Source organism: Lissotriton vulgaris, chromosome 1_1, assembly GCF_964263255.1.
Source record: "Lissotriton vulgaris chromosome 1_1, aLisVul1.2, whole genome shotgun sequence".
Lineage (NCBI taxonomy): Eukaryota > Metazoa > Chordata > Amphibia > Caudata > Salamandridae > Lissotriton > Lissotriton vulgaris.
Genome location: NC_141685.1, coordinates 1,250,173,919 through 1,250,246,007, shown reverse-complemented (window position 1 = coordinate 1,250,246,007; position 72,089 = coordinate 1,250,173,919).

The window sequence follows — 72,089 nt, the reverse complement described above, 5'->3', positions numbered from 1 at the left end:
GTCCCACTCCCAGTTCCCCAAGTATGGTACCTGTTTCCATAGAAGAGAAGAATAGGTTGAAGTTCAGGAACCTGAGGAAAATGTCTCACCAGTCTTGGGGAGAGTTTGTGGATGAATGTCAAGGTGCACTTTCTGATTGGTTAGAGGTTCACATGAAATCTGAGTTTGCCAAGCTATTTGATCTGGTTCTAAGAGAGCAGGTGCTCAATAGTTGTTTGCCAGGGTTGAGCCAACACCTGTTGGAATGTGGGTTGACTGATCCAGACACCCTTGCAGAGGAAGCAGATCGATGGGAAGGTGCGAGTGGTTCTTTAGCATCACTAGTGAGTGATTCCAACAATAGTGGGTCAGGTTTCCTCCAACCCAGCGTGGTGGAGGAGGGTGAGAGTAGCCCAGCTAGGTCCCAGTATAGTGAGGAGGGTGTAGGGGCTTACTGCCTGTCTCAGTAAAGCGGGAGTGAGTCTGAGACCCAGAGTCCCAAATGCCCGAAGCCCTGCCTCAGAGCCTGGATGGTTTCTTTAGGGAACACCAGGGTGGGGACCTAAGCTTACCGGTTAGTTCACTTGAGGGAGATCTCCTAGTGTGTGGAGGACCTGGAGCATCTGTAAGCGGAGCTTCTATGGTTGTAGAGTCTGGCAGTACTGCTCCAGTAGGGAGAGTACAGAAGTCCAGTGAAAAGAGTGATTGGGGGATAGGATGTGAGTCCCCAGAAGTCCTGGAGTGCCAGGCAGTGATTCCACCAAAGGTTCTAGACCGGAGGTTGGAGGTCCAGGTTCAGGGTTTGCCTGACCTGAAGGGTGGGAATACTGTAATCAGTGTCCTGACCAGTTCTTTCTCCAGAGGTACCGCCCCGGTTGGGAGGGAGCAGGACTCTGGAAGGGGGTGCAGAGGGTGGGAGAGCCCACCTCTGACCCCGGTACCACCTGAGGGGTTAAACTCTAGGTTGGGAGAATGGTGTTTAGAGGGTACCCCTCGAAGGAGGAGGAGGAACTCTAGGAGAAGAGGTAAGGGGAGGAGAGCCTTCCCTGAGACTCCTGGTCCACCTAAGGTTGTAGACCTTAGGCTGGAGAACCAGTGGCAGTCTAGCCCTGTCTTGCAGACAGGAAGAGTGCAAAATGGCTATTATGTGCCAGGGGTTACCACCCCCCACTTTGTGAGTAGGCAGGAACCAGTGGCACCTGGGTGGCTTAGGGCCTGGTCCTGGCCGAGGGCAGCTGGAGAGTACCAGTGGGGTAGCCCAGTTAGTCCCTACCATAGTTTTAGAAAGAACCCCAGAGGTTCACTGTGGCGTAAAACAGGAGGGTGTCCCTGCAGTTGCGGGCCCACGTCCGTGTTTTATCGCCCCAAGCAGGGAAGCCCATCACGGTGGTGATTGGTCTGCCCTACGTTTTGGCTGGAAGGGGGTTGTGTTGGACTTGGCCCTTCTGGCAGGTTCACCCCGAATCTTTTTGCTTTCAATCTGTGATCTGTCTGGATGATTTTTTGGTCTGTGCGCACTTTTTCCCTGTGTCCCAGAGTAAAGTGCGTGCATGTAGTTAGGCTGGCCTGCTCTCCCATAGGGATGCATGGGGAATGTGTGTGTCCCTGGTAGTTCCTGATGCGTGGGGAGTGCAGATTCGAATTTGGTATGTGCGAGCTCGTGAGAATGAATGCTTCGCAATGATGTATGTGGCATGAGTGTGTCATGTGTAGAAATGCCACCTCTAGGAGTTGGCATATTAATGTAAAATATGCCTGGCGTGTGATTGCCTGGAGCTGGCTGGTGAGCCTGGCTACAGGAAGGCTGGATGGGTCTGCCCGGTGGTGAGTGTGAGATTAGCATGTTGATGGCTTGGGAGGAGTGCACCTGGTCCCTGATGGGGCTGGACTTTCCCCACACAATGCTGGCTCCACCCCCTGTAGTGCGACTGATGACCCTAGCCCTGCCAGTGAATGAAATGGGTGGTTGAGCCATCAAGGGTACTTCAAAACCAGCTGCGACTGGTTTCCCCCCACCCTGCACCTACAGACAAAGGAATTTACAGTATAAGGAGGGGCTGTGTCCCCATACAATTTGGTTCTGTTCTGCTTTTGGATCCTTGCCAGAGGGGGCTGCTGCTGTTGCTGGGGCCAGGAGGACCGCCTCTTGGATTGTCTCCCTGCCTGGAGACCCAGTGTGCTGGCTCTGGGCCCAGCCTTGCCCCCCTGCCTGCCTAAGAGACTTTGTGCTGGACTTTGTGCTTGGGGAGCGCTCTCCCTTGTCCCCAGTGCTGGGAGCGCTTTATTTTGTGCCTCTTAGCGCTGTGAGCGCTTTTCCCTGCCAGCCTAGCGCTGTGAGCGCTTCTCTTTGTCCCCTAAGCGCTGGGAGCGCTTTATTTTGATTATAGCGCTGGGCGCGCTGATGGCTCTACCCCCGAGCGCTTACTAGCGCTTTGCCCGGCCGAGCGAGTGCCCACCTCGCTTTATATTTGAATCGGAAGCCGGTGCTGCCAGGCATTGCCCCGTGGTATTTTTAATATTTACGAGCTGGTGCCCACCCGGCATTGCCTCGTGATCACCGCCACAGCCCAAGAGTGTGTGCAGCCCCCGCCTGGCCGCCGAGCTGCCTGCGACGACCCGGAAGTGCTGGATCAGCCAGCCAATTGCTGCGCGGCCCGGTAGAGGCGAACCGGAAGTCCCACCCCCGCAGCCGAGCAGCAAGGAAGAGAAGCAGCCGGCCGTGTCCGAGGCTCCCCGTGAGAAGAGAGGAGCCCCGCGCTGCCGGAAAGGAGAGCCGCCCCAGCGAGACAGCCGGTGAGTGGGGCCCGGGAGTGCAGGATCGGGGAGGAGGGCGTCGGGGCACATTGCCGGTGCTCGCACCTCCCCGTCAGTGTGTAGAGCCGATTGAGGCTCTGGGGGCATTGTCTGATCCTGAGTCCCCCGTGAGGGTCTCCATCGAAGCCCGCCTGTGAGATTGGAGCCCCGAGGCACCTGGTGGCAATCTGTTCATCGAGCCTGAGAGGCTCAGGGCATTCCCGTTTACGAGCCCCTGCGAGGCTCACCGCCCTAATTGTATTTACGAGCCCCGAGGCTAGAGGGGGCACCTTGATTTACGAGTCCCGAGAGGCTCGAGTGCTGGCACCCTTGTTCCTTGAGCCCTGAGAGAGGCCCCTGAGCGCCCATCATTGTTTTAGAGCGCAGAAGCTCTAAAGTGCCAGCATATTTGTTTTGCGAGCCAGAGAGGCTCTGGGGGACACAGGCAGTTAGTTGATCAGAGCCCCGTGGCTCTCACGCTGTGTTCCCTCACCATTGTTCTTGAGCCCACGAGGCTCCAACGTTGCCCATCAGTAATTTAGAACTGTCCAGCACTTAGTGGACAGTTGCTACATTTAGGCTTTGTGTTCTGTGCTGCCTGCGCAGCCTTCCCTGACAATTTGGACTCAGGGCATCCCAGCCCTTGCGAGGCCAGTTGGCCTGAGGGACAGTTCTGGTGTTGTGCTATGTGCACCCTGCGCATTGTGAGTTACTTGCTATTTTGATTCCTGCGCAAATGTTCTACCTGCACCTCTGAATGTGTTTTAATGCCTCATGTCTAATGTGTTTTTGCTATAATACAAAGGCTATTTTTTATATAACCTTGTGTGGAGTTTCCTTTGTGGTGGGCCTTGGGTGTTGTTGCTGGGTGCGCGCGCAAACGCTTTACACATCGCCTCCGAGATTAGCCTTGCTGCTCGCGTCACGTTACCTAGAGGGTGAGCAGGGGTTATCTTGGTGTGTAACTCCCTTGCCCTGACTTAGGAGTGGTGATCCCTGACTGCCTTTGGCGTGAGCCTTGGCCAGCCCGGGGTCCCGGGTCTAACAATGCCCAAAACTTTGCGTAGTGTACTGCATGAGAGAATACGATCGCAGAATGTTTGCTCTACGACCCCAAGGCGTGAACCAATTACTTATATCCTTTGTTAAACCACGCAAAGGCATTACATTGACCTCTATTACTAGATGGGTTAAAACTGTTATGAGTTTAGCAGGTATTGACTTAAAGAAATGTCAAACTCACTCCCTTAGAGGTGCTATGGCCAGTTAATCTTTCTGGTCTGGAGGTAAGTTGGATAACATTCTCAAAGCTACTGACTTGTCAAATGCTAATACATTTGCACATCACTACTGTAAGCCTATAGAAAATATGTCTGATGTAGTTTTACAAGGCTGCCAACATGCATAATGTAGCCTCCGCTCATGTAGTGAAATTGCAATTCTCCTATTACCATGACCAGAGAATCTGGATTTCATTAAAGACATGGAGACTGACATTATCCCACCCATCCCACCCCTTGGTTTGTGGTCTTACAGTTATTAACAATGTTTAAATGTTCTTTTGAATTACTGTGTTTAATTGTTCTTTATTTGAAAAGAATCAGTATTAGTTGTATCTCTTCCTCTCCTATTTACTTGTTTAATTTTGATAATATTTGTTTCTTTCTTGATGTATTTACTTCTCTTTATTTTCAGGTAACCACAAGATGTCTGGCCTTTGGTTTTACCCCCGTTCCCTTCTCCTTCATTTGGCTCTCCAGAGGATCGTTTGAAGTTTGAAGTTTCACGGACTTAACTTCTCCTCCACATTTAAAAGAGGCAGATTGTTGATGGCTCATGCCTTTTAAATGTTGATAATGTTCTGTCTGGAACCTTTAGTATTGTGATGTATGCGGTTGCTTGGACTGCATTAAAAGAATATGCATGATGTAAACTTCCGTGTCTTTAATGAAATCTAGATTCTCTGGTCATGGTAATAGGAGAACCACAATTACATTTTTACCTCCTGGAGTATGTCATCAATTGTTAACAATTGTGAGGTCCGTTTTCAGACCTATAGTGACCATAACCCCATTTCTGTTAAGATACAGCTGCCACATGTGCATCTTAAGATGAAGTCTTTGCCTCCCCAAGACTTATCTATCAAGGATGCCGTGCACTGGGTGGTTTTGCACATCGCGAAACTGAAGAGCATTATGTCCCAAGTTGTATGCAATAATACTGTCCTGGTGAATAGTTGCAATTGCGTACCTTTTGACCCTGCTCTCATCCAAACTGACTTTTCAAACCTTCTAGTAAAGATAAAAGTGCTGCTCTCCAGACCCAATGTCCAGCAGGGTCGCCATGCCAATTCTTAGTTTGATAAAGCATGCAGAGCAGCCGATGATACCTTACGCAGGGCCTGAAAGCAAATCCCCACAGACCAGTGTGCGATCAGGGGAATGTTATGACCAGCAAGCCAATAAAAAAAGCAAGTCAGCCATGTAGGAGGAAAAATGGGAATCTATTGTGGGAGCCTTCCAAACTAAAGACCCACATGCTTTCTGGAAAGCAGAGCGGTTGATATTATCCCCTGTATCACCAATAGATAAAGTAACAACCCATATCTCGGCCGAGGCATGGTGGTGCATTTTGCTGGGCTGCATTCTACTGACAATGCCTCAGTGCAGTTGCCTCCAATGTGCTCAAAACTTGTTTTTAATGAGGAGGAGGTACTTAAAGCAATTGTAGACAGTAGATGCAGGAAGGCTCTGGGGCCGAATGGTATTCCACTTGACTTACTCAGGGAAGACCCAGTGTTATTGACACAAGTCCTTACTTCAGTTTTTAAATCTACCTGAAGCGAGGGGGTGCCCAAGTCATGGCGGTGATCTGTAATTGTCCCTGTTTGTAAAAAAGGAAATATGCATGATGTCAAGTGCTATCACCCGATATCCCTTCTGTATTCCTTAGCTAAAATTATTGGGAGAGTTGTATTGGATTGCTTAATGGATTGGATCAATGCAAACAGTATACTTGCATCAAGCCAGTACAGGTTCAGAAAGGGGCTCAGGACCATTAAGCAGTGTCTTAACCTCCACCTCATTTTGGCAAAATACAAAGACACCAAGAGAGTCTCCACCCAATTGGCGTTTATGGACTTGTCCAGCGCATTTGGTTATATCTCCTGCTCAAAGCTGTGGGTTATCTTAGAGAGCTTGGGTGTTGCCTTGGGGCAGGTTACATTTTTAAGGCACCTCCATCATGACCTTTCAGCCTCAGCCAGGTTTGGGAGCACTGGAGAATGCACAGAGTGATTCAGCATCAAGCGTGGGGTGCGCCAAGGTTGCGTCCCTGCCCCAATCCTTTTCTTTCACTCTACAAACAACCTGGGGAAAATATTGGTTTCTGTTGGGGTGGACGTTCGGTTTGAGGAAAAAAAGGCCCTGCTCGCACTATTATATGCTGATGATGCTGTTCTTCTGGCAAGGACTGCCAACGGCCTTAAAAAATACTTGTTGTCAGTTACGTTAGCTTCATGAAGGACCTTGGACTTGAGCCAAATTTCAAGAAAACATTCACAATAATATGTGGCCCAAATAATACTAAAACCGTAACATTCAATATAGAGGGCAAACCCCTAGAGAGGGTAAGTTCCTTCCCATTGCTCCTATATTCAAGATATACAATGACAAATGCTTGCCTATTTTAACATATGTAATGGGTATCTGGGGTTGTAGGAATTCACATGCAATGCAGATAGAGGAGAATAGATTCTACCAACGATTATTAGGCATCCCTCCCTCATATCTGCATTATTCCCTCCATTTGGAGCTAGGCATGGAGTATGTCCAAGACACCATTAGTGCTGCCACCTTGGCCATTTGGTGCTCAATTTCGTCCAACGAAGAAGCTGACTTTAACTTGGATTTTTTTAAAGATTGTTTAAACTACGCTCGTGGTTTTACTATTTCATGGCTTCAATATATTAAAACTTCTTTTTCAGCACTTGGTTGAGCCTCATTGTTTGAGCACCCAGAGGCAATCAAAAAAAGGACAGAAAGTGGGCTCGGGACAGTTTTTTGTAAGCACAAACACATGTTTAGGGAACTGTTGGAAGTGGCCAAACCCTCATTTAGAGATTATTACCTTATTCAAGCAACTCCATCAATTGCTCCGTATCTATTATACGTGACCAACGTTTATGAAAGAAATTTGTAGACAAGATTTACGCTGGGTTCTTTTCGATGGATGATATGTTTTCCATTAGGTTAGTATTCTTCTAACACTGTTGCCACTTGTCCATGTGATGAGCAATCGAGCCACACTATTTTACATTTTGTTTTTTCCTGTCAATTTTGTCTTCCATTTAATAGGATGTTTTTATTACCATTACTGCGCAGACTTAAATTTTCAAAGTGCATAGCGTCTCTCTTCTACCTACAGCAATTTAGCGATTGTAACGTTTGCTTTGCAATTGCTAGCTTTCTGAAGTGCACTTTAGCTAAGAGAAGGAGTATGCTGGTTTGATCTAAAAAGCACTTTAGTGATTTTAATAATCATTGTCTCTGATATGTTTTTTCAAATGTTCATTACAGACTTCAATTGTAAATAATGTTTAATCAATTGCCACCCAGAATCGGAACTGGAACTCTTGCACTGTCACTTTATTTGATGCCAAATTAGTCCTTTTTGCACTGTCACTTTATGCATCGAATATTAACATGAGGAGTTTATACGTTTAAAAATGGTAGTCTCTAACTTACAAGACATGAACTTTCACATGTCTTGTCCTATTTTTAATATGTGGTTGTAATTTTTTAGCGTGTGTAAATATTTTTTTTTTTTTACTGTGTGTATCTATTATGATCTGTCCTTGGAAGATTGAATAAAGACAACTTGATTGATTGATTGAGTCATTGGAACACATACTAATCGCTCAATTTAAGAAAATCTAGTGATTTTGAGCGGTCCTTATTGTTTAGAATTAAAAGTAGTATTGTTGATCATTTGTGTGTTGTGATCATTATTTTGTGAGATATTGATGAGTGTATCCCTTAGCGGTAAACGACATGTGTTGTATTATACGAACATGGTATAAATGTTGGAAGGTAATAATTATTTCTGAGTGTCCATGTTATTTAAGTGTACCCTCACTTAATACACAGCAATCATAGGACAAAGTTGTAGCCTATCAAAGCGCACACTACTTATAACAAGGCATATTTCAACACATTCCTTTTGTCAATGCGGGTTAATATAGCTTATTTACTATGTTGATATTTGTTTCCTCAATGTATTACTGGTTTAAGAGGGTTTTTAAACAATCTTTTTTTCTACACTACATTTCCTGAAATCTTGTAAAATCGTAGCCTCTTTGCATTTAACCTCTTAACTGATAGCAGAACGCCAACTCATTTACATCCTGCAAATGAATTTATTACTTCTGAGATCTGACATACCTATCTGAAGGTACCTTTTACATACTTACCAGCATTTTCCTTATGGTTTGGTGATCTCTTAATGAACAGCTACTTTCCTTCTCACCCCTCTTTCACTAATCTAGCACTACACTAATTCACCCTTTGAGCTCTCTTCTCCTGTGTGATCTATTGTTTTTATGCTCTCCACATTTGGACTCAGTAATACTTGATACATACCATTTGCTATACTGGCTTATTATACATTCGTACTGAGCACATGCAGACTACTTTGCTGCATTCTTTGGGTGCTACTTCCACCTATATTGCCCTATTCTGATAAATTGTTTAGACATGCAAATGTGCTTTATCATACTACTATATCATCACTGTGTTAATCATTAGTTGTCCAATTATCTATACTTATTTAAGTATTAATATGACAATAATGAGTGGGATTCTGTAAACCCTATAAAAATGCAAGTCTCTATTTTTTTTAATGGGTGACTTGTGACGCTCCTAGCCGCCGATTTTAAAGAAAAGATGTCTGAACTCGACTATTAAACGTTATTACAGTCAAGTTCTGACATAACCAGCAGCTGAGATGAAAGGCAGCTCAGGTCATGGAGTATAATTGATGCAGCTGTTTAAAGCAAGGAAAATGGAATTCTGCTTTTCGTTCTTCTGCTCTATTTTTTAGCTTACAACCACAAGCAAAGAGAACACTTTTGTTTTTTGCACTCATTAGATATTTAGAGAAAAGCTACAATCTTTCTGCCTGTCTCTACACATTCCAAGCTAGTGCAATATTGGAAAACAATTGCTTCTATTGAACTGTTCCTACTATCTGTTTGGAACAAATAACTAACAGGTTTCTGATGTATTTAATTTTGTAATAGAGGTTTTATTTCTATTCTTCATGTTTGCAAACAAACTTGCTCTTTCATATAAAAGAGATATACACCAAGGTTTTAAATGGTTTGTGGGAAAGGTGATGGTGTGCCCATATATTATATGGGATAAAGTACCCCCTGGCGTACATGATAAGGATATTGCATGTCACTTCGAAGTTCCACAGCTTTATAAAGGAACATGGCCTTTGGCCTCTTTTATCTATATGGTGATGGAACTCCTCAGTAACTTGCAATATCTGCATAATGTGTGGCAGGGGGTGCTTTATCCCTTATATGTTACAGCCTTGATAAAGGCCACATCTGAAACACATGTTGGCTTTTGTCCTGAATCCTGTACCTGGAACAAATAAATTACAAAAGATTTAAAAAAAAAACAATCTCACCCATTGAATGTTTAACTCTTCATAGAAATTAATTTGTGTGCTCCTCTATCTTTTTTAATACAGTTTTTGTAACAAAATCGCTGGTGGATGTTACAACCATGCCTGGTGGTAGCATGGTATCAGATATTGTTGTAGCACCTTTTGTTGACTTAGATATTTGCAACACAAGCTGTTAAATCAATCATGAAACTTAGCCTAATGTGTATAACTGGCAAATGCAGCAGTTTCATCCGCTGCTATGCTTGTAGTATTGAAAACATTATTTTATAATAATATGTTCTTAAACTTCATAAAAAACAAGGATGTTCACTTTTTCCACAAATGCAATCATATACAGACACTCTTAAAAAGCCATAAAATGTAGAAATACATTGGAAAACAAAACAGATTGGTATTACATTTTCTATCTTGAATATAAAAGTATTGAACGACAGTGAGAGAATCTTATAGAGCATTTTACACCCCTATAATTTGAATTTAGAAACCAAGTGTAAATCACAGGGGTCATGATGGGAATATAAAGAAAGCAGAGAACTTCAACAGCAGAATGAAACTAAGGTGGAATCTCACTTGCAAATACATAGGGTATCAGTTTGAGTTTGGCGAGTATGGGAAATCTGCCAAAAACATTAGAGAACCCACACACCAATCTCTTAGTTTCTCTGCCTCATTTGGGGTTTGAGGAACCAGAGGGGTTATGGCAGTAAACCCTTCAATCAACAAATCAATCTATATTTCTATAGTACAACACTATCACCCTTGGGGTTATCTTGGTGCTGAGGTTTCTGAGTCTGCATCGAAGAGCCAGGTCTTAAGTAGCTTTCTGAAGTCTGCCAGGGAGGGTGTTGTTCAGAGGTGGAGGTCGTTCCAGGTTTTGGCTGAGATGTAGAAAAAGGAGCAACCCTTGTTGCAGCTGCGATGGATGCCGAAGGGGTGTGCGAGAGAGGCAGTGCACAGCCTTAGCAGGTTCTGCTGTTGAAGACCCTGGCCTTGGGGTCCTTCTGCGACTGGACTAGGACCACAGTGCTCTTCTCCCCAGGCAGGGCAGTGGTCACTGGATTTCACTGCCTGGGGCAGCCATGCAAAGCATGGCAGTCCCAGACCAGGAAATATCTTCACTGTGAGTGTGCGTGACGGTCTCTTTTTCTGAAACAAACTCCCGCTTTGAGAGTTTGATTTAGATAAACAAAATATTATACCATGCAAGACCAAAAACATACACATGCTATGCAAACTGTGGAGTCTACCACGCTATACAGTAAAGTCCACGCTAGGAAGAGGAGGATCTCAAAGAATGTCGCACAGTATTATGCCAAGAAACTCTCTTATGCAGAGATAAAAAAAGCTCCTTAGTTCTAGATGACATCTAAAGCATTACTGTGACATATCTGTCTTAACACCTTTAAAGATCACAGTTTAGCTAGTTATTGTTGTTGGGTTTTCTATGACACCGAAACATGCTCCCATAAGGTCACTTCACTGTGCAATAAAAAGGTTAGAGCACACTCTTAAAAGATACATCTTGTAGAAGCTGCTTCTGATCAGGCATTTGTTCAAGATAACGTTTTAAATTTGCAGTTCAGCTAGATCAGCTATTGGAGGAAAATAATTTATAAGCCTAGTGTGCTACTAAAAACTTTATCAGTTCTTAAATGATCTCACTCCAAATTATAAGCCCTATCTTGCAAGTGCGATCTGTGAAATTGTCGACTCAGGGACTTGAAGTGGAACATACTGAAAGGAAGAGGAGGGAGAGAAAGAGTAAGCTTTAAGTTGTCTTCAGTAAGAGGTCCTAAAAACCTTAGTTTCAACAACTTGCTGAAGGCAGCAAAAATTGGTCCAGTTCTGTGAGCTCAGTTTGGAGCAGTCAACAGCTTTGCACTTAGTACCCTGCTCCCATATCATTTTGTTAAAATTCTTGTTGTCCTGGTGTATCTGTTCAGAGAACTAAAGGCCCTAGTTGGTGTCTAATGAAGAAAAAGCCTTAAAAACACAGTAGTCATATGCTTTAGAGCTGCTAAAGCATGGTGCAAATTACTTTGCATTTGATTCTGGGTCCCACTGCCAGGGTGCCCTAAGTGCATACTCAATTTAGTTTAATTTCAATCAGTTTGCATTACAGTGTGGCTGCTTCATTTTTGTAAACCCAATTTTATTCAGCTCTACAGTCCCACCTACACACACGTACAATAGTACAACACATGAACGTCAATTCACCAAAACGCTAGGGGCAGTAGAAGTGGCCCTACACATTCTTTTTGATCTCAATGACATCACAGGAAGTGATATCATGTGTGCTTTTACCCTGAATCCCAAGAAATGATGCAAAAATACATTTGTCCTAATGAAATCATAATATTAAATATCACTGAGGCCTAATGTATACCTCAAAGAGAATAAATGCAGCTAAATCCCAGGGAGATGCCAAAAAAAAGATTTAAAAAACAATAGTGGTCAGGCCCACTCATACTAATTCATAGGGTCTATAAATTGCATATGAACAATGTTGTGGGGTTGATTTACTCAATTTTATTCTTAATAAGTTTTGACATCATCGCTTGTAAGGAACTATCACACTCGCATTGCGGAGAAGTGACAATTCTGCTAAAAATATTTTTTTTCACAATACTAGACTGTGGCAATCATTTTAAAACATATATTTTTCATTTGTATAATTTAATTTTGTATTATAAAGAGTGTGCATTCCACTTTTTTTTTTAAGTTAAAGTGTAATGTCTCAATGGGATCTATAGAAAGTAAACAGTGTTCATCAGGATACTGTTTACCTTCTGTGCTTAGCAGTGCTTTTGCCACCTCTGATTCCAGGGGCCGCAAAACCAGTGCTAGGGGTCACAAGAAGGAAATCAGGAGTTGCAGTTGCGATCCATGGGGACTCCTAAATTACATCTATGGTGCAACATGCATTCAGGGAATTCATATGATGAGGGGAAGAGCAGGGGCCTCATCAAAAGGATGAACACATAGTTAGGGGATTGGAGTTCCAATTCAATCGCCCTGTTAAGGGGTTGTAGTTGGTGGGGTATCCATATGTGTGCTGGAAAATTGACTATTCCCACTCAAAATATAAAATTAATCTAAAACAAAACCACCTGCTAGAGTGGGTGTAGTAGTTAGAGCAATCATAGATGGAGGTATAGTGGCAGTGACCATGTCATGTGTTCTAGTTTTATGTTTCATATAGGTACCCCAATATAGGCTCAGGTAATTACCTAACCTTTCACCTATATTCTCCCCTACCATTACACTACATAACAGTTCTTGGGACAAACCTTTTACCCAGTTACAGTACTGCTTACAGGTCGTGGAGTTTTCCCTGAAAACTAGCCATATCCATTATGCATGAGGATCCTTGGAAACTCAGCAGGACTACCATCTCCTGCATAATAACTATGTATAAGGGTCATTCCTTCCGTCATCCTAAGTCTGACATACCTCTGAGGGTACCAATTTGGGTATATAAACCCCATATCTTGCTGAGGGTGGCAGAGGAGAAAAAGGACTTCCATGCTGACACACTGACACGAGATGCTGGGATTCCTACACGCAGACACTCAAGATCGCAGTGGTCTGACATCCCTCGCGGGGGTCCATCTCGAGAACAAGACAGGGTCCTACAGTCTCTCACTTCAGGTAATGGGGTTGACTTTCTTCTACAGAGATTCTTGGCTCTACACCTACCTACACGTTAGGTACACTTAGGTACATCTAGTTATGGTCGCATCGTAGGAGTACTCATTTATTGTCATGTATTTTTATATCTGCCTGTATTCATTGATTTAGCACTATGGTAGAAATCTACCATCTGTTTACTCTGTTGGTGCTTATAATCAGTTATATCGGTTTCTGTCTAATGGGTTTTTCAGCACACCTATTTTACACTAGAATGATGCTGGTTTAATAAATACATATTGAAAACGTCCCCACCGTTTATTCTGTGTATCTCTCTGAGACAAAGTGAGCACGAGTGACTGACCTCAATCCGCTTGAAACCACGCTGCGCGAAAGCCTTCGCAATTAGCTTCCCCCCTAACCTCTCTCCGAAAGCGAGAAGAAACCACAAACACAATCTAATCAGACAACACTGAGAAACGCTATTTGTAGACACATACCACTTCTCCTCTAAAGGACAGATTAAGATGGATCTCATATTTCATACAGATAGACCTGAAAGCTGGAACACCGTACTGAGAATGCAACTTCACATATCTAAAATGACAACCACCTCACACAGCTGTAAAGTGACGACTTCCCTCCCCAACCAAGCAACTAGAAAAGGGAACACATCAGTGACCATTTACTCAAACGGTACAGTTTTGATACAGGCCAATAACGAGAACCTAGAGGCCTTCTACTCCCTCTTCCCTACTCTTTGCTCTGCACACCTTCAGTCTCTGTGTCCCGCTCCACCCCAGCCACCTTCCCCGATCAACCTGCCCCTGCAGGAGATGCAAATATCAACTTCCTCTCCCAAGATGAGATCCCCCAGCCTCCCTCTCAGAAACTCCCCTTACTCCTCTGTCCCCACAAACCGTGACCTTCAGTCCTACAAAGACGATCAGTCCCCTCAGCCCCGCTATCCTATCCTCTTCAACATCACTCCAGCTTTCCACGAGCTCAGCCCACTGACCCCCATCATTTTGTCAGAGAGGATTAAGCCCCATCATTCTTACCCACTTCAACAACATAACACTTTCCCTAGGTCCCGGTCTATTGACCCCCTCATCACTCCAGCAGAATCACGGAGGAAGAGCCCAAGACTAAACCCCCTACAGAGGGCTGCTAACAGGGACAGCCAGGCTGACCTTCCCAGCACTAAACCTCAAAATGTGACCCAGCCCCCCATTTCATGAGATGCCCCTATCCAAAACTTCACGTCACCAGCCATGGAAAATATGGCGCACAGGCTGGTCTTACTAGAAAGTCAGTTAGAAATTATATTCAGTGGCCTGGATGAAATCCTTTCCAACAGAGACAAGACTCGTAAGCCCCAATATGTCCAACTCAGAGCATCCGGTCCGATTGACTCTTTTCCTCTTAAATCCCGATTTGGGAACTCACCCGCCCTCGAGAACCGGCCGCCAAGGCCCCCTTGAACCGACACGGGGATCCCACTTCAATCTCCCACAAGAATCAAAGCCCCCGCATCTGAAGCACAGACAAACACCAGTAAAGATGTTGAGATCCAATCAAATAGACCTCTCAGATCTACAGCAGCAATGTCTGATGAAGAAGCTCTGGACCTAGCCTCCACCTATGTCTCCCCTCTCCCGACTGCCACCAACGCCAAAATTCAAGTGATCACGGGCTTCGGAAGAGACTTCCTGCCCGTGAAGCTCACTAGACCCCCGCCCTCCCTCACCTCCATACCGAGGACCCCTTTAGGAAAGCACATGAACAAATATAATATATCTACCAGCTGCATGCTCATTAACTGTAGATCTGCCCCCAAACATGCCATGGAACTTGCTGAAGACATCCTCTCTCAGGACTTAGACATTGCGTTCATCATGGAGACATGACTAAATGAGATCTCCCCACCCTGCGTAGACATGCTGGTGACCCCAGGTTACAACATCATCAATAAAGATAGAATAGACCAACGCGGAGGAGGTGTAGCCATCATCCATAAAGATGACATTGACATCACTCTAATGGACCCATGTGATTATAGCTCCTTTGAGTGCTTATCTGTCATCATTAAGTTTAAAGACAACAGTCCGTTAGTTGTTCACCTTCTATACCACCCACCCGGCAACACTTCTACTTTTGGTGAACATCTATCTGACCTGATTGCCCACTGGGCACTCAAAGACACTAACCACATAATTCTGGGTGATCTCAACCTACGTTGGAAGAAGTCCAACAACACACTAATTCAATCGCTCAATACTCTCCTCTGTGACAATAACCTTTCCCAACACTGCTCTGAAGAAACTCACAACAAAGGAGCGACATTGGATGCCATCATTGCCCACCAAGACACAATTACAATCGACAACATCCTCTCAGTAGACTGGTCGGATCATCACATGATCTTATTCCACATCAACCAAAGAGCCTTATCCCTGCCTCCTGTGCCAGACCACCCAATTGGTCCAGATATCTCTCCCAGATTCCTCTGGACGTCATGGAAGATAGGTTAAAGCTGCTCCTACCCAGCGACAAAGCTCTATCCACAACCGACCTCACCTCACTCTATAACACGAATATGGTAAACCTTCTTTACCAACTAGCACAGTTGAAACAAAGAAAAAACCGAGCCATTCCTTCCAGATCATGGTTCGACTCTGACACTAATGAAGAAAGGAGACAACTAAGAGCTGCAGAAAGACAATGGAGAAGCGTGTGCCCACTATCTTTCCTCGAGACAAACTCAGAACTATCTGGAAGAAGTACAACAATCATATCAAGAACAAAAAATCCATGCAATCCCCTGCTCTGGTCAGCGCAAAAAACAGACTCATGGAGGTCTTTACTATTATTAGACAGCAAACTTCCAAACCGGATTCCTCCCCAGGGCAGGCCTCCAAAGAACGTTGCAACAACTTCGCCAACTTCTTCAATGATAAGGTCTCCAAGATCAAGCTCTCTCTGGTTATCAACTGCTCTCCCCTGCAACATGGGGGGGGGGGTGCTTGGTAGCACTCCCCAAACAATTACTAAACCCTAGTCACTCTTCCAGCCCATTCTAGAAGAGAAAACTGTTAAACTTATCTCTACCTCTAAACCTTCATCTCACACCCTAGACCCCCTTCCTGCTATACTTACCAAAAAACTTAAACTCTCCCAAGCCCCACTGTGGTGCAGGATTATTAACAGCTCCTTAAAAACCGGAATCGTACAAGAGTGCCTGAAAGTGGGATAAGTCTCTCCATTGCTAAAAAGACCAGGCATGGACATAAATGACTTAAACAACTTCAGACCCGTCTGTAACCTTCCTCTCCTTTCCAAATCCTAGAAAGATGTGTACTCCAACAACCAACACAGCACTTGGACAATACCAATCTCTTCGACTCACATCAGTCAGGATTCAGGAAAGGGTGCAGCACGGAAACCACAATCCTCAACATAATTGATGACATACACAAATCACTGGACTCAGACCAATGCTGCCTCCTCATTCTCCTCGACCTATCGACAGCATTCGGCACAGTTGATCATATTCTTCTCCTCAAAGCCCTCGAAGAAAGGGCTGGTCTAGATGAGGTGGTCCTCAACTGCTTCTCCTCATTCCTGCACGACCGCTCCCAAAGAATCAAAATCAGAAGCTTTGAGTCCGACCTTCATCCAGTCAAGAGGGGAGTTCCCCAAGGATCAGTGCTCTCCCCTCAACTTTTCAACATTTACATGGAACCACTCTCCACCCTACTTAGGAAAGCTAAAATCCCCATCCACCTCTACCCGGATGATACGCAAATCTATCTAGAAATCTCCTAAAGACATTCACAGACTCAATGAAACATTAAAGGAAGTACAACGCTGGCTGTCAAGCTGTCATGAAAATGTAAACATTGATTCTCCTCAACACCCTAGAATTTTATCTGCATTTAGATGTATAGTGATGCATTTGGATTTAGCAATGCTTGTTGGATTATATTTGCTCAGAAGGTATTGCTGTATTGAAACACTGTTGAATTAGGCAATGCTTGATGTCTAGAATGGTGGCTAGCATAATGAATATTCATAAAGGCACACGTGGAACATGTGCGCTCAACGGAAAGTAAACAACACATGCATTACTTCAAACTCGCGTAGTGAAAGCCTATAAAAGGCTTTCCGGTATACAGAAAGACGCTTCGCTTCACAGCTGCAGCGTCACTTCAAGAGCTCCAGGACTCCTGCGTTTGTTTCCTGAATTCCTGTTACCGGTCCCGCTTGTTGTCAAAATACCCGCTCTTCCCTTACCTCATTCTCCTTCACGAAACCCAGCAGCAGAGAATCCTCGTCGCTTTGGTGATCCGGAAGGTTTCTTGAACTCCGTCTTCAACTGAAGTCCCGACTTCCGGTTTCTTCATTGGAGCACTATTCAGGTCGGACCCGTTCATCTCTGTTTTGGTCCCGGCATCACAAGGTTCCGGTCCCTTACAAAGACTGTAAGACTATTCTAATACTTGCAAGAAAAAATAAACCTTGGCAAAAGCAATTATCGAACAACGTTTACTAAGTGTAAGGAGAGCTTATTTAATAACAGCTTATTTTAAATAAGAGAACATTGATTCCAGGACATTATTGTTATTCCAGGACATTATTGTTATTATACCAAGTGTAAATATAAGAGGCAGTGACCTTCAACTGCTAGAATTGTACTCACAGCTGTTTCCTTGCACTTTTAGACTTATTGGGTTCTAGGTGCCTTTTTTGGGCTTGCACTCTCTTGTTTCTTTTTGTTTACAGAACCCCTATTAAAGGCCAGAGAATTCGAATGCAAGGTAAGAAAATACTGTTGTATGCATGAAAGTTTAGTTATGTTATACTAACAAGTTGACTGGTTCTGCACCAAATTTCAAGTAAATGCAAATCTTTTGACTCTTGTGTTTATATTTTAAGGTGACATAAGATTGTATGAAAATCCATAAAACCTTGCAATTGCGAAGTATAGGAATGGGCTTTTCTTAGTATTGGTATGTATACTGCTTATTAAAAGAGTATATATTTTTCGAGAAATATAATAGGATTATATTTAACTAATGTTAAATCTGTGATGGGTTATTATATACAGCTATTGCATTCAAGAAACACAACTGCATTAGAGAAAGCCCAGAATACTTCAGGAGAAACAGAGACAGCCATCTCAAGAAGAGATCCTGTGTTTTGTTTGTTTCTCTTTCCACTTCCCCTTCCCTTTAGGGGCTAACTGGTTGTGCCAAGAGTTGAATTCCTTGTCACACTTGTTAGTTCTCGAAGGAATTGGGAATAGTCATCTTCAAGACGGAAATACCTGGACTCTTGTGGTTGCACGCCTAACAGAAAGCGAAGCCACTATCCTAATTTCCTCTTGAAGCTTACTATTTCCATGGATCTTGCAAACATGAACGTTACTCAGATAGCCGAGATTGTGCGCAAAATGAATGATGAGGTACAGGAGCTACGTTTAGAAAATCAATCCCTTAGACAAGAATTAGACAGTACCAGAGAGGAACTAGATAGTACCAGAGATGGTTTTACATCTTGGAGAGAAAAAGGGGAACCTAAGCGACCAGTTTTGACACCACCAAAATTCGGAGTCCCATTTCAAAATCAAATTCAGGCGCCAAGTTTTGGTCAAAATCAGCCAGTCCAGTTAACAGTTGTATCACCACAATCAGTTCCTTTAGCTAATCCAGAACGGTTTACCGGAGACTGTGCACATTTTAATACTTTCATGAGCCAATGTCAGTTGCATTTTTTATGCAAACCTCATATTTTCACTTCAGATACCACTAAGGTAGCTTTCATCATTTCCTATCTCGGGGGAGTGGCGGCAAATTGGGCCATGCCCTTAGTGGATAAAAATTATCCATTACTGCATAATTTAACACATTTTAAAACAACAATGTCCAGTTTATTTGCAAAACATGTCTTTGTACAAGCATCCGATAATGAGTTATTAAATTTGCGTAAAGGCTCAAGAGACTTAATTACTTATGTGACCACCTTTAATCGCTTGCTTGCAGAAATGCAATGGCCTGAAGATAAAAGAGTATCCTTGTTTTATCGAGGGCTTAGAGAGGAGTTAAAAGACTCTTTGGCACACATTGTAAATTTACCTGACGATTTCACTGAATTCCAAGATTTAGTGGTCAAGTTGGACCATAGGTTAGGTGAAAGAAGGACTGAAAGACCAAAATCGGATTTCAGAGCTTTACACTTCAAAACAGAAAAGAAAAGTAGTGAAGATAAAAATGCCTAGGTAGAACCAATGCAGATAGGTGGTATCAAAGGACCTTTGTCACAAGAAGAAAAAGATAGAAGAAGAAAAGCCAACTTATGCCTATATTGGGGAAAGGCTGGTCATTTTGCTAAAGAGTGCCCTATTAGACCTGTTAAGAAGAACATTTTTGCCATGGTTCAAAATTCTTCACAAGAATCGGAAAACTAAGTGTCTAAAGGAAGGAGAGATTGATTCCTCGAGAGATAATAATTTAGAGATCTCACAGTATATAACTAGCATTACAAATCATGTACCTCGACATTTCACTATAGGAGTGATCTTAATTTTAACTAACCAACAAAAGCACAGTATTCCTGTACTAATTGACTCACGTGCTACTGGAAACTTTTTTGATCGAGAATTTGCAAGGAAATTAAATCTAACTCAAATTCCAAAGAAAGAACCAGAACCTGTACGGGCTGTAGACGGTTCAGCACTCTCGTCTGGTTTGATTAGGTTCCATACACCACCTTTGCTTCTAGTATCTGATAATGGACATACAGAATTGACTGTTTTTGATCTCATTGATACACCAGCTTTTGGGGTTATTTTAGGTATTCCGTGGTTAGAGCTCCACAATCCTAAAATTGACTGGGTAAAACGCACAGTAACATTAGATTCGGCACACTGTAAAACACATTGTTATCTAGAAAATAGAGACCCAGATCTTCCACTTACCTGTGCAGTTTTTCATTCAGACCCGGTTAAACTTCCATCTGAATTTCAGGATTTTTCTGATGTTTTTGACCCTCTGAAGGCAACAAAGTTACCTCCCCACAGGGTTTACGACTGCAGAATACATTTAATTCCAGGAGCGGTTCTACCCTGCAGCGGTATATACACACTTACTGAACCTGAAAATCAGTATTTACGAACATATCTTGACGAACTTTTGGAAATAGGCTTCTTTCGTCATTCCACCTCTCCAGTCTCGTCTCCATTGTTTTTCGTGGCAAAAAAGACAGGAGATTTGAGAGCCTGCATCGATTATCGTGCAGTAAATAAAGCTACTATTAAAAATCGATATCCACTACCGTTGATACCCGTACTTTTAAATCAAGTAAAAGGGTCTACAATCTACACTAAATTGATCTTCGCGGAGCATACCTCTTAATCCGTATGAAAGAAGGAGATGAGTGGAAAACTGCTTTCCGCACAAAATTTGGACTTTTCGAATATACAGTGATGCCCTTTGGTCTCTGCAATGCTCCAGCAGCATTTCAATATTTCATTAATGAAGTATTGCATGACCTTTTGGACATCTGTGTCATTGTATATATCGATGATATTTTCATTTTTTCTAAAACTCCAGAGGAACATGTGGAACATGTTAGATCAGTTCTACAAAAATTAAGGGATAACTCTTTATTTGTCAAACTCGAAAAATGTGTTTTTTATACTTCCAAAGTTGAATTTCTTGGTTATTGGTTATCTCCAAAAGGCATTGTTATGGACCCAAAAAAGGTTAAAGCAATTTTAGATTGGCCAGCTCCAACCTCCGTCAAGGAGGTGCAAAGAATATTGGGTTTTGCAAATTTGTATAGGAGATTCATCTCAAAATTCTCATAAATTGTAGTACCAATTACTAGATTGTTACAGAAAGGAAAGAAATTTCAGTGGAACGCTGAGGCAAACTTAGCTTTTAACATCCTGAAAAAAGCATTCACTTCAGCTCCTATTTTAAAACAACCTGACCGCGACAGACCATTTTTTGTTGAAGCAGATGCTTCACAAACAGCTATTGGAGGAGTTCTATTACAAAAGGATGTGAACTCAGGGAATTTTCATCCAATAACCTTTTATTCTAGAAAACTGTTATCAGCTGAACAGAACTACACTATTGCTGAGCGTGAACTTTTAGCTATTAAGGCAGTCTTTCTAGAATGGAGACATCATCTCCTGGGAGCTAAACATACAATAACAATATTTTCTGACCATAAGAATTTACAGTTTTATTCTACAGTGAAGGCTTTTACACCACGACAGATGCGATGGCTACAATTTTTTAGCGAATTTGACTTTCTTATTACTTATCGACCAGGAGCCAAACAGTTATTATCTGATACACTTTCACGTTTGGTTTGCGATAAGGATAAAGAGCCTAATAAGGAACGACAAAGTATTATTCCAGTAGAAAAGATTTGTGCATAAATTACACACGTTGATTTTTTATCCATACTCAGAGATCAGACTAAAGATTTAAATCAAGAAGATTGGATTTCACAGAAACAGACTTCAATATCTGATGGTTTATTTTTATCTTAAGGATAAATTATTTATTCCAAAAGAAGATTTGAGAGAACAAGTGATAAAATGGAATCATGATTTAGCTATTGCTGCCCATCCTGGAATTAACAAAACTTTAGAGTTATGTCAAAGGTATTTTTGGTGGAATGGTATGAAATCAGACATACAGCAATATATTCAAACTTGTCCTGTGCGTGCTCGACAGAAGTCATCTCACTCATTTCCCATGGGGTTATTGCAACCAATGGAAATTCCTCCAACACCCTGGCATACCATTAGCTTGGATTTTATAACAGATTTACCAAAATCATCTGGAATGACTACTATCTTAGTAGTAGTAGATCTATTTTCAAAGATGGGACATTTTATTCCTTTGCCAAAACTTCCTTCAGCAGTAGAATTCAGTAATGTGTTCCTAGCTAATGTAGTTAAATTACATGGTTTACCACAAACAATTATTTCAGATAGTGGTCCACAATTTCTGTCTAAATTTTGGAAACAATTAAGTGGCCAGTTGGGTATAGACTTAGCGTTATCATCAGCCTTTCATCCTCAAACAGATGGCCAAACTGAAAGAGTAAATCAATACCTAGAACAGAGCTTGCGATGTTTGACCACTACCTTATCTTCAGAATGGGTAGAAGCTTTGCCTTTGGCAGAATTTACATATAATAGCACTGTACATTCAGCTCTTGGTTGTTCTCCATTTTACTTTCTCACTGGCCAACATCCCAGAACCCTGCTAATCATATTTCCAGAAAGAGTAACTGATATGCCAGCAGTTTCAGATAGACTAGCCAGTTTGCGTAAATTTCAAGAAAATGTAAAACAAACCTTGACAAAACATAAACACAAAATGAAGGTTCATGCTGATCAACATAGGATTCCAGAATTACAGTAGGAGGGTAAACCCGGTAGTCAAGGGACCTGGGTAGTAATGTGTTATAGAAAGAGTGGTCCAAGACCTAATGGAATTACTTTATATACAATAACAGATTTTCTTAAACCAAAATATTTATGAAACACTATTGTTTATTCAAATAGTATAAATACGTTTTTCACTGTATTTTTTCTTTTTAGTGCATATATACATATAAATAATTGATACACATCTTAACAGTGCCCACTGTACAGGGAAAGGGGGGTGCAGTGTTGGGAAGGTGTGGGTAGGTTCAAGTGACAATCCAATTGTAAATTGCTTCTAACAATTGAAAATGGCTTCCCAGGGGAGCCAAAACGGAATTAATCAAAAAATCATAATAAGCATTAATATGGCATCATAAATGACAGGTGCAATTAATCACACTCCGATCATGTGCTGCGGCTGATAGTCGACGTTTCGACCCTCATTGTAGGGATACTACCCCTTACATGGCGGGTCTTCTTCAGGACAGTGAGAGGGTGGGGGGGCTTGAGGTGGGCGGTTCCTACAGGAAAGGGTAATTTACAAGGGGTTACTTAATGATCACTAAATGACAGCTATTTACACAGAGTTACATAAAATTACAACATACATAGGTAAATCCAATGGTAGGTCCCAGAGGACCTTAGAATGGAGTCGCAGGCTAATTCGAGTCAGTACAGGATCATGGGTAATTTGCAATTAGTCAAAAGTTTGACATATGACTAGGGTGGAGTCTCAAGTGAAAAGGTCACGACATATTTATGGGGTACGTCAAAACGTAGGGCTATGAATATTGATACACAGATTTCATTGATTTACCTTATGTTCAGATCATTTAATGGTCTGTCGTGAGAAGGAATACAGGTTTTAACAGGGTCATTCCTACAGAAATGAATAAACAAACAATTTCGCTAGAATCAGAAACTAGGTTAATTATGCTGGGGAAGGTGGGTAAAAGAGGGGCACCTTGATGGTGCAGTTACCTGATAAAGGGTCCTAAGGTTGCTAAATTCTTGTAGATGCAGAGCACTCTAAAATTGGTCCAGTGGCCGGTGTACCTCGTGGGTAGACAATCTAAATGGAATAATTTTAGACTTGTAAGATAATTAAATTTATCATTTATGGGTTGACAATTTTAGTAAGGCAGAGTTGTAGCCGATTACCTGTTTATAAGCGTACCGGTTATTGCACGGGTGATGCTTCGTTCCCGACTCGGTCGCTGTAAACAAAAAAGGAGGCATATCAGACCACGTCAAGTACGATCTAAAATAATGGGCTCAGACGGATGCAAATACAAGGGGGAATTTCTTACCTAGGGGCGCGGTTGAAAATACTCCATCCCCGGCATCCTGCAACTCCCGTGGCAATCGGAATGAGTAGCGCACGAGTTAAAGGGTGATTGTAATACAATTGTATGAAAATCCATAAAACCTTGCAATTTTGAAGTATAGGAATGGGCTTTTCTTAGTATTGGTATGTATACTGCTTATTAAAAGAGTATATATTTTTCGCGAAATATAATAGGATTGTATTTAAGTAATGTTAAATCTGTGTTGGGTTATTATATACAGCTATTGCATTCAAGAAACACAACTGCATTAGAGAAAGCCCAGAATACTTCATGAGAAGCAGAGGCAGCCATCTCAAGAAGTGATCCTGTGTTTTGTTTGTTTCTCTTTCCACTTCCCCTTCCCTTTAGGGGCTAACTGGTTGTGCCAAGAGTTGAATTCCTTGTCACGCTTGTTAGTTCTCGAAGGAATTGGGACTAGTCATCTTCAAGACGGAAATACCTGGACTCTTGTGGCTGCACGCCTAACACAAGCAATCACCTAAGTTGAATCCGGACAAAACTGAATTACTCCTCATTTGAACAAAGAAGAGAACCCTCAAATGATCGAGTGGCTAAAAGATATTGACAAGCTCAATGGGACCTCACCCTAGCGGACTCCTTCAAATCATTAGGCCTCACGCTTGACTCCAAACTAGACTTGACCAAACACATCAAGATCTCGGCAAAGAGCACCTTCCTTAACCTGAAGCTACTAAGCAAAATAAAACCTTTCATTCCACCCAATGATCTCAAACAAGCCACCCAAGCATTGGTGCTGTCAAGACTTGACTATGGAAATACAATCCTCTCTGGAATACCCAAGACTCATCTTGCTCCTCTGAAAACAACCCTCAACGCGGCTGCCAGTATGGTCACTGGAATAAAGAAATTTGACCACATCTCTCCGGCACTAAAAGAACTCAAATGGTTACCAATAGAAATGCGGGCTAACTTTAGAACAGCCTGCCTCACCCACAAAGCCCTTCACACAGGCAAACCCGAACGTCTGGCGTCCAAACTTAAAAAGGCAGGTCAGAACAGGAACCTCAGAAAACAAAAAAAAGTGGACCGGTCCGTTGCCAGAAATACGCCCAAAATATGGAACTCTATCCCCCCCACATCAGAACTATTCCTTCCTTCCCTAAATTCAAAAGTAAGCTCAAAATCCTGTTCCTTGACCGCTCCTTAGCTATCAGATAGGAGCTGCTTGGAGTGGTTAAAGAGACTCTGCTCCCCTCCCGGATGGGGAATGCCAAAACCCTGCAATGGATCTCTCCTCTTTCTCCTTACTATGATTCATATCCTGAATGTCTTGCTGTACTTTATTGTGTATTGCTTTGCTTTGCTTTCTTTTGCACCGCTCTGTAATTATGTGAAGCGCTCCGATACCTTCCGGTCAGGCTAGCGCTATATAAAACTTCCTAAATAAAAAAATAAAATAAAAATACTGTACTGTTTCCATGATGCCTGATGGGACAGAGTTGACATGTTCAATAGTTGCCAAAAAATATTCTCTCCTTGGTAAGTGGTGTTTCTAGTGGCACTGTGAGCTAGCTGGTATACTGGCAAACATACTCGAAGGGGGTTCCTGGAATCAGTCTGAACACCAATCCCAAAATCTATGTTATCTAAACGCTCAGATCCTATATAGGTTTATATGAACTACTCAACACTAGAAGGTCGAGCATTATGGGAAAGGTCTTTGGAGCTGTGTTTATGGACATGTATCGCGACTTGGGGGTGAACATGTAGTCTGAGTATTCCTCCTTGCTCCACTGCAACTTTTGGAGTTTTCCAGATATGACCATCTGGTGGCAACTCCTGCAAAATGGCATCTCATGTGTGCTGGCTTCTTCATTTTGATATTATGTTTTTTGTTAAGATGTTGCAGAGGCTTTCCCCAGTGCTTAATTTGAACTGAAAAAACAAAAAAATAAAAATAAATGCAGAGATCAATGTTTTCACAGCAGTATACTGTTGTCACTGCTGAATGTTCTGGGTTGTGTGTACAATTGCTGCTTAGTCTTGATTCCTTTTTTTTTAAATATGTTTATTGGGAATAGAAGTGCAATTACAATAAGTAGAAAACATTATTGATAAAATCCGGACATCAAAGCAGCAATTCTTAAAAAGACACTCTGACATGTCGCGAATGAACAATACAATAGATACTGCGGCATTATATATATACTCAGATAACACAATATGACTGGAACAATTCATATTAATTACATCTTATTACCAATTCATAAAAGTTTGATCTTCGACAGGTAATCATATACTAATAACCTCTAAAAGATAACATTTCAATTATACTGTTACAGCTTAGATTTCCTCCAGTCTGTGACTGTGGCCCAGAGCCTTCTTCCAAAGTCCCGAGTTCTTATTCCCTTTAATTCGTACAGGGCAGACTCAATATTATGATTTCCGAGCATCCTAGTGAGCCACATTTGGAAGGAGGAGCCACACTATCTTTCCAAGCAGCCGAAATTAAAAGCCTAAGCACAGCCACAGATATAAAAATCAATGCTTCTTCCTCTTTTCCGAGTTTTAAGTTAGAATCCGTGCCCAGGATCATTAGGGTAGAAGAAAGATCGATCTTGCGACCTAGCAGCCCCTCCCAAAGTTTTTCAATCTCTTTCTTAACCGAAGTTAAGATATTGCAATTACAAAACATATGTAATAGGTCTGCTTGACCATTCCCGCACCTTGGACACGAATCATCCGTCTTGACCCCCATGCAAATAATTTCGCCAGTGTATAGTACAGATTAAATACTGTCTTATAGTGCTGGGCCCTTAAGTTTGTAGCTCTGACAATCTTTTTATTCAATAATAGGGCCTGATCAACATCTATATCTGGATTTCCCAATTTTCTTGCCCAGGCTACCTCGGTCTTGTCCACATCATCTTTGATCTCTGAAATAAGAATGTTATACAGGGTCCTAATTTTTCTGCACCCTCTAGTCAGAGCGTCCAATATGGGACAGATATCAGGGGGTAGCAATTTTGGTCTTTGAGCCGTCATTGTGCGTACCATTTGGGTATAAACAAACCAGTGGTTATCTGGGATTCCATATCTGTTTTGTATGACATCAAAACTTACTACTCCCTGAGAGGGGCATCCCGATGCTGCTGGCACTGTGTGATCGACACAGGCATGCCTCGGGATATAAGATCAACTGGGCTAAGTCAGTCATCTATGTACTTAAGGGTCCACCCCCGAATCTTGGATATATGTCGTTACAACGCGCGCGTTACAACGACCTACCATTACAACGCGGTTGTAACAACGCAAGTCGTTACAACGACTTGCGTTGGGGGGGAGGAAATTTAAAACATTTAAATTACTATTCCAACACCAGTCCCCGTGGATAGCAGGGAAGGTGTTGGGATAGTAAATTAAATGATTTACTATCCTCGAGCGCCCCCCAGCGCAATGCGTTGTAACAACTTTCGTTGTTACAACCGCGTGGTAATAGTAGGCCGTGGTAACGCGCGCGTTGTAAACGTTGCGCACCCCGAATCTTCCTCATGACTGCCCATTATCGATAGTGAGCACCTCCCTCAAATACTTGGGGATCCACATTACTCAGGATGCTAAAGCTTTCTATGAGCTAAATTTGCTGCCACCTCTCGCCCGACTGCAAGTTGACACGAGACACCGGAAGGCGCTTCCGCTGACACTGTTGGGGAGGGCGGCCATGCTTAAAATGATGGCGCTGCCTCGCTTTCTCTATGTGTTAGAGAATTCACCGGTGTTGGTGCAACCATCGCATTTCCGCAGGGTGACATCGGTGGTGGCTGGACTGCTGTGCGGAGACCGTCCGGCCCGTGTGGCGCATGTGAAACTTGTCAAGGACTGGTACGACGGTGGGATAGCATTACCGGATGTGCAATTGCACTACTGGGCGGCACATCTCAAGGTTGTCAACCAGTGGCTGCACACGCCGCAGGATGACCCGGCCTTTCTTGCAGACAGAGCTCAGTTAGGCACGCACAGTTTACTGGCCCCACTGTACAACAAAAGCCTAGCGGCGAAGCTCATACGACCAACCAAACACACAGTAGTACTCTGGCATAAAGCTCAGACGAGATTGAAGTGGGGGGTATCATTACAAAACTCATGCCTCTGTGGGGCACCAAGGCATTGGGACAGTTGAGGCACAGTAAAGGGTTCACACAGTGGGATAATATTGGTATCTCCACGGTGGGCGACATGTGGACCAAAGATGGAGTGATCCCCTTTGAGCAGCTGCAGCAACAATATAACCTAGGTATTAACGAGATGTACCGTTATATACAAATTAGACATGCACTGATGACGGCGATTGAGGTGGGTGCGATGGTCCCGGAATCCTCCCCGTTAGAAGACCGACTACTTACGGACTACATGCAAAATAGAGCCACTTCACTCACATACAGAAAGTTGTTAAATAATGTGCCAGACCCTCTGCAGAAACTAAAGGAAAAAAGGGAGAGTGAGATAGGGGAGATGGACGAGACAGATTGAAACGCTGCGAAGGCGTCACCGCGGGAGGCAGGCATCTCAGCACAGTTTCGACTGGTGCAATTTAAGATATTGCATCCGGTTTATTACACAAGGACCGTGCTGCATAAATTTCACAGGGCTGAACATCCGTTTTGCCTTAGAGGCTGTGGAGAGGAAGGTACACTACTGCACACACTTTGGGAGTGTCCTATAATTGCAGATTACTGGACACAGATAATGCGCACCATTTCACAGACTTTGGAAGTATCCATTACACCTAATCCATGAACCTGCTTACTGAATATTTGGGGGCCAAACGACCTGACACGACAGGGACAGTATTGGGCCATTATAGGCATTAGGGTAGCTAAGCGTGATATAGCGCAAAAATGGGGGGCGGCCGAGGCACCAACCTTGGCGCAGTGGTGCAAGAACTTGGACATGTTACTAGTGGTTGAGCGCGCAGTATATCAGCAAAGGGCCAACCCTTGGAAATGGAATAAGGTCTGGCTGCCATGGAATAGCTACCGAGGGGACCTATGTGAGACATTGTCAGAAGAAGATTTAGACAGCTCAGAGGATGAGGAAGAGATGGGCTAGCAGCCTTAGCTAAAGACAGGATAATGGGTCCAGCTTAGGGAGTGGTAAGGGGGTAGGCTGACCATGAGAATTTCTGGAGTGGGGGGGCATAAAGGCTCGACCAGGGATGTTGTGCTGCCGGGTTGCCCGGAACGTGATGCCTTAAGATATTATGATACATTGGAGATAATTGAGTCGCAAGTTGAGTTTCGTTAGTTCAATTAAAAAAAAAAGAAAAGTAAGACGAACACTACTTTTCTTAATTCATAAGGTCGTACTTTCTGCTAACAAATGGGTTACTTGCTGCCGGAATGTAAATGAGTGGAAAGCAAAGGACATTCATTGTGAAAGTAATGTATAAGTGGCAGCCGGCCTCCGGGTTGTAGGCACATGCTGTGTAAATTGAGCAGACATAAATAAAGTCTTGGAAAAAAAAAAAACGTACTACCCCCTTTCCATCCATTAATTGCCCCAGGGATTTAATACCCAGCTCTCCCCATACTTTAAAGGTCCTATCTGCTTCTATTGCTGAGAGGAGGCTGGATTTATAAATATGTAAATATGGATTAATTTTTGGGATGTTACAGAGCTTTCTACAAGCCGTCCAAACTCTCCAAACACCATCAATGATCTTATATCTTGCCTTCTTGAAGAAGCTACGATCAGTTTCGCATAACATTAGCCCCAGTGCCTTTCTTCCTAACAATAACTCAAATATGGATGGAGGACGTTCGATTTCTAAAGTTAGGTCGTTGAGATATGTCTCAGTCTGGAAAAGCACTGTCATTTGTGTCAGCAGGCAGGTCCAATGATACATCTTTAAATTAGGGAGAGCCAAACCTCCCCTATCTTTCCGAAGGGACAACAAATTGGTGGATCGTCTTACCTTCCCAAATTGCCAGATAAATTTGATAAAAGTTGATTCCAGATTCGTAATAATTTTCTCCTCCAGAAATAATGGGATGGCTCGAAATAGATATAAAATCTTAGGAAACATTGTCATTTTGACTGCGTTCACCCTCCCAATCAAGGACAAATGCAACCCGTCTCACCTTTTCAAATCAGATTTAATTGATTTGATAAGTGGTGTATAATTTTCCTCAACAATTTTCTCTACCGAGGCATTAATTTTCACCCCGAGATAAACTGCTGCTTCTACAAATCTAGGATCAACTTTCACGATGTTTTTTGTACAAATGATGTGGGTCTTCGATTCATTTAATAGGTATCCTGAGCTAGCACCAAATTTTTTCGTCAAATCTGACAGGACCTCTATTGCCAGCTGGGGATCAGAAGAGAATACCGCAATGGCGTCCGCGTAAGCTAGGACTTTGTTTTCATAACCGTTAAAGATTACTGGTCTTAACCTTGGACACCCTAGTATAGCCTGGATTAGCGGATCAATATACAGGGAGAAAAGGATCGGGGAGCACGGGCATCCCTGACGGGTTCCTCTTCTTATAGGAATCAAATTCGATTTCTCCCCCATAATCGTCACACTAGCGACTGGGTCTTGGTACATCGGCCTTAGTGCCCTAATGATTTTCTGTCCAAACCCTCTTCCTGCTAAGATATCCCAAAGATAGCTCCAGACCACACGGTCAAATGCTTTCCCTGCCTCGAGCAGGATCATGGTCATCTCCCCTCCCGTAGCAGCTATGGCTCTGCTGGTGTGATCCGTCGTGCCACGTCCAGGGATGAACCCATGCTGCCAATGGGAGACAAGACCGCCTATGATCCTACCCAACCTTCTAGCCCAGATCTTCGAGTATAGCTTAGTGTCAGAGTTGATAAGCGAGATAGGTCTATATGACCCCGGGTTCTCACTGGGTTTCCCTTTTTTGTGGAAAATAATGATGTTCGTCTCCTTCCATGAGTCTGGGGTTTGGCCTGAGCATACTATCCCGTTAAAGAGATCTACAAGGAGAATAATAATGTTGGATTCTATACTCTTATAAACCTCCAGAGGAATGCCATCGGGTCCTGCAGCCTTCCCCGAGGCCAGCTCGTGTAAGGCAGTCATTACCTCCAATTGACTGATGTCCTTATCTAGTTCTTCTTGTAATAATGTATCAAGGCGCGGTCCTAGATCTTCAATAATATCCTGTTGGTCATTATCTCTATTCTCCTCATCGTATAATCTTTGATAAAAGTCTCTAAAAACATGTAGAATATCATTAGTTTCTGTAAATTCATTACCCCTTTCCACAATCTTTGAAATTAAATTTTTGGACCTCTCTTGTCTCAAACGGAGAGCAAGGGCTCTACCACCATGTTCACCTGTTTCGGAGTGGTTAGATCTAGTAGCTTGATACTCCCCTAGCGCCTTTTGAGTGATCAATTTCTGTAGTTCTGCCTTAGTAGCAGAAAGGGTATTATAACTATTGCTTCCATCCCCACCAGATGCTATAATCTTAACATGCTCTTCTTCTATATCTGATAGTCTCTTCCAATAGTTTGGATTCCTCCACTCTATCTTCTTTTTTCAGTTCAGCTGAAAAACTGATGGTCTCACCTCTCAAGGCTGCTTTGAAGGATTCCCAAACTATATTCCGAGAGGTGCTAAATCTATTAGCATCGAAAAAAGCTTCCGACCAGATCTTTAAGTGGGCTACAAATCTAGGATCTGCCAATAGTCTTCTCTGAAAGGTCCAGGAGGATTTTGATCTTTTGGCCCCGCTCATTTTATACTGGATTACCAAAGTATTGTGATCTGACAACACCCTTGGAAGCCTAGTGATAGGGACTCTATTGATTTCGGAAGAGGAGATAAACAGATAATCCAATTTAGAATGTTTCTGGGCTGGATTCGAAAAGTATGTAAAACTAGAATTTTGTGGTTTTTTAGTGCCCCAAACATCAGTTAAAGCCAATGAACTCATAAGTGCCTTAATCGCCCTGAACACTCTAGGTTTCCGACCGGCATATTTTGCATTATCAACCCAATTAGCTGAAATATTTAGATCACCACAGACTATTAAAGGTCACGGCCACCCAGCTAACTCTATCTCCAAAAAGTCAAATACCTCTGGGTCATCACCATTAGAACCGTAAATTGATCATTGTGTAAGACCCATTTCCAGCTCTGAGATAACCCATCTCCCATGACTATCTGCCTTCACTCTTTTGACCCCACCCAGAGATTTCCTAACCAATATAGCGACCCCCCTAATCGTTGTGGTTTGTGAGGAGCAGGCAACCAGCTGAAAGCCATTTAGGAACAGAAGGTGCCTCTTCGCCCAAGGTAGATGCATCTCCTGGAGACAGAGTACATCTATCTTATTAAATTTAACAAAGTGGGCCAGTCTTTGTCTCTTTCTCCAGTTATTTAAACCACCCATGTTTAATGTACAAATACTAAATGTAAATGTAAATTGATACTTGTATAGCGCACTACTCACCCGCAAGGGTCTCAAGGCGCTTGTACGAATACCGCTGTGGAACCCATCCCGGCTTTCCCTGTGAGGCGTCCACTCCTGGGCACCCCCAAGGTGGAGGTCAGGCATCCTTAGCGTTGTGGGGGCCGTTGTGGAGATTAAGCAAGCTATTGCCCAGAGTTGCAGAGTGGGACTCCATGATTGGAATAGGCACCGAGGCGAGAAATATCGGGTCCGTGGAATTTTGAGCCCAAGACCCGCTGAGGAGGGGGAATTGAACCCTGGTCCCGGGCTAGACCTCTGCATCAGGGTCTGCCGCTCTAATCATTGAGCCACACTTCTCCACCTACAACTACAGTCTGCCATTCTGATTTTTGGTTTGACTTCCCTGTAGGCCCTGTCGCTTAATGTTTTTAATTATCTGCTCTTTTCGTCCGGACATACCAATCAAAACAGTAGTGCATTTTATATTCCCATTTTCAATTTTTACTCTTCTACACCCCTCCCTCCACATGCCCCAACCCTCCCAACCCTCCCCCCTTCTCCCCAACCCATCTACCTCTGCCCCTACCCCCCACTAAGTGAGGTGCACATATCTAGTCTGTGCATGTGATGGTAGTGCAAAGTTTACGGCGAGGATGGCTAAAATATACCTTCCTATTACCTAAAGACCAAAGCAACAAAAAGAAAAAAAAATACATTCAGTAGTTTGCACACTGCGAACCCTTACCAGTGATCTAGAGGTACATTAATTTATCGCTGTTATCTCATTAAGCCCTTTATGAATTGTCAGTTTAATGAAATCTATTTGCCCAGACTATCTAGATACTCTTTAGCTTTCACTTCTGAGGAAAAGTACAGCGTTTTCCCATCGTTAATTACTTTTATCTGTGTAGGATTAATCAAATAAGCTTGAAGTTTCTTATCCTGAAAGGGTTTTATCATCCCCCTAAGACGCCAGCGTCTTTCCACAGTCACGTGACAGAAGTCTGGACGGACAAAGAACGACACCCCATCTACATTTCTCTTGGCATCAGGTCTCGCCTTATCCGCAATTGCCTGTCGAAGGAAGAAAATACCCAAGAAAATCAGTACTGCCCTGGGCTTATCGCCTTCTTTTGCGTTCCTTCTTAGATTGAAAGGAAAGCGATGAACTCTTTGTAGCTCCTTCGGCCAGTCCCAACTAGATAGCTCTGGAAAGGCTTGTTGAAATAGTTTGATCATGTATGCTCTTATGTCCGATCCTTCAGCTCCCTCCGGAACACCAAAACTCTCAGATTATTTCTTCTAAGCCTATTTTCCATCTCCTCCAGCTTCCACTGAATATCAGATACCTGAGAGCATTGAGCGTCCACCTTGGAAACAGCACCCGCCACCTCAGTTTCTGCTGCCACCACACGCTCTTCAAGATTGGACACTCTATTCCCCGTAGTGGCAATAGCTTTAGAGAGTTTCCGCACCACTCCCTGCATCTTCCTCATCGCAGCCTGCGATTTCCGGCTATCCTGGCGCGTCTCCTCTCTGTGAGCTACTATCTCTTGATGTATGGACTCTAACAGGGACAGTTGTGTCTGTTCCAATAAGGGGCTTCCTATTAGAGGCTGGGCGGAGGAGTGGTCCCAAATTAATTCTCTTTGTGCTTGCTCTTGTCCCCAAGCAGACTTCTTACTTTTCATAGCAGTTGCTGGCAAATCATTCTCAAGATCAGTATCCGACTCATCACATGAGCTATGCTCTTCATCTTCTTCTGACCACTCTTCCCCGCTCTCGGAGACTGAGAAGAAGGCCTCGCTGGGCTCACTCTCCTTTTCACCGGTACCTCCCGCCATTGCCCCATCAACCGTATCTTCAATTCCAGACGTTGGGGGTTCCTACAAGATTTCTAACATGCCAGGGATTTCTTCTATTCCGGCAGATTTAATCCCCCCTTCGCTCAATGTCGCCAAATTTTCTATGCTGCTAGACAGTGTCTCTTTTAAACAGCCTACTTCGATGGGCGCTCCTTCCCCCAATACGTGTGTAGGGAGGGATGTGGCAGGGTTCACTGGAGTAATATGTTCGACCAAAGGTGTACTTTCACCTAAACCCCTCTGCCCCTTCTCCTTACCGGCCTTTACTAACAAATTCAGAACAGTAGCGGTAGCAAGACGGGCGTTGGGGGCGCCCTGCTGCCTCTTTCTTTGCTGTTCTTGTGAGGGTGGCTCTTCTCCATGCGTAGAATCTGTAATTTCGGTCTCCGCCTCGTCCTTTGGCGCTTTTTTCCTAGCGTTACCAGTTTTTGAATTGGGGTTCTGTTTAGGAGCCATTTCACTCCCACACCGCCTCTGCTGTCTTTTGTCTGCCCAACCGCAATCGGGGCAGTAGGATTCTTGCTTTCTCTCCCGTCTCCGCCTGCACCGAGTTGAGCTCCACGGCTGTTTCCGAAGCGGCTGACTCCGCCCACCTCTCGGCTCGAAGCAGCTGGGGATGACAGCCTCCAGCGCCCGCAGTACAGCCCATAGATGCCGCCTCGAAGACCTGATCCAAGTGAGGGTCAGCCACATATCTCTCCGCTTCACTCCGACGATATCACGCCCCAATGCCAGGTACTGGTGGGTTACTCAGTAGTGCGCCGAGGGTTTCATCTGGTTAGCGTCCTCGCCGTAGCAGCTCTGCAACGGCCACTCAAGCGGCCGCCATCTTGCCGACACCGTCTCATTCCACCCAATGATCTCAAACAAGCCACCCAAGCATTGGTGCTGTCAAGACTTGACTATGGAAATGCAATCCTCTCTGGAATACCCAAGACTCATCTTGCTCCGCTGAAAACAACCCTCAACGCGGCTGCCAGTATGGTCACTGGAATAAAGAAATTTGACCATATCTCTCCGGCACTAAAAGAACTCAAATGGTTACCAATAGAAATGCGGGCTAACTTTAGAACAGCCTGCCTCACCCACAAAGCCCTTCACACAGGCAAACCCGAACATCTGGCGTCCAAACTTAAAAAGGCAGGTCAGAACAGGAACCTCAGAAAACAAAAAACAGTGGACCGGTCCGTTGCCAGAAATGCGCCCAAAATATGGAACTCTATCCCCCCCACATCAGAACTATTCCTTCCTTCCCTAAATTCAAAAGTAAGCTCAAAATCCTGTTCCTTGATCACTTCTTAGCTATCAGATAGGAGCTGCTTGGAGTGGTTAAAGAGACTCTGCTCCCCTCCCGGATGGGGAATGCCAAAACCCTGCAATGGATCTCTTCTCTTTCTCCCTACTATGATTCGTATCCTGAATGTCTTGCTGTGCTTTATTGTGTTTTGCTTTGTTTTGCTTTCTTTTGCACCGCTCTGTAATTATGTGAAGCACTCCGATACCTTTCGGTCAGGCTAGCGCTATATAAAACTTCCTAAATAAAAAAATAAAATAAAAATACTGTACTGTTTCCATGATCCCTGATGGGACAGAGTTGACATGTTCAATAGTTGCCAAAAAATATTCTCTCCTTGGTAAGTGGTGTTTCTAGTGGCACTGTGAGCTAGCTGGTATACTGGCAAACATACTCGAAGGGGGTGTCTGGAATCAGTCTGATCACCAATCCCAAAATCTATGTTGTCTAAACGCTCAGATCCTATATAGGCTTATATGAACTACTCAACACTAGAAGGTCGAGCATTATGGGAAAGGTCTTTGGAGCCGTGTATATGGACATGTATTGCAACTTGGGGGTGAACATGTAATCTGAGTATTCCTCCTTGCTCCACTGCAACTTGTGGAGTTTTCCAGATATGACCATCTGGTGGCAACTCCTGCAAAATGGCATCTCATGTGTGCTGGCTTCTTTATTTTGATATTATGTTTTTTGTTAAGATGTTGCAGAGGCTTTCTCCAGTGCTTAATTTGAACTGAAAAAACAAAAAAATAAAAATAAATGCAGAGATCAATGTTTTCACAGCAGTATACTGTTGTCACTGCTGAATGTTCTGGGTTGTGTGTACAATTGCTGCTTAGTCTTGATTCCTACTCATACCTCCTTCTTCCACCACCTCCCACTTCCTGTCTCTTTATCTCAATCTTTCAGATTGTACAACAGAATATCGACTGCAATAATATCAGGGGAAGGGTATCACAAAGTGTCCTGTGCAGGTTCTTTTGTAGGGTACTGGACACCATGGTGAACAAAGTTAACCAATAAATCTAATTCCCCAATAACCATCAATTATTGCAACAAAACAAATCGATGGTCTACAGGGTAGCACAGTTCCCTAATGTCATTGGCTGTTTTCATGGCACACATATTGCCATATGTCCCCCTCTGCAACTAAATACATATACTGGAACAGGAAAAGCTCACACTCACTCAATGTGCAGGTACTGTCCTATGCCTCCTGTATCATAATAGACCTTGTGGCCAGATTACCAGAAAGCACCCATGACTCGTTCATGTTTCACCACAGTGGAATACAAAACTGAATGGCACAGAGGGAATGTGGTAATGGTTTCTTACTAGGAAGAGAATCACAGACTCAATTAATACAGAGGCCAAGATGGTGTGTGTAATGTGGTCAAATGGGTTTCCTTCTCATGCTCTTAATGTTACAGTGAATATGCCTTACGTCCCTGGTTAAACACACTGACTCAGAGGACAAGAAGTGAGAGGCAGTACCCCAGGGCACAAAGGACATGCATTCAATAATAGACAGGACCATTGGATACTGAAGTTCTGCTTTCAATGCCTCAACAAGACTAGCAGGGCACTACTGTACAGTTTATCGCCACATGCGGCATACTGCATAATATTGCAACGACATCCCCAAAGAGCCTGATTCCGACTCTGATGATGAGCTACCACCACTACAGGTGCAGCAGAAGGGCAAACATGCAGCAGAAGGATTTGCACGATGTACATAGATCACCAACAACTATTTCTTTTTTTGTGTTATAATTTTTATTGCCATTTTGAGAAGATTTCATCATAAGTACAATAAAGTTAATATTAACTTACAATTTGAATGATATGAATAAATATATGCAATATATGGAAAAGAAAAAGAGAAAATGCATATATGATAAATACTATGCACCAATAAATAACACTTACAACTATAAATATATATAGTAAGGTATACAGTTGAATAAATATGGTGTGAGAAATGTTAAATATTTAAATAATGCAAGCAACATATATTAGAGTCTTAAAGAATCAATCATAGGTTAACTCAATAGATATATAGATTGAGTATATAGATTGAACATTATATATAGCTATAAATATAGAAAATAGTAACATGCCAAATCTCCTCAGCCTTCAAGGAGTAATTCATTTGTAAAATCGAAATTTGTAAAATATATTGAGAAAGAAGTATTGAATAGAATATAGAAAAATAGTTGATATAAGAACTAACAGAGCATAGCCAACAACAATTTATGAGGTAAGAAATATTTAAAAATCCAGTAACGAGACACCACACATCATGGTAATGCTCAGTGCACAACTTGGTGACCACCTTAATCAGGGAGCTACACCATTGTTGCAAGCAAGCATCAACTGATCCTTGTGGATGCTATATTGTTAAAAGTCTAACAGCAAAGTAAATAATGGCAAAAAAACAAACGTGACTCATTTCACTGAGTGTACAGTGAGTCACTATTTTCAGCCTCTGAGTTCGATGCTTTGTCAGTAACACTACGCAGTGGGACTGTAGAAATGTCATGCCAGCAGTGTGGCAGTGTGAACTCATATGCCAGCAGTGTGGCAGTGTGAACTCCTGGTACTGCATGCTCCTGAAGGGATGTGCCGCTGAGGCTAGAGCCCTCTTCACTCTCTGCTGGGTCTGGGATGTTGGGGATGCAGAGGTGTTGGGTCTGGATATTCTCTAGGGCTGTGGTCACTTGCACTAGCCCACATGCAATGTCCTGAGAGTAGTGCCCCATGTCAGTCTGAATATTCACAGTGCACCTGGCCAGAGTTGATTTTGTGACTGCCAGGCAGTTGATGGACCAGATGAAGGAATCAAACCTTGCCAGGTACTGCCTGTGCCTCTGTCTCTGTATGTAGTGCTCCCTCTAAATTACTGCTAGCCACTGGACCTGCGCTTTCTCCAAATTCTGTAGCAACTTAGCCATTCAATGCAGATGCCTACTGACAGTGTATATCTGTTTTGTCTGCAGGCGCTGTGTGGAGATGAATGACCCTCCAAGCTACCATACACAGGAGGAGTATCCGAGGTCATCTAACAGTATTTGGATGGACTGTGAAGGCTGGACCTCTGTGCATTCTCTGTGTCCTGGTCTCCAATGTTGTGGGGTCCCTGCTCTATGAATATACCTCATCACTGTCCTCAAACTCTGGCAGTGGTGGGCTGGTGGCTCTCCTGCCAGTTGGAGTGGGCTGATGGATTGCAGGGATGGTGGTATCATGTCCTTAATGACAGCGTCACTGTTAGTAGCCTCTTCGGCTGCCATGGTTCCTGACACGTCTGGGCTGTGATCTGTGGAAATGCATTTATTTAGTAAGTGTAAATAGTTATTATTTGGACACAATATTGTTGTGACTCTACTTCATGTGCTTGTGACATGTTTATGTTGTACAGACATGTTTGGTGTGGTCATCAGCACACAGTACAGCAAACATCTGATGTGTACTACAACTCCAATGATGCAATGGATGGGCCTAGCACCTCAATGGAGTTATTCATAATAATGCTGTGATGTTTGATATATGGATTAACTAACATTATGTTATATTAGGCACATAAAGGAAAGATGGCTTGCCTTAGCTGGTGACTGCTGGATTGGAAGTGTCGATGTCAGCTACTCCCACCACACTTTAGGGTTCCGGGGTTCTCTCTATGAGTTTCACCATGGGAGTCAGGGAAGGGTGTTTTGAGGGTCCACCAACTGTTCCATGTCACTCTGCCAACCTTCTGGACACCTTCTCCTTCATATGGTACCTCAGGTCCTACCACTTCTTGAGGATCTCTGGAATGGTCCTAGGGAGTTGACCTTCACCATGATGCTTGTCCAGATCCTTGTTTTTTGGGACTAAAGTGCTATGAAGTAGGCCTTCCCAAACAGTTGGTCCATGTGGGGGACACATTCCTCTGCCAGGACCTAGAGCACCTTTTCAGAGGATGTGAGCTTTCTCTCCCTGCTCCTTGAGTCCTTGTTACCATCTTCTACAGCCATTGTCTTCTCTAGGAATGGTGTGATGAACTGACAGTAGTGATGCAGGGGCACTCCTTCCTTCCAGTACCTTCCTATGCCCCAGCCTTATGGCCACACCCTGTATTTATAAACTTCCTGGTCTCACATCATCATTCTGCATCTAGAAAGGTTAGGGCCATATGTAGGTAAATGTGTAATATTGATTTCTTAACACCGAATTTTACCGATTCGGTATTAAGAAATTGGTAAAATTCGGAAAAATAATTACTGAATCCTTAATACCGATCGGTAATACCAAATTTGTATTACCAAATTGGTAAATACCGATTCGTTAATTCAAAATCCCTGCAATTTAGGAATTAGCCAATCCTGTGCATCCACACTACCTCCCAATCAGGAAGTGGCCACACCCATGCAGGTGCACTGAGTCAGAATCTGCTGGAGAGGCAGGGAGTGCAGAGGAGAACACAGGAGCAACTGAAAGGACTTTTCCTGACACAAAATGCAGAATGGGCAACAAGGAGAGCGAAAATGAAGGTGCAGAAAGGAAAAGAAAACTAAAATTTAGTGAAAGGGAGCTGGAGGTCCTGATTGAGGAGGTGGCAAGAGAGCACACAAAGCTGTTTGGGAAACAGTCACTGCAAGTGCCATAATGCCTGAAAAGAAAAATATGGACTGGAATACAGGAACATGTAAATGCCATTGGAGCGACCCACCGTGAAATTGATGTACTAAATAAAAGGTGGTACAACGTCAGGAGTCTGGCAAAGAAGAATATGGGCGAATGGAAGAAACAAGCCAGCCTGACAGGTGGAGGAAGAAATAGAGCGCCTGCACTGAATTGATTGGAACTGCTGGTGGAGTCTACCATTGAGCCTGAGAGCGTCAGTGGGATCGGGGATGCAGACAACTCAGCCAGAGCTGGCAACAAACAAGGTAAGATGCATGCACACTAAGCTGCGCCCCCCACTCCCTGACTCCATTCCCCAATGAGGCACTGTGAATCCCACTCCAGTACACCTATCATAACAGTCACCCCACTAAATACAAAGGCATGTGACACACATCAGTGTTAAGCAAGCAGAGGACAATCAGACATGAAAATTTATTTTTTTCAAAATGCTGCCAGACAAGTGAGCTAATGTACGATTAGTGTCCACAGGCGAGACATTGCGCAGGTCTGCACATGTCTGCACATGTCAAGGCAGGAAAGGCACCCCGGAGGGAGAGAGTGGAGGAGGCCATTTCAACTCCAGGTCACACTACACCACCACCACAGGCATCACCACCACCACAGACATCGCCACCACCACTGGCATCACCACCACCACCTGCAACAACACCACCACCGGCATCAACACCACCACCTGCATCCCAGCAGCATCACCACCGGCATCATCAAGACATAGGAGGCATGCAGTTGCCAGGCTCCAAGAGATGGAGTTGTCCGTGGAAGACTGCAGGGGTGGAGAACAGTCAACGGTGCCAGTGGATGGCAATATTGCAGGATCACAGTCCCCCACAGAGCGATCACACACAGGTGTCAGATGCTGCAGGGCTTGGGAACCCAGTCCACCTTTGCCGGGTGAGGAGCATGGTGTGTTTGCAGGTCTGGAGGCGAACATGTTAAAGGTCCAGGGCCTGCAAGGGAAAGCAATACAATCAGTTCAGTGGCAGATGAGACACGTGACTGCAAACATGCAGAATATTGAGAAAGGCATCTGCTCAATGAACACAACACTGGCTGAGGGCATGAGGGACATGGCTGAGGGCATGAGGGAAATGTCCCAGTCAGTGAGGCTGCTTTGTAGCAAGCTTGATGAGGACAGAATGGCACGGCACAGGGTGAGGCAGAAATTAGAGTCTCATACAAAGGCGGTGAACTGCCTCTTCACTGCCAGTTCTCTGCTCTGCAGGCGCTCGGTGGCCATGCAGGAAGGGATGGCACACTGCAGCCGTGATGTGTCACGGGGGCTTGTCAAAGTGGCCACTGCACTTGAAGTGCTCCTAAATTATCAGGCTGCCAATACTGGTGTAGGTGATGTGGGGGACAGTGAGGAGACAACAAGTCACAGCAGTGTAACGCTCCCTGCAACTGAGTCCAGGAGGAGCAGCAGACATCAAGCTGCTGGCACTGGGTCTATTGCCAGTGACAACAGTCTGCAAAGGGAAGGCAGCAATGTTCCACCTGGCCGCCGGTGTTAATGCAGGCCGTACATTGTCTAGCTGACTGGGTGACTTAACCCATGACATCTTTGTAGGGTGTTTACAAATAGGACTGCCATATTGAGCCCTTCATGAGGTGGCGTAGTGCAAATATATAAAACTACGTCATTTAAATACAACAACTGGCTGTGTCTCCTTACTTACTCAAAAGTATTTGTGTGTGATCTCTGCTTGTCTTTGTCTCCCATCTGGTCCGCGTGCCACTCCTGCTATGTTGGGTTCTGGCTGTGCAAATTTATCATCATCGTCCTCAGAGTCAGTTAATTCAACTGCTGTACCTTTCTTAGTGGCAAGGTTATGCAGCATAGCACAAGTTGCGATGATCTTGCAGCATATGATGGGTGTGTACTGACGTGCACCTCCGCTTTTGTGGAGGCAGCGGAACCTGCTTTTCAATAGTCCAAACGTGCGCTCCATAACATTGCGTGTTGATTTGTGCACCACATTGTATCGTCCCTGTTAGACCTGACATCATTGGCTTGAGTCTCTCCTCCATTTTTTCTGTTTGCCTCCACTGTTTTACGATGTTTTGCTGGTATATGCTTTGGGCGCGGTGTCACTGCTGATCAGTGCCACAGCGCAAGTGCTCCCTATGTTAATTGTTGTATCTAGTGTATCCATGTTTGGCTTATTTGGTTTACTGTCAGTCCCTAGTCGAGTGCACCAGGAGTGCCGGGGCTTGTAAATACAAATGCCGCTCGTGGGCTTGCAGCACGTGTTGTGCCACCCACAGGAGCGGCCTCATAAAAAAATGTCTACGGGTCGGTCATTGCGAGACCCACGTGCAGCCTCGTGCTGTCACGCAGGCTGCGCAGGTATACCTACTTGCCAGCCCCTTGAACCTTCCCTTGACTTCATGTTAGACACCCCTATGGTAGGCCCACGGGCAGGGTGCATTGTAAGTATAAGGTAGGACACGCCTGACCAAGTTGGCATGTCCTAATAGTGAATTACCGCCATCTTCGTTCTTCACTATTGCGAGGTAGCCTGCTCTCCGTTGGGTAGAATGGGCCGCCGGGATTATTAATGCTATGATCCTAGTTGGGTCGGGGAGCATGGTGCGATGTCGAGTCTGGTATCCCTGAGCTCGGGGTTTAATTACGCATCCATTGGTGTGGATGGTTTTTGGACTCTGGGTTTGAAAATAGCACTTTTAGAAAGTGTCTATTTTCTTGTCTAACCATTTCTGGTTTCTGCTGGTCTTGCGTGTGTGTGACAGGAGCTGGGTGGCTCCACAGGTCTGGATGAGTCAGTGTGGGATGAGTGGGACATTTGCGTTGAGAGTAGGGGGAGAGTAGTTGTTGAGAGCCTGCCCTGCCTGATACAATGCTGGCTCCACCTCCTGCCAAGCGGCTGATGGCTCTGTGCCTGCCATGGATGATCCTAGCCCCACTTCCTGCCAGGAGGCCGATAGCTCTGCTCCTGCCAGTGTCAATGCTGGCTCCACCTCCTGCTGGGCGTCTTAGGACCCAGCCCTGCTCAGTGAATGCGCCAGGTGCTTCTACCTGGCTCCACCCACAACAGACCCAGGATGTTGGGAAAGTCCCTGACATGGACAAAGGGATCAAAGCCGGAAAGGGTATAAGAGAAGGACCCCGGAATCAAGAATTTAGATCACTTCTGACAAGGAACCCTGTAACCAAGGACAAGAGGCCTGCTGATCTGAGGACTTGCCTACCCCTTCTGCCAGTGTGCTGTTTGCTGGGGGGAATCCTGCAGTGCTTCTTTATTTTTGCCAAGGAAGCAGGAGAGAGGAACTTTGTGTGTACTCTCACGCTTGCTAAGAAAATCTCCAAGGACTGGAAGAGTGCCAGTCTCCTGCTGAAGTCACAGGGCTAAAAGACTTCATCTGCTTAAAGTGCTATTTGCTGGAACTATGAATCCAGCACCTCTGAAAGAACCAGCAATCCCGACGCCGACGGACGTCGCCGACTCCAGCTCAACATAGTGGGTAACGGCCCCAGTGTCCCGCTTCCTCGACGACCGGCCGCCGGGCCCGACCGACGCCAGCAGCAACGCCAGTGAGTGGGAGTACGGCTCTAGCTCCAGAGGACCTCCTTTCTGCACCGCTGCTGATCGCATCAACTGTGTGCCCTCTCGACGCCGTGAGCGCTGCTCACTCTATGCAACCGCATCACCGACGACGCCAGCTGAGGCCTGATCGACACCGAAGACGCGACGCCGGATTGCTCGACGCCGCTGATCATCGTGTGCTTCATTTCCCAAAGGTACTGTGTTGTTGGGAGTCCGTGTGACTCCGGGCTCGACGTAGCGCTCCTCGCGGTCGACGCCGAACCTTTGGATTAACTTTGCCTCGACGTCGTGTAGCCCCCGTGTGGGTTACCCTGTTGCTAAGAACTGTATTGCCAAGAAGAAGATTTGCTTGAAACTAAAAGACTTTTGTGCTATAGAAGAAACTACCTTTGAACTATCCTTTTTCCCTTCCCCAAGTATTTATTAAGATTGTGTACATTTTTGTCGTTATTTGGTCTTGTGCTAAGCCTTATATAAAAATACCTATTTTTATAATACTACTGTGTCGTGTCCATTTGTAGTGTATTCACTGTATTACTGTTTGTGGTCATAAATGCTTAACACACAGCCTCTGAGATAAGCCTGTTCTGCTCTGCCAAGCTACCAAGGGGGTGAGCAGGGGTTATCGAAGGGTGTGATCCCCTTGCCCTGACTAGAAAAGGTGTGTCCCTATTTGTCAGAAGTGTATACCTCTGCCAACTAGAGACAGCCGGTTCTAACATTGGATGCAGCGGTGAGGATTTGGACCTTGCATTTATGACCCATGTGCAGTGATTAGTGTGCGCTACGTAGTGAAAGCAGACCATAGCGCAGTCACAATCTAATTGGGAAGGATCCTATTTTTGGTTCTCCGCTTTTCTGAAACCTGATTTTTTGAACACTACCAGTTTTGACCATGAGTGACACCGGAGTCACTACCCCTGTTGTTGTTGTTGAGGAGGAATTCGACAGAGCGAAGTTAGACGTCTACAGATTGGAAGAGTTGAAATCCTTTTGCAAGAAGTTTAAAGTTCCGACCAAAGGTCTCAAGGCTAAGGAAACCTATCTCAAAGCATTGCAGGCCTGGTTGGAAGCCAGAGATCCCACTGATCCGGTGGTGGTACCGCCAGTGGAAGGGGATGAGGAGGCGCCAGCGAATGGGCCCGAGTCCTCTCCCGGAAGCAGTGTTTCCTCCAAAGGTCTTTCCCCTGAAGAACGAGAAGAAAGGGCGAAGGAGCGTGCATACAACATGGAAATGGCAAGGCTAAAGATAAATGGGCAGTTGGAGTTAGAAAATGCAAGAGGTAGAAGAGAAGCTGATTTGGAGATCAAAAAGTTAGAGTTTGAAAGAGAAAAGTTAGCTTTGGAGCGTGAAACCAAGTTGAGGGAGTTGGACATCCAAGCTAAGAAGTTAGAATTGAATCCCTCTGGTGGCAGCATTCCATCTGGGCCTGCAGAAAGTAAGTTTTACTTTCCCAAAGATGTGATAAAAGATTATCATAGGAACGAAGATATTGGTCAGTGGTTTAAAGCATATGAGTTAGCATTGTTGGCCCACCAGGTCCCTGAGAAGAATTGGGGAGCGGGGTTGTGGGGTCACTTTGTGAATGAGGGGAGAGATACCCTGTTAGACCTGCCTGTTGCGGATAGGATGTCATATACTCATATGAAGTATGCTTTAATGTTGCGGTATGGCCTAACCCCCGAGAAGTACAGACAAGCTTTTAGAGATTGTAAGAAGTTGCCTGGTACGACGTGGGTTGAATATGTGTCTTATTTTTGCAGAGCCATGGATGGTTGGGTAAAGGGCAGCAAAGTGGAAAGTTATGAAGCTCTTTATGATTTGTTTGCTTGGGAGCATTTGTCTAATAACTGTTTTCCAGAGCTGCGCCAGCACCTTATTGATAGCAAGATATCTAATCCTAGAAAACTTGCTGAAGAGGCGGACCGCTGGGTCAGTACCAGGGTCCACAAGGGTCCAGTGGGAGACTCAGCCAAAGGTGGGCAGGGTCCCCAGCAGAAGAGTGGGGGGACAAGGGTAAACAGAAGGAGTCTCAGAAAGGGCCCCAAAGTAATCCCCAAGGGAACCAAGGGAAAGGTTCCCAGCCTCCCCCTAAGAAGAAGCCAGGGGCCCCGACGGGTAAACCTGTTCATAGGGCCCCCCTAACCTGCTACACTTGTGGCCAGGTGGGACACCGGTATTACGATCCCCAGTGTCCCATGAAGAAATCGAATGCACCGCCGAGTGCACCCCCCGTCAGTTGGTGAGTGTAGCCCTGGGAGGGGAGGAGATGGTTGTCCAAGGTGGGAGGGGTCCCGCAGAAATGTCCCTGGTCTCGCTAGGAGACATGCAAATGGTCCCTCCACCCCCTCTGCCTAGTAATACTAGTAAATATAGGCAGTGGGTGACCATTAATGGCCATAGAGTGGAAGCTCTCAGAGACACCGGAGCGAGTGTGACAGCTGTCAAGTGTCACTTAGTGTCCAGAGAGCAGGTGGTTCCCCACGCATTCTACCCTGTGATAGCTGCTGACAACTCCCAGAAAGAGTGTGAAGTAGCTCAGGTTTCCTTTGAATGGGGGGGAGTTTCAGGTACTCTTCAGGTTGCTGTGAGGCCCGCCATGCCTGTTGATTGTCTCCTGGGCAATGATTTAGAAGACTCCCCTTGGGCTAAGGTGGAGAGAGAGGCACACTTGAAAATGTTGGGCGTGCCGGAGTGGGTGTGTGCAACCACTCGATCGATGACAGCGAGTAAGGGTGTTGATGGGGTCCCGGAGCCTGAAAGTACGGCCCAGGACACAGCTGTGAAGAGAAGAGGCAGGAGGCGCGGGAAACCGGCCCCCGTAGTTCCCGTGGTCCAGGAGGAGGTAGACCCTGAGGGGGATGCCCTGGAGCCCACAGGGGAACAAATTGCCGAACTGGGAGACCTGCCCGAGCTGACCCATTGGCAGCAGGATGGTGGTCCCTCCAGGGAGGAATTCTGTGCCGAACAGAAGGTGTGCCCTTCTCTTGTGGGCATGAGGCAGCAGGCCTCAGCCCAATCCTCAAGTGATCAGTCAGGGTCACATTTTGTGTACTGGGAGAACGACCTCCTGTATAGAGAGCCTAAGGCTGCTGAACCTGGGTCAGCCCGTGTGCTGGTGGTACCCCAGCGCTTCAGAGCCTTCCTACTGGGTTTGGCTCATGACGTTCCGTTAGCTGGACATCTGGGGCAGGACAAGACCTATGACAGGCTTGTCACCCATTTTTATTGGCCTCAGATGCGAAGGGATGTAGACATCCATTGCAAGACTTGTCACACTTGCCAGGCAAGTGGGAAAAGCGTAAGGAAGCAGAAGGCTCCCCTCCAACCTTTTCCAGTGGTCAGTACCCCCTTTGACCGGGTGGGTATTGACATTGTTGGGCCCCTGGACCCCAAGACAGCCCTGGGCAACAGGTTCATCCTGGTCTTGGTGGACCATGCCACACGGTACCCGGAAGCCATCCCTCTCCGAACAGTGACGGCCCCCGTGGTGGGACGGGCACTGATGGGTGTTTTCTCCCGGATGGGGTTCCCCAGAGAGGTGGTGTCAGACCGAGGCACCAACTTCATTTTGAACTATATGAAGTCTCCGTGAAAGGAGTGTGGGGTAACCTACAAGTTCACCACTCCTTACCACCCTCAAGGAAATGGGCTGGTTGAGAGATTCAACCGGACCCTGAAAGGCATGATCATGGGTCTTGAAGAACCAATGAGGCGGAAATGGGACGTCCTCTTGCCATGCCTGTTGTTTGCTTACCGAGAGGTGCCGCAAAAGTCTCTAGGGTTCAGCCCCTTTGAGCTCTTATACGGTCACCCGGTAAGAGGGCCTTTGAGTCTGGTCAAGGAAGGCTGGGAGCAATCTCCCAGGAAACCTCCCCAGGATGTATACAGCGACATGCTGGCCTTTCGGAACCAGACTCGGCGCTTCAGAGAACTTGCTCAGGCAAATCTGGAGGCCAGCCAGGAGGAGATGAAGCGTTGGTACGACCGGAATGCCACTCTGGTAGAGCTTCAGCCTGGTCAGGAAGTGTGGGTCTTGTCACCTGTGGAACCTTGTGCACTCAAGGACAGGTGGACTGGACCATTTAAGGTTGTGGAGAAGAAGAGCGATGTCACCTACTTGGTGGACTTGAAATCTCCCAGGAACCCCTTGCGGGTCCTGCATGTCAACCGTTTGAAGCCCCACTTAGAAAGGTCCGAAGTGGGCATGCTCCTAGCTACAGATGCTGGAATGGAGGAGGAGAGTGAGCCTCTTCCTGACCTCCTGTGTGCTAAAGAGCAAGACGGGTCAGTGGATGGTGTGGTCCTCTCCGACACACTGACCCTTGAGCAGAAACAGGATTGTCGCCACTTGTTGGGACAATTCCCGGATCTGTTTTCCTTGGTTCCGGGTGTCACTCATTGGTGTGTCCATGACGTTGACACCGGAGACAGCCCTCCTGTGAAGCACAAGGCTTACAGGGTGACTGGCAAGGTTAGAGCATACATTAGGGAGGAGGTCTGCAAAATGTTTGCGTCAGGGGTGATTGAGTCCTCTAGCAGTCCTTGGGCCAGCCCAGTGGTCTTGGTCCCGAAGGCTGCAGCGCCTGGTGCTTCACCAGAACTCCGGTTCTGCGTGGATTACCGAGGACTCAATTCGGTCACGAAGACTGACGCGCACCCCATCCCCAGAGCTGATGAGTTTATCGATCGGTTGGGGGCTGCCCGGTACCTCAGTACGTTTGATCTAACGTCTGGGTACTGGCAGATCGCCTTGACTGATGGGGCAAAGGAGAGGTCCGCATTCTCCACACCAGATGGGCTATACCAGTTCCGGGTGATGCCCTTTGGGATGAAGAATGCCCCTGCCACCTTCCAGAGGTTGGTCAACCAGGTCTTGGCAGGACTGGAGGATTTCAGTGCCGCCTACCTGGACGACATCGCAGTGTTCAGCGCCAGCTGGGAGGAACACTTGCGCCACCTCCAGGAAGTGTTGTTGGCCCTGCGCGGAGCAGGCCTCACAATCAAAGCCAGTAAGTGCCAGATTGGGCAAGGTTCTGTGGTGTACTTGGGGCACCAAGTAGGGAGCGGCAAGGTTGCCCCCCTGCAACCCAAGATTGATACCATCCTGGCTTGGGCGCCGTCCAAAACCCAAACTCAGGTGAGAGCCTTCTTAGGACTCACAGGTTACTACAGGAGGTTTGTCAAGGATTACGGTAACATTGTGCACCCCTTGACTTCGCTGACTTCCAGGAAGCAGCCACGAAACGTGATCTGGACTGATGCCTGTCAAACGGCCTTCGACACACTGAAAACTGCCATGTGCACAGCACCTATACTCCAGGCACCCGACTTTTTGAAAGAATTTATTGTCCAGACGGACGCTTCAGAGCATGGCGTAGGGGCTGTTCTAGCTCAGGTAAATGAAGAGGGCCGAGACTTGCCTGTAGCCTTCATCAGTAGGAGGTTACTTCCCAGGGAAACGAGGTGGAGTGCGATAGAGAGAGAAGCATTTGCTGTGGTCTGGGCGCTGAAGAAGCTAAGACCCTACCTGTTTGGGACTCACTTCCGGGTTCAGACAGACCACAGGCCCCTCAGATGGTTGATGCAGATGAGGGGTGAGAATCCGAAACTGTTGAGGTGGTCCATTAGCCTACAGGGGATGGACTTTACGGTGGAACACCGCCCTGGTACCGATCACGCCAATGCTGATGGTCTGTCCAGATTTTTCCGCCTTAGTGATGAGGACTCCCTCGGTCAAGGGTAGTTCTCCCCACATTTCAGCTGGAGGGGACACGTGTTAGACCTGACATCATTGGCTTGAGTCTCTCCTCCATTTTTTCTGTTTGCCTCCACTGTTTTACGATGTTTTGCTGGTATATGCTTCGGGCGCGGTGTCACTGCTGATCAGTGCCACAGCGGAAGTGCTCCCTATGTTAATTGTTGTATCTAGTGTATCCATGTTTGGCTTATTTGGTTTACTGTCAGTCCCTAGTCGAGTGCACCAGGAGTGCCGGGGCTTGTAAATACAAATGCCGCTCGTGGGCTTGCAGCACGTGTTGTGCGACCCACAGGAGCGGCCTCATAAAAGAATGTCTACGGGTCGGTCATTGCGAGACCCACGTGCAGCCTCGTGCTGTCACGCAGGCTGCGCAGGTATACCTACTTGCCAGCCCCTTGAGCCTTCCCTTGACTTCATGTTAGACACCCCTATGGTAGGCCCACGGGCAGGGTGCATTGTAAGTATAAGGTAGGACACGCCTGACCAAGTTGGCATGTCCTAATAGTGAATTACCGCCATCTTCGTTCTTCACTATTGCGAGGTAGCCTGCTCTCCGTTGGGTAGAATGGGCCGCCGGGATTATTAATGCTATGATCCTAGTTGGCTCGGGGAGCATGGTGCAATGTCGAGTTTGGTATCCCTGAGCTCGGGGTTTAATTACGCATTCATTGGTGTGGATGGTTTTTGGACTCTGGGTTTGAAAATAGCACTTTTAGAAAGTGTCTATTTTCTTGTCTAACCATTTCTGGTTTCTGCTGGTCTTGCGTGTGTGTGACAGGAGCTGGGTGGCTCCACAGGTCTGGATGAGTCAGTGTGGGATGAGTGGGACATTTGCGTTGAGAGTAGGGGGAGAGTAGTTGTTGATAGCCTGCCCTGCCTGATACAATGCTGGTTCCACCTCCTGCCAAGCGGCTGATGGCTCTGTGCCTGCCATGGACGATCCTAGCCCCACCTCCTGCCAGGAGGCCGATAGCTCTGCTCCTGCCAGTGTCAATGCTGGCTCCACCTCCTGCTGGGCGTCTGAGGACCCAGCCCTGCTCAGTGAATGCGCCAGGTGCTTCTGCCTGGCTCCACCCACAACAGACCCAGGATGTTGGGAAAGTCCCCGACATGGACAAAGGGATCAAAGCCGGAAAGGGGTATAAGAGAAGGACCCTTGAACCAAGAATTTTGATCACTTCTGACAAGGAATCCTGTAACCAAGGACAAGAGGCCTGCTGATCTGAGGACTTGCCTACCCCTTCTGCCAGTGTGCTGTTTGCTGGGGGGAATCCTGCAGTGCTTCTTTATTTTTGCCAAGGAACCAGGAGAGAGGAACTTTGTGTGTACTCTCCCGCTTGCTAAGAAAATCTCCAAGGACTGGAAGAGTGCCAGTCTCCTGCTGAAGTCACAGGGCTAAAAGACTTCATCTGCTTAAAGTGCTATTTGCTGGAACTGTGAATCCAGCACCTCTGAAAGAACCAGCAATCCCGACGCCGACGGATGTCGCCGACTCCAGCTCGACATAGTGGGTAACGGCCCCAGTGTCCCGCTTCCTCGACGACCGGCCACCGGGCCCGACCGACGCCAGCAGCAACGCCAGTGAGTGGGAGTACGGCTCTAGCACCAGAGGACCTCGTGTCTGCACCGCTGCTGATCGCATCAACTGTGTGCCCTCTCGACGCCATGAGCGCTGCTCACTCTGTGCAACCGCATCACCGACGACGCCTGCTGAGGCCTGATCGACACCAAAGACGCGACGCCGGATTGCTCGACGCCGCTGATCATCGTGTGCTTCATTTCCCAAAGGTACTGTGTTGTTGAGAGTCCGTGTGACTCCGGGCTCGACGTAGCGCTCCTCGCGGTCGACGCCGAACCTTTGGATTAACTTTGCCTCGATGTCGTGTAGCCCCCGTGTGGGTTACCCTGTTGCTAAGAACTGTATTGCCAAGAAGAAGATTTGCTTGATACTAAAAGACTTTTGTGCTAAAGAAGAAACTACCTTTGAACTATCCTTTTTCCCTTCCCCAAGTATTTATTAAGATTGTGTACATTTTTGTCGTTATTTGGTCTTGTGCTAAGCCTTATATAAAAATACCTATTTTTATAATACTACTGTGTCGTGTCCATTTGTAGTGTATTCACTGTATTACTGAATGTGGTCATAAATGCTTAACACACAGCCTCTGAGATAAGCCTGTTCTGCTCTGCCAAGCTACCAAGGGGGTGAGCAGGGGTTATCGAAGGGTGTGATCCCCTTGCCCTGACTAGAAAAGGTGTGTCCCTATTTGTCAGAAGTGTATACCTCTGCCAACTAGAGACAGCCGGTTCTAACACTCCCTCACTTGGTGTTGATGGGTTTAGGTAAGGAGTGAGGATGAATGACCGCACAGCATAAGCGCTATCACCTAAGTGGGGAAGACAGTGCCATTAACAACAGTCACCAACACATTCATCTACAGTATACATCAGGGTGTGATTTACCTAGCAGGTATCCTTCTCCAAATTCTCCCACAGCCAGGCATGTGTAGATCCCACTGTTCTGGAAAATGTATGAGTTGTGGGTGCTCCCTGGAAATTTGGCCACAATGTCGGTGATTAAATTGGCTGCATAGCAGATTACCTGCATATTAATGGAGTGGGTGGATTTTCTGTTTCGGTAGATGTATTCAGTGGCTGCAGGTGGGCAGATTGGAATGTGTGTCCCATCAATGCATCCTATAACATGCGGGAACTGTGCCTTTTGGTAAAAGTCTGTCCTGGTTTTCTGCAGTTCTGCCTGTGTGGTTGGGAAGCTTATGTAGTGATGCATTCTCTGCTGCTGCCTGCCACTCTTTGCTGCGGCGGAGAGATACCTGGGCGACCCAATTACCTTCTTTCCAACTTCTGGTCTGGAGACCGTAGAACATCTGAGTAGCTTATTTAATTATGTTTTAGTCCCTTCTGATATGGACCTTTGTAGCCTTGCTTTTATAATGGGGAAATCCCTCAGAGGCTCAAGTGTTAGTGCTGTAGTCTGTAGGCAGAAAAACGATAACAGGTTCCAAAGCCATGATAAACTTGGACATCTCCAAATCCATTTCCCCTGTGCCTAACTTGCTTTCTTGCCCAGACTTGCCCCTGTGCCTGTACTTGCTTTCTTGCCCAGACTTTTTATTCCCTCGTGCCTAACTTGCTTTCTGGCCCAGACTTGTTTTTATTCCCCGCGCCTGTACTTGCTTTCTTGCCCAGGCGTGTTTTTATTCCCCTGTGCCTGTACTTGCTTTCTTGCCCAGACTTGTTTTTATTCCTCTGTGCCTGTACTTGTTTTCTTGCTTAAACTTGTTTTTATTCCCCGGTGCATGTTCTTGCTTTCTTGTCCAGACTTGGTTTTATTCCTCTGTGCCTGTACTTGTTTTCTTGCCTAAACTTGTTTTTCCTTCCTTTGCCCAGTTCTTCCGCGGCCCGCCCTTTTTTACCGCTGCTGTGTCCCTGCGCCCCACCTGCAATCCAATTTGCCGCCCGCTCCTGCCGCCCAGCTGCTCTTCCCTCCCACATCCCCTCATATGGAGGTGCAGGCGCACCTAAGGCAAGCCCGTCTGCACCTGTCCGCACCTGGACCGCGCCCAGCACCAGGACCCCTGGAACCCGCGAACACCACGTCGCCTGACACTGCTACGATGCCAGAACCCTCCACGCACTCAACAACGGACGATCACACACCTGCTTCCTGGCCACCCTGAATATCACCCACGGAGCTTTCACCTGCCGAAACTGCAACTACACAAGCATCTGCCCCACCATGCTGCCGACCAGGAAAGAACCCAACCACCTCAGATGCATCCTTCTCAACACCCGCTCCTCCGGCAAACACGCGGTTGAACTCTGGGACCTACTCAACTCAATCTCCCCAGACGTCGCCTTCCCGACGGAGACTTGGCTGAACCCCACCTCGGCACCCGACATAGCCATTGCCGTCCCGGAAGGCTACAAGATCACCCGCAGGGACCGCACCAATGGAGCAGGAGGAGGAATTGCCATCGTCCACAGGAACACTCTCAGAGTCTCGACCAACACCGACGCCCCCCTCAGCGGCACCAACCACCTGCAGTTCCAGATTCACAGTGACCCCAACACCACCCTCAGAGGAACCCTCATTAACAGACCCCCCGGACCCCGACCACAGTTCAGCGACTCCATCGCTGACTTTGTCAGCACACACGCCCTCGCCTCCACAGACTACATCCTCCTCGGGGACCTGAACTTCCACCTCGAGAACAACAATGACACCAACTCCACCACCTTTATCGACAACCTAGCCAACCTCGGACTCAGACAACTCATCACAACACTCACCCACTCTGCCGGTCACATGCTTGACCCCATCTTCTTCACAAGCCCCCACGTCTCCTTCAACCACACCACTGAATACCAGTGGACGGCCATTGCTGCATCCACTTCACCTTCAAGAAACCCACCACGCACCACCACACCCAACAGATGCCTTGCAGCTGCTGGAGCAAAGTCACAGAAGACCAGCTAACCACCACCCTCGCCCAGAGCTCACCTTCCAACCCCACCAACCCCAACACCCCCTCCCTCAACCTCAGACAGTGGATCAACGACTGCGCCCCGATCAAGAAACCCTCCAACAGTCACACCAACAAGAAAGCCAGGTTATTCACTGAAGACCTCCGGGCCTCCAAGCAAACCTGCCGAAAGCTGGAGAAGATCTGGCTCTGTGAACGAACATCGGACAGCCAGGGAGCCCACAAGAACGCCACCCACAGACACCGTCACCTCATCAGATCCGACAGAAGGGCCTCCTTCAAAAACCACCTAGACAACAACCACAACAGCAAGGAACTCTCTAACCCCAGCTCCAACACCAACAATATCCTACCCTCGCAAGACCTGTGCGACTCACTGGCCACCTTCTTACACCACAAGATCGCAGACATCCACAACAGCTTCAACGCCACGACCACCCCGACAACCACTGAGACCTACGCCCCCATGACCACCATCCGCCTGCTCTCCTGGACCAACATCAACGACAACGACACCACTAAGACCATGAACACCATCCACTCTGGATCTCCGTCAGACCCATGCCCACGCCACATCTTCAACAAAGCCAGCACATTCATCGCAACCCATCTCCGGAAAGTCATCAATACCTTCTTTGAGACAGCAACCTTCCCCGGAGAGCTGGAAGCACGCCAAGATCAACGCCTTACTCAAGAAACCCAAGGCAGACCCTAAGGACCTCAAGAACTTCCGGCCCATCTCCCTGCTCCCGTTCCTGGCAAAGGTCATCGAGAAGACCGTCAACAAACAACTGATCTGCTACCTCGAGGAGAACAACATCCTGGACCCTTCCCAGTCCAGGTTCCGCAGCAACCACAGCACCGAGACTGCCCTCATCGCCGCCACCAATGACTTAAAGTCCCTGCTGAACAACAAAGAAATGGTGGCCCTCGTCCTCCTGGACCTGTCAGCCGCCTTCAACACGGTCTGCCACCATACACTACAAACATGCCTCCTCAACGCCGGGATCCAAGAGAAGGCCCTGGACTGGACCACTTCCTTCCTCTCCGGCACAACACAAGTTCAAGTTCAAGTTTAACATTTGTATAGCGCACTACTCACCCATAGGGTCTCAAGGCGCTTGAGGGAGGGGGGTATTTTACTTGTCGAATATCCATGTTTTAGTTGTTTTCTGAATGAGAGGTGGTTCTGTGTGAGGCGGAGGTGGGTGGGGAGAGAATTCCAGGTTTTGGCCGCTAAGTAGGAGAAGGATCTTCCCCCCATGGTGGATCTATGGATGGGTGGAATTGCGGCGAGGGCTTGATTGGACGATCGAAGTTGGCGGTGGGGGTGTAAAAGGACAGGAGTGTGTTGAGGCATTCGGGTCCTAGGTCGTAGAGGGCTTTGTGTGTGTGGGTGAGGAGACGGAACGTTATTCTCTTGTTGATGGGGAGCCAGTGGAGGTCTTTCAGGTGACCGGAAATGTGAGCTTGGTGGGGAATGTCTAGTATGAGTCTGGCTGAGGCGTTTTGGATGCGTTGGAGTTTTTTCTGTAGTTTGGCAGTGGTTCTGGCGTAAAGGGTGTTTCCGTAGTCCAGTCGGCTTGTGACCAGTGCGTGGGTGACCGTCTTTCTTGTTTCGGTGGGGATACAACTGAAGATTTTTTTGAGCATACGTAGGATGTTGAAGCATGATGATGAGACGGCGTTGACTTGTCTGGTCATCGAGAGGGAGGAGTCCAGGATGAAGCCCAGGTTACGTGCGTGGTCCGTAGGTATGGGTGCATTTCCCAGGGCCGGTGGCCACCATGAGTCGTCCCAGGTGGAGGGGGATGAACCTAAGATGAGGACTTCCGTTTGTCCGAGTTCAGTTTTAAACGGCTGTTCTTCATCCACTCGGCTACTTCTTTCATCCCTTCGTGTAGGTTGGTTTTGGCGGTGTTTGGGTCTTTGGTGAGGGAGAGGATCAGCTGGGTGTCGTCTGAGTAGGAGATGATGTTGAGGTTGGGTTGGCACGCGATGGATGCGAGGGGACTCATGTATACGTTGAAGAGGGTGGGACTGAGTGATGATCCTTGTGGTACGCCGCAGATGACTTCGGTGGCCTCAGATCTAAAAGGGGGAGGCGGACTCTCTGGGTTCTACCTGCGAGGAACGAGATGATCCAGTCCAATGCTTTTCCTTGTATTCCGACGTTGTTGAGGCGTTGTATAAGGGTGCTATGACAGACTGTGTCGAAGGCTGCGGAGAGGTCAAGTAGGATGAGGGCAGCTGTTTCTCCATTGTCCAGTAGTGTTCGAATGTTGTCTGTTGCTGCGATGAGGGCGGTCTTGGTGCTGTGTTTGGCTCTGAAGCCGGACTGTGAAGGGTGGAGGGATTTGTTGGATTCAAGGAAGGCGGCGAGCTGACTGTTGACGGCTTTCTCATTGACTTTGGCAGGGAATGGGAGGAGCGAGATGGGGCGGTAGTTCTTAAGTTCAGTGGGGTCTGCTGTGGGTTTCTTCAGAAGGGCGCTGAGTTCGGCATGTTTCCAGATTTCCCGGAAGGTAGCTGAGTTTAGGGAGAAGTTGATGACGTCTCGGAGATGAGGTGCGATAATGGAGTCTGCTTTGTTGAAAATGTGGTGGGGACATGGGTCGGTTGGCGATCCTGAGTGGATGGAGTTCATCAGGCGGATGGTGTCTTCAGTGGTGATTGGGTTCCAGGCGCAAAGGTTGTTGGAGGGGGGTTTTAGTTCGGAGGTGGGTGGGGTGGACTGGTCTCCGGACTAGTTTTCAAAGCTGTTATGTATGTCAGCGATTTTGTTGTGGAAGAATGAGGCTAGGGAGTCGCAGAGGTCTTGGGAGGGAGTGATGTCGTTGGTGCCGTCGGTGGGGTTGGTAAACTCTTTGACGATGTTGAAAAGTTCCTTGCTGTTGTGGGCGTTGTTGTCGAGTCGATCCTTGAATGCTGATTTCTTGGTGGATTGGATCAGTTGGTGGTGTTTGCGGGTGGCGTTCTTGAGGGTGGCCAGGTTGTCAGTGGTTGGGTTTTTTCTCCAGGCTTTCTCGAGGGTGCGACAGAACTTCTTGGATTTCTTAAGGTCATCGTTGGACCAGAGGGGTTTTTTGCTACCTTGCTTAATTTGATGTTTTTTCAAGGGTGCTAGTTCGTTAGCGCTGTGGGTGATCCATTGTGTGAGGTTGGTGGTTGCAAGGTTTGGGTCCGATGATTTTGCAGGAGGGTTTTGGTGGAGCGATGTGAAGAGTTGGTCGGTGGTAATTTTGTTCCAGTTTCTGCGGGGAATTGGTTGTTGGTTGTTGTGGGTCGTTCTTTTTGTAGTTGAAGTGGACGCAGCTGTGGTCTGTCCAATGGAGAGCTGTGGTGTGATTGAAGGAGATGTGCTTGCTGGAGGTGAAGATTGGGTCGAGCGTGTGCCCGGCATAGTGGGTGGGGGTGTTAACAAGTTGTTTGATTCCAAGATTGGCGAGGTTGTCAAGAAGGGTGGTGGTGTTGCTGTCGTTGTTCTTTTACAGGTGGAAGTTGAGGTCTCCCAGTAGAATATAGTCCTCGGAGGGGAGGGCGTGTGGGCTAATGAAGTCAGCGATGTCTTTGCTGAATTGTGTGCGGGGTCCTGGTGGCCTGTAAATGAGGGTGCCTCTGAGTGTGGTCTTGGGTTCGGTGTGGATCTGGAAGTGAAGGTGTTCGGCGGCTGCGAGGATATCGTCGGAACTGGTTGTGATGCGGATGGTGTTCTTATGGGCGATGGCGATGCCTCCTCCTGTTTGGTTGATGCGGTCCTTTCGTATGATCTTGTAGCCGTCCGGGATGGCTAGGGCGATGTCTGGTGCTGATGAGGCGTTCATCCAGGTTTCTGTAAGAAAGGCGACGTCCGGCGATGTGGTGTCGAGTAGGTTCCAAAGGTCAATGGCGTGTCTGTGGACCGATCGGGTGTTGAGCAGTATGCACTTCAGGTGGTTAGTGTCGGAGCTCTGTTTGGAGTTTGCCTTCCCCCCTTCAGCTCCGAAGCCACCGAGATCATCTGCATAACAAAAAAGGAATTGCCAGTACTGATAACACCACAGTAACATAAATTCGAAACACAGTACTTGAGACAAAATTCAAGACTGGATGCTAGTTAATAGCTTTTTATTCTTATTGCTGATTTTATCAAAAGATACTTTTTCATTTTATGAAGACAGACATGTAAGAAACAATTCAATGACCAAACTCAAAACTAAAGGTAATCATTCATCATACCACTCATATCACAACCAGACGATAAACAATCATTCAAGGGGAGAAGGGGAACACTGGATAGAAGAACTACAAAGTTTATCAAAACATACAATATTTACAATATAATACAATACTATACATGAAACAAGAGAAGCCAAGTGTCTGCAAAAACACTTAAATAAATTCTTTAAATAAACAATCACTTTTAACGTACATTCCTATAACTAAATGTATAAAAATACTTCTTGGGTCTTTTAGAAAAAGGATAATGTACAAAGATTAGTGATAAGCAACAGTTGTTATAGCATTTACGCTTATCACTAGAGCAGACAGTAAGATGGCTGAGGCCTACGCGTTTCGAAACCCAATGATTTGTAGGGATTCTCTTCAGGGCCTTTCGGGTTCTCTACAAAAGTGGAGAAAAGAGATGAGAAAAAAGGGAGGGATTAGAAGAAACTCAAGACACAAGATTCATTTAATCACAAGATCAACATCAGTCACATACACTCAGTGTTTACCCAGAATACCTCAGACTGACCGCTGGTTTATGCGATTACAACTGACTAATATTTGAAAGTGTTCTAGGGTCTTAAAAATACCGCAGGCGGAGATCTCTGTCGGAATTGACAAAGCTTTACTCACCTTCCGTGTTTATGAAGAAATGAGTAATCTCAGGCGGGGCTGAGTTGACACAGTAGAATAGTGGTGGACCTGTGCAGGAGGATGGAAATGTATTCAGAATGGGGGAATATGTGTTGAATTTAAAAAGCTGACGGTGTTAAAAAAGAAGTCTCACCTGGTAAAAAATGTAGAAAACCGCGTATATAGAAGCTGTCAAATTTTTTGTTATTGGACGAATCTTTGAGAGAAATGAAAAAATGCAATACTCAGTATGACCTTCCACGACGTATGCGTGGTCGAAAGACACAGTTAATGTAACTTATTACCAATAAGCGTTGTTGTACAACGAAGAAAAGTAGCACTTGTTCGCGGGAAACGTCTGTCGAAGCGGGGCTTTCAATGCGTTGTTCATCTGAAAGAACAGCGCACAACATTAACCGCCAGCACGCATTGATTTTCGGAGAAATAGGTTAAAGAATGAATGGAGGCGGCGGCTTACCGGCATCACAAGTCGGCTACGTGTGACCTCGATAGGTAAAGCACACGGATATTCTAGTTTACAAACGCCTCGAGGCTGGAATGGGAAATGAAGCGCGTAAAGGTCAATTACATTACTGAAGCCGCAGGAGACAGGCGCGTGCAGCGCGTTAGTTAGTTAAAGCTCAGTTACAACGTGATCTCAACGATTAAAGCAACTCGGGGCTTACCAGCACATCTTTCTTCAACGTGGTCAGCGATAAATATTTAACTAGAAAAAAGAAGAAGAAAAGCCAGATTGAAAAACTACTTCTAAGTGTTTAAACTAAGAGTGGCTTTCGCGCATTTCCAGCTCTGAGTACTTACTAATTAAGTTGGGGCAAGTTTTCAAACGAGGCGGCGTCCAAAACAGCACTACCCGGCGGCTCCTGCGCAGTAGCAGGCTGAGGTGAAACTGCTCTGCCTATATACCTGACTAATAAGCAGGGGAACCGCCCAGTCAGTGTTCAGGGTTGCATGAAAAGACTGGACTGGATCCAAGGTGAACTATGGATCGGAGTTTCTCAACAGCACAAACAGCACCAGTCTTTGCCTGAATACATTACATTACAGGGCTAGTAGATGGAAATGATGCAGATCATTTACAATTTGAAGATTTCACTTAATTCGTTAAGTCCAGATACTGCTGTATCGAACTTCACGATAAGGAAAGCTTCCCGTTTAGATAGCGTCAGATTTAAATCGCCACCCCTGGGATTTCGCTCTATTTTAGAGATTACTGTCCACTTCAGGTCACTCACGGTATGCTGAAATCGCGTCCAATGTTGCACTAAGGGGGCATTTTCAACTTTCCTATTGATCCGTGATTTATGTTGCGAGATCCGTTGTCGGATCTCTTGATTAGTTTTGCCAATATATAGCAATTGACATGGGCATATAATACCATATACCACATATTTGCTCTTACAGTTACTCATCGTGTCATGTTTCCATGACACTCCGTTGTGCTGAAACAAGGAACCTTCCATAGTAGATTCACAGCACAAACAGTTTCCACATTTGTGGTGTCCAAGGATGGGTGGCATCCCCATCATTTGGCGTAACGTTTGTGGTTTGGCAATGGGCATGGCAGCCCGAACAATATGGTTTGCAATATTATTTTCCTTCTTGAAGGCAAATAGTGGTTCATTTGCTAGACTGTCATCAAGATTCTTGACCAAGTGCCAGTTCTGTTTAATCACCTTTTTTAGACGATTGGCATTGGGGCAGTAGGTTGTGACACATACTTGCTTTTCTAAGGCAGGTTTGGATTTACGCTCTAAAAGAGTTTCACGTGGGGTCCATTGTGCCCTTTTCTTGCAATTTTTAACAAGTTTCTTAGGGTAACCCCTCTCACATAACTTAGATGTGAGGTTTTCTGAATGTTGTTCGAAATCTTTTTTATATGTGCAGTTTCTGCGAACTCGCAGAAACTGCCCGTATGGGAGATTTTCTTTTAGATTTCTAGGGTGGTTGCTGTTAAACATGAGGGACTTGTTACGGTCCGTTGGTTTAGTGTACAAGGTAGTTGCAAGCTTACCATCGGCAGGAAAGACCTCCACGTCTAGGAATGCGATCCTGCTGGTGGATTCAGAAATGCTGAATTTAATATCAGCTGTTCTATCATTAAGCCATTGATAAAACTGGTTTAGAGTGTCACTATCACCTTTCCATGTCAAAAAAATATCGTCAATAAAACGAAGCCATGTTCCGATATATTGAGAAAAAGGGTTGTTGGTATAGATGTATGCATTCTCATACATAGCCATAAACAGAACTGCCAATTCTGGGGCAAAGGGGCAGCCCATGGCTACCCCCTTGACTTGGTAATAAAATTCACCGTTAAAACAGAAGTAATTCTTTTTTAAGGCGAAAGTTGCCAAGTCCACTATGAACTTAGTAGGCACCCGCATTGGTCTTGGCCTGGAGTCAAGGAAATAGGTAAGTACTGCTATGGCCTCGTCTTGAGGGATCTGAGTGTATAATGCAGTAACGTCTAGGGTGACAAGCCTGTCACCACCTTCATTGAAATTTATATTTTCAAGTTTTCTAATGAAATCAGTAGTATCCTGGAGATAGGATCTGACCTCAATCATGAATTCCTTCAAAAAGCAATCCACATATTTTGCCGCTGGTTCTAGTACAGAGCCGCACCCTGCCACAATGGGTCTGCCCGGTGGATGGTCAGGGTCTTTGTGTATTTTTGGCAATACATAAAACATGGGAACTTTGGGATGTTTATTTTTCAAATATTCGGCTTCTTTTGGACCAACGAAACCTAAGTCAAAGCCCTCTTGCACAATAGCAAAGAGCTCATTCTGTAGTTCAATGGTGGGATCTTTGTTTATCTTACGGTAACAGACAGTATCTTGTAGCTGTTTTAATACTTCAGCGGTGTAGTCGTTAATATCCCACACCACGATGGCCCCGCCCTTATCAGCTTGCTTGATTATAACCGTGTTGTCAGTTTTAAGGTTATTCAAAGCCATCATTTCTTTTTTAGTGGTGTTGAACTTAATATATTTTTTCTCCTGTTCCATAGCCGATATAGCAGATAATACACTTTTCTCAAAAGTTAAAAGGTTTTTTGGGACTTTGTTAGCTGGAGGGCAGAAGGTAGATTTATTTCTGAGGCCAGTAACCTCTAAGGATTGGGTGGTAGGATTTTCACTAAAGAACACCGTTAAGCGTAGTTTTCTGCAAAACTCTATAAACTCAGACTTCATTTTGACGAAGTCAGTTCTTTTGGATGGTACGAATGACAACCCTTTTGCCAAGACACTCGAGATCATCTGCGGCGTACCCCAGGGCTCATCCCTCAGCCCAACTCTGTTTAACATCTACATGGCACCGCTCGCCCACGTCGCCCATCGGCACGACCTCAACTACATCTCCTAAGCCCATGACACCCAGCTGATCCTCTCCCTCACCAAGGACCCCCACACTGACAAAACCAACCTTCACGAAGGAATGAAGGTCATCATTGAATGGATGAGAAACAGACGACTGAAGCTAATTTCAGACAAGACGGAGGTCCTCATCCTCGGATCCACCTCTTCAGCCTGGGACTACTCCTGGTGGCCGACCAAACTGGGAACAGCTCCAACACCCACCGACCACGCACGCAACCTAGGGGTCATCCTCAACTCCACCCTCTCCATGACTAGACAGGTCAATGCCGTCTCCTCCTGCTTCAACACCCTCCGCATGCTCCGCAGGATCTACAAGTGGATCCCCACTGAAACTAGAAGAACGGTCACCCAGGCCCTCGTCAGCAGCAGGTTGGACTACGGAAACACCCTCTACGCAGGAGCCTCAGCCAAACGCCTGAGACAGCTCCAATGCATCCAGAACGCCTCTGCATGCCTGATCCTCGACATCCTTCACTGCAGCTACATCACACCCCATCTGAGAGACCTGCACTGGCTCCCGGTCAACAAGAGGATAACCTTCAAGCTTCTCACTCACACACACAAGGCACTCCACAACACCTGACCAACGTACCTCAACAGATGACTCAGCTTCTATACCCCCACCCGCCAGCTCTGCTCCACCGAACTCGCCCTCGCCACAGTCCCCTGCTTCCAAAGAGCGACCTCCGGTGGCAGATCGTTCTCCCATTTTGCCACCAAGACCTTGAACACCCTCGCCATCCACCTACGGCAGACCCAAGACCTGCTGATCTTCAGAAACCTCCTCAAGACCTGGCTTTTTGAGCAGTAGCAGCATTCCTCACCCCAGCGCCTTGAGACCCTCACGGGTGAGTAGTGCGCTTTACAAATGATATGATTGATAGACTGGCAGGAGACTCGGACTCGTATACGTTGTTTGTAAGGGCTAAGCTGATCAGGGCTTTGGAACCTGGTATGGTTTTTCTGCCTACAGGCTATGGCACTAACACTTGAGTCTGTGGGGGATCTCTACCTGGACAGGGACGGGGCCCTGTCCAGGTAGGCGTGGGACGCCTGAGGGACTTTCATATGGTGCCCTGCCCTGTGCCTTTACGCTTTGATTGGCTTTACACTTCAATTGGATAAATGAGAAAAGGTTCACTTAGCACAGTGGGGACCATTCCAATCCTTGTTTCTAGATGTAGGAGGGGCGCCAACCTCTTATATGAGAACGAGGGTGTGCCACGCCATTGGAAAGACATGCGGATGACGCTACACACTAAGAATTGATAAGAATGGAGGTGGGTCATATTACACTTGACCCATAGGATCTTCTAGACTATATATGTATGCTGCTGTTGGGAAACGTGGGAGAATCTAAAGGACGAAACTTGCCCCTACAGATCGACTTCTCATTATAGAATCAGATTATGTGTACATTTTCTACACGTCGAGTACACTGCCTACGGTGATTCAGGACATACATATTATTGGATCTTAGCCTTGAAAAAGTCCTGCTGGACGAAACAACTGGCGGCTGCCAGTCTGTTTTTGTATGTGGACACTTGAGATCTTTTTTTTTTTTTTTTTTTTTTTTTAATTTTTATTATTGCAAGATAAGACATAAAACATAATTTGAGATCAAGAATAGAAAATTAAAAGAATAAGAAAAAACTGAAAAATCTAATGGAATCACTTTTGATACTACTTGCGTAGCTTTTGATCTTACGTTTTTGGAGACTCAACCTATGTGCCACAGCATGTGTGTTTAGCATTGCGAACCTGACAGGAAAATTATTTCCCTATAGGGTTTGTTGTTGGCCTCTCTGAGGGTGGAGAGAGGGTTTTTTGCCTGGAGAGCACCATACCATATTTTTTGGATTTGTTAATACTTGCCATTTATATTACTGAGATGTTCATTCGCAACTAGGCATACCACCTGTGTGCTAATGTGAAAATACAAACAAATAATACCTCGATTGGATGAGTTTTTTGCTCCTGACATTGAACAGATTTATAGCGTTGTCAACCCGCTCTCCTTATGCTTCAGTTTGCAGGTGTACTTGTCTCTTGTGCGTGGATTAATAGCAGATGTAGGGTTAACTCGCCTGAGAGACCAAATCAAACATTTATTTCTCTCCTCACTATGCATCTGTTCCTTTCCTCCTTGCTTTCTCCACCCACCAACCTTACTGTTTAATGTTTTACACCGTGAGCTCATTACCTGCAATTTTGTAATACTATTTCTACTCACCCCAATATCTAGCCTCACCTCCGCCTACTGTATCTATTTTTACCTTTTGATGAGCAATTCACTAATTTTACTGGTTTATGTCTATTGTTGTGTTGTTTTTATGTTACTTTTGTGCCTACTGTTCATATTTAGTAGTATCTGTTATTAACTCTCGTCTTCTCTGTTGCTCTTGAGCCAAGTTTGCATTCTATAAAAGTGCATAAATAAATAAAATGAATCAAAATGGTCTGATGGGTACTGCCAGAGGCCAAATATTTCAAGTGCCTAATTGTCAGTAGTTAGCAGCATATCCAGGCCTGGGTTTTCTGATTTTAAGCACCAGAATGCAAAATTAAAACCCGGACTACATGAGCTACTCACACCTGACGTTTGGAAGCATGAGAGCTCTGTCTGCTTACCCTGAAGTGGAGCATTGAGATGTATGCCTCAAGGTTTTCTGTCACCAGTTCGGGGTGCATGCTTAGGCTGGGCTGCTAAAAACTTTCAAGCAGCCTAATCTAAATCCTCTTTATCTATACCCAGGTGAAAGCCAGTTCCAGAGCAAAATGAAATGTACCTACACCTAGGATGGCAACCTCATTGCAGGTCATTCTGGACACTGTCTCCAGTCTTGAACGTTCTTCCACAAATCACTGATTTCATGTGGGTTAGTCTACTTAGTTCAATGGAAACCATCAAGACAAAAATACCCAGAATGCATTAGGCTACCCTACATAGTCCAGGGCGGAAGGTGGCCACCCTACCAGCAACCCTCTGAAAACTGTAGTACATTAAAATAGATGGAGTTACTGACTGGCAACTGCCTAACAACAATGCAGTGCTTCAATACTTTTATGGGGAACATAAAGGCCCCATGATGTCCTCAGGATCCCATGATATGTGATGTGACTTCCTGTGATATCATCATCTGTCTAAAAGTCACATGATGGCATTTCCATTGATGCATCTTTATGCTAATCGGTGGTGTGAAAATCTAAATGATCCTACCTCTTTGAGTCATACTGTTAAGAATGTTGGTAATGTTGTTAGGAAACAAATATCTCAATATTAACTTTTTTCCCTGAAACAGTGTTACCATATTTTCACAACAGAAGCTGACTTGTCAGACTTGGACAGTTATGTGAAATGAAATACCCTTCGAAGCCAGAGATCATAAGTTTCCCAGATCTGTACATAGAAAGCTCATTCACACCAGGTTGTTGCTTTGCTTTCTGGGACTTGTAGTCTCATGTTATCCCAATAAAAAATCTCTAAGATGCAAAGCAAAAACTTGGACTGGATGTAGCACTGACACAAGAACCTACGACAATTAAAAAATTGTTCTTGATTGCTACACAACACCGGACGTTTTCAAAAGTTCTGTCCCTTGGTGTTTTGGTAAAGGTTCCAATCAGATAGCATGCAGGCTGGGGAATATGGGAGAAGGAGGAAAATATGAGAGGTACCCCTTAACAAAAATCAAGGGAAGTAAGGTTAACCAACCGATGAGTAAAGGAGAGATTCCCTTGAACAGGACTAAATTAACAAAACTTGAAGGTCAAAAACAATAACAAGATTCACGTATGTAAAAAAAAAAATCACAATTTATTGATAATACAAATGTTAAAAAAGTGGACGATTAGAGAACCACTTGACACAGATTATTAAAAAAAGGAAGAACAGTAAAAATGATTGACATTCAATATTGACCAGCAAGATTGATACATGGAGACAGAAAACAGTAAGACATTAAACTCGTACAATACTAAATGTATATTCAAACTCTATTTCTGACACTATGTTATGCACACCACAGTACAGTGTATCAACAGGGATATCAGAGTCGTGAATTATACTAAAAGGTGCGTCGACGCATTTCGGTGGTTTTCCACAATTTTATCCACCTTTATCAAGACTACAATTGGTATCTGTCGTAGTACAGGGGTCAATATAATCTCCCTTAAAATCAGCTTTTAGATGCAGTCAGATTTCCATTATTTTCCACAATAAAGTGCGATGTAAGTAAAGATGCTGGCTTTATATATCCATTTTAAAATCGCATGTCTAAATCGGGTTGCAGGTAAGAAACTCCTGGTGCTAGAGCATTTAAACGTTGGCTGTAGTCATTCCAAGATAGTTGAGCCTCGTAATACGTTTTTCTTTACTTGTTAAAAAACCAGGGGCGCCTATGTCATGTCCTTGCGGCGTGAACTCGTGTTTCACTATTAGAGCGCAAAGGACTGCTTGCTTCTCTGGTTACGTGGAGTCTACTTATTAAAAACCAGGTGCGCTTACGTCATGTCCTTGCGACGTGAAGACGTGTTTCACTGATAGATCGCAAAGGACTGCCTACTTCTCTGGTTACGTGGTTACGTAATAGTGAAACACGAGTTCACGCCGCAAGGACATGACATAGGCGCCCCTGGTTTTTTAACAAGTGAAGAAAAACGTATTACAAGGCTCAACTATCTTGGAATGACTACAGCCAACGTTTAAATGCTCTAGCACCAGGAGTTTCTTACCTGCAGCCTGATTTAGACATGCGATTTTAAATTGGATATATAAAGCCAGCATCTTTACTTACATCGCACTTTATTGTGGAAAATAATGGAAATCTGACTGCATCTAAAAGCGGATTTTAAGGGAGATTATATTGACCCCTGTACTACGACAGATACCAATTGTAGTCTTGATAAAGGTGGATAGAATTGTGGAAAACCACCGAAACGCGTTGACGCACCTTTTAGTATAATTCACGACTAGGATATCCCTGTTGATACACTGTACTGTGGTGTGCCTAACATAGGTGTCAGAAATAGAGTTTGAATATACATTTAGTATTGTACGAGTTTAATGTCTTACTGTTTTCTGTCTCCATGTATCAATCTTGCTGGTCAATATTGAATGTCAATCATTTTTACTGTTCTTCCTTTTTTTAATAATCTGTGTCAAGTGGTTCTCTAATCGTCCACTTTTTTAATATTTGTATTATCAATAAATTGTGAATTTATTTTTTACATACTTGAATCTTGTTATTGTTTTCGACCTTCAAGTTTTGTTAATTTAGTCCTGTTCAAGGGAATCTCTCCTTTACTCATCGAATATGGGAGAAGATCAGGGAATCTATTAAATAAGGAAAAAACTCAGATTGTTTGTACTGAAAATATTGCCCTTGAAGATATACTCATAGAATGGATGCAACATTGTATCTCGGGGTTAGGATAAGCCCCAAGGTAGCTACTATATCTCATTTCAATTTGATCCCTTGATAAATAAGATTAGTATTGACCTGAGGCATATCAATGGCTTACATCTATTGATTATTGGTAGATGTAAAGGTTGTATATTCTTACTTTGTTTAATATGGCTACTTCGTGTCTGTAGTCCTTTCTTAGTGTTCCTACCTTCTCTATCTTCCACAGGAGAGGACAAAGGATGTCCCAGGACCGGAAGGGGACAATGGTTCCAGATGTAGAACCGGGAGTGGACATAGGATGTCCCAGGACCGGAGGAAGACAAAAGTCTCACAATTAGTACCAGGAGTGGACAAGGGGAGTCCCAGGACCGGCAGAATTCACGACAGAGATTCGTGATGAACAAGAGTTCCAGTACCATGACAGAAAGTTATGACATGGTGGTTCTTTGAACCGGGATAAATGTTCTGCGTTTAGAACCAGACTTTTAGCCCACAGTACTGAGACAGTTTGTCCACAAGAGAAATGAAATTTAAAGGAAATTCAGAGGCCCAAATAACTACCAGAGGCTCACAACCCGAGGAAAAGGTCCAAAACCGAGACACCTGGTCCAGAACTAAATTTTGGACTGTATGAAAATTGGCTCCAAATTTTTATCTGGGAACATTCTTCCAGAACTGTTCTATCTTCAAAATTAGCGAGAATCAGCGACGGACAATTACTGATTGGAGAAAGTGAACTCTCTATTTCCATTTTTAATGGCCACAATGATGGATTGTAGAGAGTGGACTGGCTCTTCATTTTTTTGTCAATCGAAGGGGAGAAGGTGGTCATTATGATCTTCATCATCATTCTCATCTTGATCCTGAATCTCTTTCTTCGTGTTCTGGAAGTTCATGAGGTCTCTGACCTCCTAACTGTTATATGTTTCCTTCTTTGTGTTTCTCCATGCTTTAACTCCACTATGTGTTTGAGTCTTTCATATGTGTTTTGTTTGTAAGGGGAGAAGATGTGTTGTATATTCTTACTTGGTTCAATATGGCTACTTGGTGTCTGTAGTCCTTTCTTAGTGTTCCTACCTTCTCTATCTCCCATAGTACCTAACTGTGTTCTATCTGGTGTGTGAGGATTCCAGCCTTGGCAGTTGGTCTGGTCAGCTGTGAGGTTTTACTGCTCTGCTGTCTTAACTTAATAAACCTATCTTAATATCCTGAAGACGTGTCCTGCTGCTTACTTATTTCTATTTACCACAGTAATGTTCTTAAAATTATAGTTTTACCGAATCCTTTGTGCTGTGCACGTGTGGGTTCATATCCCATCCTCATTACCAGTGATATACAAAGACCCTAAACCCTGGATAATGAGGAGGTGACTTTATTCGATCTCTCCCCACCAGCAGGTCCTAGTCAGCTGGAGTCAGATATGGATTCTTGGTTCAACGGACAAGGGAACATTCCAAGGAGCAGGAGAGGGGGGAAGCACAGGTGGAATGAACCAAGTAGATTACATCACAACTCTATCTGTTTCACTCTAGGCCCTTGATGTTGGTGGTCCCTTATTTAGGAAGTTGGATTCTATCTGCATAAACTTTATATGGCAATATAAGAAGATCAGGTGATCCCTACAAATGTTAACTCATCCACTGGAACAGGGAGATTGTGTGGCTTCCAGTTTATTGTTTTATGATTGGGCGGCACTCTTACAACAGATGGTGATGCTGTTCTTTGCAGAAAGGGCCAACATGGAGGATGAGGGAATTGACCTGGCCTCTCCTATTATATGAACTTTCTCTTAGTAAAGCAGCTTGGGGTTGTCTTCTCCGGGCAGTTGAGCTGAGCTATTTTTAAAAAGTGAAGTTTAAGTGTGTGATCAATGCTTGGAGAGTGTGGTGAAAGGTGCAAAATTTGAAAAATCTCAAGCGATTCAGTAAGTATAGTCCTCTGTGGTGGCCACCTCTTTTTCAGACCAACGTTTATGACGTGGTGGGTAGGCAATTAGGTAGGGGACAAGTATTCTGCTGGCCAATTATATTCATGTATGGAATTAAGCCAAGATTTTGGAATAGTTGCAAGCCCCTTTTTTAAGTACTTACAGGTAACAGAACTTTTGAGTCAAATTAATGTGGGTGTGTTGTCCCCGGAAAGAATGCCCCTCTTAGATGTAATAAGTCTGCCAGAATATAGGATAGGACAAGTGTGTAAACTTTTATTGGCTACAGTACCAGGTGATCTCGAGAAGGTGAAATTTGATTTAGATTAAGATTTTGTAGTCAGACCAAAGGGGAGCATTGAGTTATAATAAGCTTTACAATTATTTTTCAGATGATTAAATCAGCAAACTGAAGGTTAGTTTATTTTAATGTAAAAACAAAGAAAGAATGTTTGAACAATAATAACATGAGCAGATTATTTAATTAAATCAGGTAGTTCACCTGTAAGAAAAATAGCATACATGCCCCCAGACGCAATTCAAGTGGGAAATCCTGATTTTAAGCCAAAAGCTGTCTTCCACCTTAAACAGCAGTTAAGCGAGTTAGTAGGTATTTATATATCTAAACCTTCATCAAATTTCGGCAGGTCAAACCGGCCAAAATCCAACAGGGGAAAAGCATGTGGTATTTACAGTGTCATGCTGATTTTGGTTCGTTTTACACCAAAATCCACACGTTATTCCCCACCAACTCATAATAGGTGTTATTTATTGCCCCCGATAAATACTGTATCCTTTGATATTGTTATTTATCGGGTGAGATAAAAAGTAACTAAACTCGTAATCAGGGCCTTAGTCTTTAGTCTGATTCTTTCCTGCACTGCTGTTGTGCCAAAAGATATCAGATATGGAATAGTCCCCCCAATCAGTATTCATATGCAATTGCTAGAGCCTCTGTCCACCCCTAGCATTTTTGCTGTGTCAATGTTGGTGCGGTTAGTGCTCTATTGTTTGTAACCCAGGTTCACTGCCTCCATGCTGGTGCACCTGTCTTGTGTTTCTCTCTAATGCGAGTGTCAGTACCCATGTTTCTTACCACCATTGTGTCAGTATCCCAATGCTGGTGTCCTTGTGTCATTGTCTCCGCTGTAGTGTGTATTGACCAATTGGTGTCCTCATGTCAGTGATAGTGCACATGTATCAGTATGCCTCTGTTTGTTTCCCCCTGTCAGGGTGCCATTATCAATGTCAATGTCCTTATTTCTCCACCTGTACGTTTCCTACCTTGTGTCAGTCCTCTGGTGTCAGTGTCTCAGTGTTAATGTCACTTGTCAGCTCGTCAATGTCATTGCCCATGAGCCAATGTCAGCATCCCAATGTCCTTATCCCTGTGTTAGATTCAGTGTCTCTGTTTCTGTTTCCTTTTGTCCCACTGTCAGAGGCTAAGTAACCAGGCAGTGTTGCTTTGACAGTAACCTTTAGTAGTGGTCCAGTGCCGCATGTCCATGTTAATGCTACAGTCCCAGTGTTAATGCCCGCATATCTGTTACACTACGTAATTAGTGTCCCAGTGACATTGTCCCAATGTCAGTAACTGCCAGTCAGCACCTCTGTGTTGTGTCCCAGAGTCAATGCCCTTGTGTTTCCAGTGCCATTCACTGTCCCAGAGCTGTGTCCAAGTGTCAGAATCTTAGAGTTGGTACAAGAGGGGGTGGTGATGGACGGAGCATCTGAATCAATCAAACACTCACAACAGTCAAAAGATCTGGGTTTAATCCATCACCGTTCTTTAGCCCACTCTGTCACCCCAGTTCAGACATGGCTATATGCAAATCAGTCTGACCCTGTGCCTCATGGGAACAGTCCTGCCCTAACTGCCAAGTCATGTCTTCCCTGGACCGGAAACAAGCTTCCGAGGACCGGTTTCTGGCATTCCAGCTGTCTTCAGCCCGGCTTGCTTGAATCCAGTGGCAAAGTGAGCAAGGGACTCACGTCTGAGCATACCCTGCCACACTTATGGCGGCCAAAAGTGGTACAAAAGGGGGTGGTGATGGACGGAGCATCTGAATCAATCAAGCACTCACACCCAGTCAAAAGATCTGGGTTTAATCCATCACCGTTCTTTAGCTCACTCTGCCACCCCAGTTCAGACATGGCTATATGCAAATCAGTCTGACCCTGTGCCTCATGGAAACAGTCCAGCCCGAACTGCCAAGCCATGTCTTCCCTGGACCGGAAACAAGCTTCCGAGGACCGGTTTCTGGCATTCCAGCCGTCTTCAGCCCGGCTTGCTTAAATCCAGTGGCAAAGTGAGCAAGGGACTCATGTCTGAGCATACCCTGCCACACTTATGGCGGCCAAAAGCGGAACAAAAGGGATATTTTGACTGGGTGTGAGTGTTTGATTGATTCAGATGCTCCGTCCATCACCACCCCCTTTTGTACCACTTTTGGCTGCCATAAGTGTGGCAGGGTATGCTCAGACGTTAGTCCCTTGCTCACTTTTCCAC